Source organism: Amblyomma mixtum, chromosome 8 (genome assembly GCF_055824585.1).
Source record: "Amblyomma mixtum isolate Tamu chromosome 8, ASM5582458v1, whole genome shotgun sequence".
In the NCBI taxonomy this organism is placed as follows: domain Eukaryota; kingdom Metazoa; phylum Arthropoda; class Arachnida; order Ixodida; family Ixodidae; genus Amblyomma; species Amblyomma mixtum.
The window spans coordinates 93704450-93776538 of record NC_143019.1 but is presented as its reverse complement, the minus strand read 5'-3'; the positions used below and the strand labels follow the sequence as shown (position 1 = coordinate 93776538).

Below are 72089 nucleotides of genomic sequence, written 5' to 3'. Positions count from 1 at the left end.
TTCTTCCTTCGTCGTCATTTTTTGTTCACGCTGTCAACCGCTGAAGCATATGGTCCCTGATAATGTCCACTGAACGTCCGGTAATCAGTAGCGACGATAATCCATCTGTTCTTCGAAGATCTTGGGAAAGGGTCTATGAGATCCATGCCTTCTTGCGGAAAGAGGATTCGACGCGAAGATAGCTCTTTGCGCCGCTCGCTTTTTTTTCTCGTCGTCGAAAACAGTGCTTTCCGCGATTACTTCGTATTTTATTCCGTGTGATGCTGGCCGCTCGAGTCGTGCGCAGTTCCATCCCATCCCTATTCAATCTAATAAATTTTTCATACTACTTCGTATGTGCAGAGTCTGATGCTTAAATGCAAAAAAGGAAAACTTTTTTCCTATGTCAGACGTCGTTTGATCGATCGGGTCATCTTTGGCAACGAACACCGCTGGCTGAGAGTAAATCTCTTAGTGAAACTACGGCCGCTACGTCGTCATACTAGGGCAGAAAGAACTTTCGAAATGGAAGAGTCGCGGAACACGGCTTTGCGGATACTTATGAGGAAAACAAGTTTGTGCGCTTCCTTCCCGAAGTACACGTGCGCACAAAGGCGTAAAAAGTTTTGAGGTGGTGATATCATTGCCATGAGGCTGTGTGCCCTTCGGGTCAGGAGATAAGATTACTCAGCCCCACCGACAGCTTTGTCATGTACCCTTCTAATAAACAACAAGAAGGTGGCCTTCCAGGGCAACGGTACATTGCGCGCGGATATAGAACTAGAGGTTTATGCATTATCAGACAACTACTAACAATGACTACAAGTCCTCTGGCCTACAGGTTACGCCAGGCAGCCAGTATTGGCCTTCTATTTCGACTTAAAAGAGGCGCACTGAGAATTGCAAGCAATAAAAACAATGAAACCACCCCTCCTGACTTACAAGAATAAAAAAAAAGAAACTGCGAACGCTGTTTCCATAACGCAAGCGCTCCGATCGGCGACCGAGAAATCAGTACTCTGAATAGCATTGAATGTGGTCCGGTGCGGCATGTATGAAGCGCTAATATACGTTGGAGAAAAATGTTGAAGCGCACAGCGTAAGTATACGGGTTGCAATTGCTTCGCTCGGTTTCTTCTACACTTTGATACTTCGAGCTCTTGTTTTCTTGCTTCTTGTGCACTAAAAGCAGAGAAGCCAGGGAATTCCTTTTGGAAATGCAGTTTACTACCCTGAGGTATGGGTCCCGAGACCATGATGTGTGGCCTTCACATTTCATCCTACCAATGAGTTCCCCTAGGGTTAGGACTAGGCTGTTGTCCCAAGAACTATACCGCTCTCTCAGACATTATTATAGGGACATCATCCATTTTCTACACACTTTTAGAACACCGGTGCTTTGCGCCAATCGGGGCGCTCAGCATTCATTCCTCCGAATGGTCGCAGCAGTGACAAGCAGCACTGCGCACCTTAAGTGTGCCTACAAAATGCGCACACTACACGCAATATACGTCTATTGCGTGAGGCAGCGTCCGAAGGGAGAATATCTTTGAATCTTTGTGAACAGAAACATTCTAGAGTTAAGGTATCAGCGTTGACGATACTTCGTAAAGGGACGTCATACAAAGCCGACAGAACGTAACTGGATACAAAAAAAAAATGTGAAAACAAAGACGGAGAGATAAATGTGTGTATAACAGAGGAGAAAGCACGGTTACGAAATGCACTACGGCAAAGTAAAGCGAACTAAAGGCGTGTACCCAGGCTTGACCTGTTGTTCACTGACTCTAATAATGAAAGTGGCAGTTTGGGCGTGTTGGTAGCGCATGATGTACAAAATAGCGCAACAGCACACAAGGCGCTCGTATTTGCTCTTTCTCGTCCTTGTGTGTCTTGTGTGCTGTTGAGCTATTTTTGTTTGTCATGCTGACAAAGGTTCCCAGCTTGTTGTATAGTCCTTCACATGGAGCTACTAGCCTGGTTAACTATGTAATGAAGCAGAACTGAAGAGAGCTGTTTGCTCTGCTACATCACCGCTAAACACAGTACAGGGGCTGACCATCTCGTGTTACAGCTGTCCTACAAGTCAGTTCATGCTTCACCGAGAACATAGTCTGCATCTGCATCGTAAAATTAACTCTGACATGGAGATTCTTTGCCGAGACCCCTTATTGCTGTTTGTTTTATGCACAACACATTGTCACTGTACTCTGTCGGTCGAAGTATTTTGTTCAAATTTTCTTTGTGTGAGGCAGTAGATAAACTTTCCTTTGGCGTGATGTCGCTTACGTAACATGCCCCCGCTCAAGATTGCTTTCGAAGAGAAAGAAAAATGGAGTGAGATCCCTCCCCGAATTGTGTCACTGCGCAGTGATGCGACCCGACGGTCCGTGGCTACCCTTCGCTGACAGAACTCCCAGAACACGCAGTTCCTAAATTCGCAGACAGCAGCTCAGTTACAGAGGCGAAGTTCGGTACGGGCAATTCAGCCTTCCGAGCGAGGAAAGCAAGAACGAAGCGACGCGACAGAGCGGAGGAGCGCACAGCAGACACGCTTGACCGAAGCCTGCAGCTCACATGGAAGCACGTTTGGCGTGGAGCCGCATTCGGGCCGCTATCTTTCAGGCGCACGAGTCACCGGAGCTCCCCCCTCCCCTCACCCATTCCCTTCGCAATTTGTCCGAATAAAAGGGTTCCCCTCTCGGGACGCCGACACACTCTAATTACGAAAGCCTAGTGAGCTTGAGTGAAGAATGTGGCCAGCGAAGTTCGCAAAGCGTTGTGTCCGGTGTTCCGCACACGCTAGTTTTGCAATAGCTTTTTCCCAGTCACTCCGGCACGCCTGGCAACAATGCAGTTCTTGCTAATTCAATCGGCGAAATGAGCGAAGCAAATCAATTTCACACGTTTTGAATTGCCATTAGTTTGGTTTCGCTTTTTCTTCCCCCTACATGAAAAAAATAGGTGACGGGCACAAACAAATGCGAAGGTCGACGCATTTAGTTTTAAACACCAAAACCCTTCTTTAAAGTGTAAAAACGTTTCCTAAGGGCCTAAAAACACTTTCTCTGAAGAGTTCTCGGGCATTTTGTAAAATTGTTAAAAGAAAAAAAAAAAAATCCGCCAACCGGCCGTATTATTAGCACCTCGGTTTCTGCGATCGAAGCGTCATGATAGATTTATGTATTAATTTTTAGTGCCGGCTCAACACTGTAAGCTACGAAGCGCACCGCATGGAGTAAGGGTCAAATTAATTTGCACCATTTACGGCTTTCTGACATGAACCAAAAACTCACTGCTACATACGTTTTGCTGTTTTTGCATCCATCAGAACGCAGATGCCCGGGTTCTATAAAACGGCTAGCTGTAGATAACTTGAAATGCTCACAACGCGTGGGTTTTGTTCATAAAAATCTCCATCATTTCGGGCAGGCTTTTTTCCTTGCATTTCAAAATTGCACAAACTCCTTCGCCTCGGTTCGTTGTGGAACGTCGTCATGCGATCAAGGATGGAAATACCGCGATCCGGAAAGCCAACATGAAGACGATAACAACAGCAATAGCGAAATGACAATAGTCGAAAGGTTTAGAACACACGGAGCGCTGCGAATTAAAAAAAAAGTACGACAAAAACAGAGGGGACACTTTAGCTCTCCGCCTTAGCGTTACTGCAACACGTTAGCGTTACTGCAAATATATATAGTAAACATTGACAGATCCCTGAGAGTCCTCACACCACTCCCGGCGAAGTGGTGCAAGTGTTAAGAGATGCACCACTGCCCTGAGGTGGTATGTGGTGCCATCAGTAAGGCTTGTGCGACCGAAGTTGCTCTTCCCGAGCAACCTCTCGCGATCAGTCTTTAACTGCCGCCTGCCACGGTGTTCAGTTTGCTCACAATACGGTGGGAAGATTGTGATGACACCATAAGGACACGTCACCTAGCTGGCCCACCTAAGCTGCTTCTCAGGGGACTTTGCGCTAATAACGCTTCCGAATTGTGACGAGGCAGGATTTTCTGTTCAACGGGAGCCTTAACGCTTTCGCGTTGATAAACAGCGTGAGAGCAGTCGTGCTGCTCCAAAGTCGTTACATATTACTGCCGTTATGCTCTCGTTTCAAACTACTGATGCATTAAAACAAGCGGCACTTTGGCAGTGATTCGCATTCCTCAAGACGAGTGTATGTAGTGTATTATAAACTGCATTCAAGGTTTACTACAATCCGCTCGTTAACCATGCTCCTTTGGCACGCCCCCTTACTTGACCAACAAACTTAATACTGTCCGCCCCAGAGCGATGTAGTCAGTAAAGTTGTGTTGACAACTAAACATCACAATACAATACCTCCATACAATACGTACAATATACAATACCATAGGATACAATCAGTGCGCGTTAAAGAACCCCAGGTGGTCGAAATTTCCGGAACCCTCCACTACGGCGTCTCTCATAGCCCCAGTCGCTTTGGGACGTTAAGCCCCCATACCATAAGCCAATACAATACAATACAACATAATGCATATGTATGTGTATAAATACTCTCTTATGCCGAAGGGCACAATTGCGCGATTTAAAAAAAAAAAGAAAAAGTTTCCCCCCTCCCATCCCCACTTCGCCCGCCTGGTGAAGAATTTAATTCACTGCACTCAAGGTGGCGGCCATTATACCCACCCGGCCAAATAGCAGTTGCCGGCGGGGCCCAAAGGCATGGCTGAGCGAAGGACGGCGCGGGGGGGGCAGAGTGTCACATAACGTATAACCTGTCATTGCCAGACCGCGCAAAAAAGGAAGTTCCAGCCCAGAGGAGTGCGGCTTTTGAGGGTTGAAGCTGGCGAGCACATCAGCGTCAGGGGCGGTGCGTAGATTTTTTTGTGACAATAACAGCTCTAAGGAGACCTATGAATGCAACACTAGCAATTACTCGACAAAGACCGCGGAGGTCTGCAAGGAGCCGATTAAAGCCGGCGAACCACTTAAGCGCGAGATTGTTGCGCGGGTAACTATACGGCAGCTCAGTCAATAGACAAGGCACGTTCCGCCACTCCATCCATGTACTGGGCACAGCTGGGAACTTCAGGGCACTTTCAAATCGCAATATGAAAAAAAAAATGTAATCGTAGTTTCTGCGCCTACGGGTCATTTGACGCTTTTTCATACAAACTTCAAGCAGGGTTTCGCCGATGTTTAGAGCGCTGACTTTTCACTGTTTAGTTGGGAGGTCTTTAATTATAGATTTCGGTAACGTGACTTTTGCTCGAAATTACGGCAGAAACTTCATACGCTTCCCTGCTATGAATGCATTGCTGCACTAATGCCTTCGAAAGGGGACAGAGAGTAGTGGATGCGGGATGTTGATAATTTGAGGAGAATTACAGCGGTAGTCGAGCGCACATCTATATGTGGTCATATTAATTTAGTGCTTGGGGGTACCTATGAGACAGTAATAATGCCAGGGCCTACTTTTAAGGACTTCGTTCGTTAGCAGAGGGTGTCACACTTTTGGCAGGGTGTTAACTCGGCAACTAAAAAAGACAGGAGAAAACATACGGTTGCTTCAGATAGAGGAGGAAACAATGATCCTAGAAACCACGTGTGATGACTGTAGAGTAATTAGTTAATAATTACAGTCAAAAATGTCTAAATTGCGTCGAAATAACGCATACGTCGATATAGTCACGGGAACGTAGTGATGTCACGTCCACCGGAAGTCGTCGCGGCATAGTGAAAATTTTCACAGAATGGTCGAAAAAACGCCCGATTTGCGTCAAATTGCATGAAAAAATGTGTTATTAAGCGTAATTAACACTTAAGATTGCCGAAAGATTAATAGTTTGGGCATCGATATAGCCACTGGAACGGTGTGACGTTACATCCACCGGAAGTCGTCACGGCATAGTGTCCTCGGCTTTCGCCTCTCAACACTTTTTCTGCCAAAGTGTCCTCGCAACTTTGGCAGTGTGGTGTTGTTCATGTGAAAGTTAGCCTGAAAGTCATTCATTCCATTTTATGGTTGAAACATGATTGGATTCCAAAACAACACTAGTTGTCGTTAAAGTAGACAAAAACAAATACGAAAAAGAAACTGACAGAACAGTTAAAATAGTTGGTAAGTGACAGCGCGGCTTTGAGGTATTTGAATTTTTAGGTATTTTGAGCTAAATAATTTGAGAGAAACCGGTACGTGTGTGAAGCTATAGGTCACTCTTTATTTTCCACACATACTCACTCGCCATTTCCCATGCCTCTCCCAGTCCGCAAGAGCCATGAAGGCAGCGCTGTGGCCTGAAAGTGGCACTGTATCTATTTATTTATTTCCCGAACAGCCTGCAGCACCGCATCATTATAACAAGGGAGTGGGTGCAACATAAAAGTGTGCAAAGGATTGGTGCAAAGCAAAGCGCAATGGAGTAAAAATTGAACGAAAAAAAAAGGAGCACAAAGGAGGCATGTAACAAGACCGCCGAAACAAATTAAGGCCGATTCACACGACGGACCGTTCGCCCGCGGCCCGCGCACTACGTGTGCATACGTCAGCACTTTGAGAGGCGCGCTGGATGCATGGATGGATGGCGGCCGACAGCGCGTCCCTCAAAGTGCTGACGTATGCACACGTAGTGCGCGGGCCGCGGGCGAACGGTCCGTCGGTGAATCGGCCTTTAGCAACACAAAAAGTAAGCCAAAAGTATTTTCACTCTGCAATCAGTAGTCTGAAACTAAAGCCCGTTCTCTCATGACCAGTCAGCTGAATAGAGGAGTCTAGATTTAAAGAGCGCACTTGAACCGGCAACTTTTTCCACTCAAACCAACTACGTGCAAAAAATCAATACTTCATGCAATTAAGCAAACAAGAGAAAGAGCATGAGGGGCTCGTTATAAATATGAGAGAAGCCAACAGCCACAGAAACCAAGGGGCACAGGGGATTTTTTAATTTTTATTTATTTATTTTGCGCTGTTGTTCGGTTTAGATTATTACTGAATATATTATCACTTAAAGCTAATTTATTAGAAAAGTAGAAGAAAAAACAACCACATGCCGCCGGTGAGATCCGAACCCACGACCTCCGAATTACGCGTCCGGTGCTCTACCGCTGAGCTACGGCGACGGCTGTCAAATCTTCTGCTTTTGGGGGTATTTATGTTTACAAATCACCTAACCTTGAGAGTGTGCATCAGCGCCACCCACGTTCTTAAGCGGCGGACGTAGCACGTCCTGAGTTACCGCTGATGTGACGTAGAACGTCATCGAAAGGCGAGGGTGGAAGCTTCGTGAGAACGCTCTTATGCTTCCAATGGCGTCAAGGCTGCCAGAACCGAGAACCTAGTTAAGCAATTAAGCAAACAAGGGAAGGAGAATGAGGGGCTCGTTATAAATATGAGAGAAGCCAACAGCCACAGAAACCAAGGGGCACAGGGGATTTTTTAATTTTTATTTATTTATTTTGCGCTGTTGTTCGGTTCAGATTATTACTGAATATATTATCGCTTAAGGCTAATTGATTAGAAAAGCAGAAGAAAAAACAACCACATGCCGCCCCCTGTGCCCCTTGGTTTCTGTGGCTGTTGGCTTCTCTAATACTTCATGCAGTTTGTTCTGCAGTTAATTTAACATATTTCGATAGTGTCATCTCTCCTGCTTGAAATATCATTTGGTACCTCGAGGTATTTTTGTTCGTCAATGCCTCTAGAATCAGTGTACGTTGCGTATAGAAGTTTCAGCCTTTTCTTTCGGCGCCTTCTCTATATAGGTTCTAGGCCGATGTGGCTTGAAAACGACAAATCAGCGGAAAGTCTAGTGCCTCATTATTTAACATCATTTATAATGATTGAGAAGGGTATCGTCCAGTTTTATAAGCATAATCGTGTGTGTTCTTTCCCTTACTAAATATTATCTTGTGACATCTGTTAGCATTCAGGCCAACTTCCCAGGTTTGACCCCACGTGGCCATGGTGTTTAAGTCCTGTTGTGGCGCATCTACGTCATTTTGGTTACGTATTGGTCTGTAAACAATGCACTCATCTGCGAATAATAAGCTACATCATTTATACAAAACTTTAGATAAAAGAGCAATGGCACGAGCACCGAAGTGTTCGATCAAGCCCTGGTTCTAAAAGACGAGGTATATGCATGATGTCCTCGAAGTAGGAAGTGGTACGAAGTTCTTGTTTGCCTTTATCAAAGTTCCCCTCGATTAAGAAAAGTGCGGATCGATGTGCGGATGATGCGAGGTGCAGGAAGTCCTACGACATATATGGTGAGTGCGATGCGCTAGATCTACACCGCCACCATTAGCCACCCATTGTCGAATTTTGCGGCGCAGAGTTCACTGACTTGATATGACGTCCCAAAACGGTCGATGGGTAACACCGGGATCTCTGGTTTTGCCGACCGCCGCAGTGGTACCCATAGCCTTTAATTTCGAGTGGTTAGTTGGGATCCATCCGCTTCTTCGATAAGAATAACATCGAGGCACGCCGCATGAATGTGGTCGTGGTGCAGTGGGTCCATGTCGTAATAAGTTCTCTTATTAGGCATCAAAATCTGTGCTATGGGCACATTCGCCGGCAGCAGTTTCCAAAATATCTCTGTTCAACCCTGAATTTGTTTATAGTAGTTTATCGTAATTCTTTTCAGGATTAATGTAGGCCAGAGTGTAGGAAGTCGGCAAGTACTAATTGTAACGCGAGTTCCTTTTTCCGCAGTCCACCACGCATTTCCTTCAGGGGTGACTCGTGAGGAAAGTTGCCCGCCATCACTACCGAAGGGTTTCAAAATCAAGTATCAAGCTACATACATTATCAATCAGTTAACTACGCTCCTAAAGAAAAAAAGTTTGCATGCCCGTAAATTCTATGGCATCAACTCCTTTCTTCACATTAATATGAGCAACAAAGGCTGATGGCACTTCAACATGACTACCGTAATTAGTTTCATACTGTTTGATGAGTTGTACAGCTAAGCACCCTAACTTCGGAAATTAGAACAAAAATATATATGAGGCTGTAATGTAGTACACGTCGCCCAACGATAGCTCTGACCGTTAACATGTGGTTAAGGTGACCAGCGCAGCGTATCCCGTATATCTGGTGTAACGGTAATGTGAGGAACGCGTCAGCAGAGACAATGTAGAGGCGAGCGTAAAGAAACAGTGTATAGGAGAGATAAGGGAGTAACAACTCATTAATGTTCACCCAAGCATAGACATAAGGCAGCACAGAAAAGCTGTGCAGCTTTCACGGAAACTTCGAAGTAGAATAATTCAAAATGCGACGTGGATCGAAGCCGCGACCACTGGCTGAACGAGGAAGTCCTTCAATCAACTTGCTTTGTACCTGGCTTCTTAGCTTGCTAATTCCGGTTTTAAAACCTTGTGTTTAGTATTGTAAATCGGCAATATTTCCTTTGATGAATCCGCCCCCCCCCCCCCCCCCATGGAAATAATAAAAACACTACGAAACACTACGTTAACCTATGCGGCCAGTACTGACAGGCGAGGAAGAACTTATGAACTGCTCCAAGTTTGAGCGGTGTTAGTCGAATGTGTATACTTCGTTATATTGAGTTTTATGGCGCTACAGCGACTAAGACTATTATGCGCCAAACAAAGGTTCAGAATCGAGTGTGTACAGGGGAATCCGCGCAGACACACAAGTTCTGCAATCGCTTTTTCCCACTGACTCCGACAAGCCTGGGAACAATGCTAACTAGGACTACGAACGAGAAATTACACCCTTATTTCAAATCTACTCTATCTTGGTGGATTCTCGAATCTCTATGGGGGAATGCACGAAGCTAAAGTAGATTTGAAATGAAGGTGCAATTGTTCTTTAGTAGGGAAGCATTTTTTGTGGACCAATTAAGACCCTCGTTTTGACCTCTAATTTATCGTTCATTCGTTTTTTTTTATTTCCTCTTCTCCGGCCGTGTGTATGAAATACGCGTACTTTTTTTTTTGCGGTTTGTACCATCTCTATCATTTTCAAACCCATTAAGGTTTTGTGTCACATGCTTCGAACTTCGTGACTATCTTTCAAATTTATCTTTCTGTTGTGTTAAACTAGCCTAATTTTTACCATGGTGCCCCAGTCCCTTTGCAACTGCCTCCAGTAATGCTGTATGCACTGATGGTATAACAAACATACATAGTAGCTGAATATATCAGCAAGCACGTCTCGTGTCCACATTGCCGCAAATAAGCTTCACTGATATCAAAAGCGGTCGTTCGAGGTGCGATTGTTGTTGTTATTGTAGCTTTTTTTTTGCGTCACCCACTGTACCCGACTCATACTCCGGTTTGTTTGCAGTTTATAATCCTGCCTTTTTTTTTGTTTTCAAGCTTGCTATAAAATTACATTTCCATTAGCGGGCCTCGCCTTTACTGCTTGGTTCAAGTCCTCGTTCGTGCTAATCACGCATTTTTTGTCACGTGAACAAAAGGAACCGTTTTTTTTTAGATATTAACTGCAGCGAAAAAGCAATGAACATCCAAGGAAGAAAACCTATAGACACGAACATAGCAGCGATTGTCCTTGTCTGTAGGTGTATGTTTCTTCTTTATGTGTGCGTGGTCTTTGCGCTGCACTTATTTATTTATTTATTTATTTATTTATTTCGCATACCCTCAATCGCCGAAGCATTGCAGAGAGGAGTAGGTTACAAAAAGCAAACAACAGGACATGAAAGCGGCAGGTATCTAGTACAAAATACGAAATAAATCATGCAGCGTGAAAGGCTAAAAAAGCGAGAAAACGAACATAATTGCACTAGAAAAGTAAATCGAAAAGCAACACAAGACATGAATAACATTAACAACAAAAAAAACGGCAGAAAGGAAAAAAAGGCACTAATAAACTCTTAGGTGACATCACAAAAATGATTGAACAATGCTTGCCTGAAAAGAGTGTAGTCTGATGTGGATGCGATCTCAGCGGGAAGGTTGTTCCAGTCTTTAGATGTGTATGACTCAATAAACTAAGCAACTTCCCAGAAAAATGTTCGTCCAACAGCAAAGTCTCTCAGGTTCAGTTTTAGTTTCAAAATAGTCACGTTGTCAGAATTTTTTTTGTTTATGTTTGCGTTTAACCTTCTCCACTCAAACCAATCTTTTCTACGCGCCTGACGATGCGCCGCTATTAAGAACGGCCATTTACGTACGCAAAAAAAAATACGTAACGCTGTTAACTCTTTTTGTAAATTACCGGCGTCTATCCCCACACAAACGTCTTTTAAGCCTTACGAACCATAACGAGACGCAACAGCAACAACGCCCTGGCAGCTGCAATTCTCGAAAGGGTCAAAGTTCCTGCATGGGTGCTTCGTGCTCGGCAGCGGGTAAGCCGAAATTAAAAATCGATGGCGAATAGCTTGGCCCACACGAGGGCAAAAGTTTCGTAGTGCACACAGTCCTTATAGAGACGCTGCGTTGCTTTAGCGCTAGCTGGTTTTAGAGAAGCGTTCCTAAACTTTTTTGGTCTTTTAACCCCTCCGCCTATGGGTGAACGAACGTGAGGCCTCTCGACACATGTTTTTCGTCAAAGGGTAAAGTTACAAGCTTTACAGATGCCACTCTTCACAGTGGAGAGTCATTACACTGTGCAGGGGCGCTTTCGTCTTCTTTTAAGGAGGAGGCCGGCGATATCTATAGCGAGAAAAAGGGTAATGATTATTTTTCAAAAATCGAGCCGTACTCCTCCTCGATTCGACTCGTTCTAAAACGGAGGTGGAGTTAGCGCCGACATCTTGGGTGGGCCTCCTGTCGAGCGTCTTCGTCGTCCATTGGCATGATGTGACACGTCCACACGTGCTCTCGGAGTCAACGTTTGCCCATGACTGAACAGATTTGGCTGACTCCTTTGACAGCACACGTGCAGACAGCTCAATATCTATAGTAATGAGCAAACTTACACGAGATTCATTTACGAGAGAAAAACATTGGAGGCTTATCAAGGTTAAGCCCAGTGGATGCGAAGCATGTTAAGCAGCTGCCTCAGTGTGGATGGGGCTAAGTAACGGAGACGTGGTTTTAGGTTAATCGTCGTATTTTATTCCTTGCAGCCCGACAAACACACTCTTATGGTCCGTAAATGCATGACTCTTGGTTTGCACGTCACTTATTCTGTATTGTCTTTGGGCATTTCTACACAACACCAAGTCTAAACTGTTTCCCCACTGATTCGTTTTGCATTCCTATTATTAACGTCCTTAGCGTTTGGAGGCATCTTGACCGCATACACGCCCGGCGCAAAGACGCTGGCGCGGTTGCGGGCACAGAGACTGACGCGACGGCGGGCGCGCGCCGCTTCATCCCTGGCGTGACGTCACATATCACGTGATGCAGCGATGGTGGCGCCGCCGCCACGTCGCGCGCGACGGCGCGAACCGAAGCGCGGAGGCCTCCACCGGGCGACGTCCGACGGCGCGATATGAGGCCCCATCTGCAGCCGGTGTGACGTCATCACGTGACGTCGCACCATGTGATCTCACTTCAAGGTCAATGGTGGCCACCGCCGGGCGTCGCGCGAAGGCCCGAAACCTACGTTAATATGCTTCGCATAAAAATATTGGCAGTGGTTTAAATGTTTTAAACCTAGTAAGACAGAGCGAAAGCTCCATTACACTTGGTTACACTTGCTTATACGCCTCGCAGGCGTTCCAGGCACACTCTCAGCCACGCTTTCATGCATGGATGCAGAGCGGCATCAGGAGCGTCCCCTCTTTAAGCGAACGCCGAGAGACGTGCTTTATCACATGGCCACATCTGGCGAAGCAGCAGTCTGCGCACAGCAGTCGGAGTAGCGGCGCGGCGGCGACCGCAGCAGCTGCATCCAGTCATGTGATCTGACGTCACAGCCACACCTCCGGTGTTCCTCCTGCTGAAGGTCAAATTGCAACACCCGATGACCTAGGCGAAACAAGGCGTAGTAGACCTCTCGTTCCAAAAAAAACATACTGCACCTCATGCCTTGCTAGCTATTGAGCCGATATTCAAACATGTAGATGTAGCAGGCACGTGTCATCTTGTTTATGAGCTTTTTCAGTGAGCTGGTTACCCTGATAGCGCAGAAATAAATTTCCTTTCCTATGAAACCGCATCTCGCAAATTTCGGCCACATATGGTCGCCCTCGGTGAAAAATCTTCAGGCCACAAGGCCCGCTTTTGAGCCATGTAGTTGCGCAGTTAGCCCACGCCACGATTACAATTCTCTGCACCCGCCGCGGTGTATCAGTGGTTACGGCCGCGGCGGCCGAATTTCGATGGAGGCGAAATTCTAGAGTTCCGTGTACTGTGCAATGCCAGTGCACGTTAATGAACCCCAGGTGGTCGAAATTTATGGAGTCCTTCACTGCGGCGTCACTCATTGCCTGAGTCGCTTTGGAACGTTAAACCCCAATAAACCAATAAACCAACCAACAGTTCTCTGCAAGAGAAAGCAGCATGCAAGGAGAACTCAGCAGGAACCGTTACGTGAAAGGTTTGTAGCCTAGCCATAAAAAATAAAACGTCAAAAGCCTGTCCCATGTGACGTTCCGTGCGTGAGCTACCAGGGCCCATATCTTCGGCGGAATCTTTTCTGTGCTCAACCGTCCTACTCCCTTGTCTCCCCTTAAACGGTCCGCGTTCGGCGGCGCCGCGTAGACGGAGCCCCCAGCGGCGGCAAAGCCACTGAAGGGGTACAATGGTAGAAAGCTGCCGACGGGAGACAAACGACATCCCAACGAGGCAGGTCGGCAGGGGAGGCTGACAACCGGACAAGAGAAGAAAGCTGCCGACGGGAGACAAACGACATTCCAACGAGGGAGGTCGGGGTGCCGCAGGCGCCGCCGTGGAAAGGAGGAAGAAGGAAACAATCCAGCCTGGAGGACAGGAGATCGGGCGTGGCCGGCGGAGCACATATAGCTGGCCAGTGCGGACGAAAGGCACGCTCAGGACGAGATCGTACACGAAAAAGGGTCCTTGAGCGCCGAAGCCGGACGGCGCGCGGTTTCTGCCAGCCACCAACGGATCACAACTCCGGAGCCCCTCCATCGCCCCCATGACGGCGTCGCCACGTAAGCTCGGACACCCCAGCCTCTGATGTACAATGTATAATTATTGAATACATCATTTTTGTTTAAACTGAGCCATACGGTGTCTTCTTGCCTCTCCGTCCCGTGTGGACCTGCGCATTATGTGGGGTCGTCACACTGGTGTCAGAAGTGGGGTCTAAAAAGCAAATGTCCTCTGAATGCTGCGACATTCATGACTTCAAAATTGTAATTAAAGGGGAATCGCGGGACTGATTGTGGGACTTTGACCCCCATTTGAGAGGCTTGAGGCACCGGAAAGCTGGAGCGGAAAAAAATGTCTGTAACTGACGGAGCTCCCACTCCACAGCCGTCGCTCGGAGCAAGCATGCTGGCATTAGGAAGCGTCATTCCGACGTTTACGGGAGGTAAGACAGGGGTTCCAATCTGCGATTTCTTTTCCATGCTAGAAGAGATTGGGAAAATGGGGGGATGGTCCGATGCTCAAATGCTGGGAATGGCGAGGTGTAAGATGGCAGGAGCTGCTCATGATTTTGCTTGGCGAGACGAAAAAGTAAAATCCACAAAATCATTTGCGGAATTTAAGAAGCTCGCGTTCGAGCATTTCGACACTGAACCACGTCATGTGCGGGTACAGAGGTTCCGTGACGCCGGACAGATGGTAGGGGAGGACGTGCGAACGTTTGCGTCGCGGCTTCAGCGCCTAGCACGCGATACGCTGAGTAGGGAGGAGGAAGGAGACCAGCTAAAGAAGAAATACGCGGAGGATCTACTTAAAGAGGAAATGACCGCTTTGTTTGTGGCTGGTCTGCAAGACCCCGTGCGCCGGTTCGTGCTCTCGCGCAAGCCGAGCAATTTCGACCAAGCCGTGGCGGCCGCATTGGATGAGGAACGAAATGAGGCGCTAACGGCGGCCGCAGCGAGAGTACGCGTCATAGAGAGAGCGGTGCCCAACCCTGAGGTTGCTCTCTTGACAGAGCGGTTAGATCGCTTAGAGCAGCTGCTATCTCAGCAGGTGGAACGCCAGGTTGAAGCGGGCGCTCAACGGCGCCCATTCGCTGGAAACCGGAGACCGCCACAAAGCTACAGGCGCGGTATGCGAGATTTTGAAGAAGTCGTGTGCTTCGCGTGCCAGGGTCGCGGACACATCGCAAGGTTCTGCCCAAACGTGCGCCGTGGGGAGCCACAAAGAGAAGCAGGCGAGACACGCCCTAAGCAAGCCTACAGCGAGGCTCCAGATACAGGGACAAAAAACTAGGTTGTCCTCCTCATCCTGATGAGTGTGGGGAGGGAGCAGTGGGTAATGAGGTGCTGGTGGTTTGTGTGGCCGACGAGGCATGCCCTGTTGTGCGTTGCAAGTTAAATGGTTGTTGCATGGAATTGTTGATAGACACGGAATCAAAGGTGACCTTGCTTAAGGAAAGCAGCTTTAACACGCTTCGAAGGAAAGGGGAGCGCGAGGTGTTGGAAGCGTCTGGTGGTATGGCAACCAAATTTGTAGGCATAACGGGGGATCCTCTTGGCATAAGTGGGCTCTACCGGTTACACTTCACTCTCGGCGGAATTGCATTGGAGCACCCCTGCTACGTATGCCCGGACACGGTGTCTCTGCCAAACAGAGTGTCAGGTATATTAGGGCAGGATTTTTTGAGAAAAGGGAAGGTAGTAGTCTCATTCTCTGAAGAAGAAGTTAATGCGGGGGGCTCAAAAGTTCCGTTTTTGAACAGGAGCAGGGCTGAGATTCGCAGTACCGATATTGACACACGTCCAACAGTGGGATCATTAGAGAAGGTATATTCGCGGGTTGCCGTGAAGCTGGTCGATGAGGCGGTCGTCCTTCCGTGGTCGGAGCACATTTTGTACGCTTATGTGCCTGCAGATGTAGAGAGCGGCGCCGTGGGAGTGCTTGAACCGGTCGACTCTCTTAGTAATGGCCTGAAGGCAGCCGCGTACCTCGTGACTGTTAATGACGCCCACAGAGTGCCCCTACGGGTGGTTAACTGTAGCCAGCAGCCACTGAGCCTTCCCAAGAACAAAACATTGGCTTTCTTCACATCTGCGATAGAGAAACGTGAGCCCACCGATACGGTACTCGCAACTGTGGAGCATGCTAGTCCTTCGGCTCCTCTAAATGCGTTGTTCGATCTTTCCCACGTAAAATCCAGGGAGAGGGAGGCTCTGGCTGGTTTGCTGAACGACTACTCAGAGGTATTCGCCGCGTCCAACCTGGATTTGGGCTGCTGTGGCGTTATAAAGCACAGGATAGAAAACGGCACTTCATCGCCCGTTTACCAACGTGCGTACAGGATTCCTTACTCCCAACGTGAGGAGATGGAGCGGCAGGTGCAGGGCCTTATTGATCACGGCATTGTCGAATACTCAAAGTCACCATGGGGAGCACCGGCACTATTGGTGGAAAAGCCAGATGGCTCGTATCGATTGGTGGTGGACTACCGCAAATTAAATGCCGTAACTCGCATCGATCCATACCCCATTCCCAATATACAGGAGACGCTTTCTCAGCTGGGCTCTGCCAGGTACTTCACGGTAGTGGACATGGCGGCGGGATTCTGGCAGATAGCAATGGATCCGGCAGATGCTGAGAAAACGGCATTCAACACGCCCTCAGGGCACTATGAATGGAAAAGAATGCCGATGGGTCTGGTCAACAGCCCTGCTGTCTGGCAGAGAACCGCTGATGCTATCCTGGCGGGTCTTCTGGGGAAGCTGTGCTTCGTGTGTATGGATGACATAATCATATACAGTGACAGTTTTGAGAACCACTTGCGCGATATTGAGCAGGTTTTGGTGCGACTAAGAGGAGCTGGTCTCAAGCTGAAGCCTTCTAAGTGCCAATTCCTCAAAAACGAGGTGAAATACCTCGGGCACGTTGTTTCAGCTGACGGCGTGCGACCGGACCCTGAGAAACTAAGGTGTGTCTCGGATTTTCCATCCCCGACTAGTGTCCGCCAGGTCCGGCAGTTTCTCGGCCTGATCGGTCACTACCGAAGGCACATAGAGGAGTTCGCCAAGCTCGCTAAGCCGCTCACTGCCTTAACAGCCAAAAATGTCGCCTTTCGCTGGTGCAAAGACGAGGAGGATGCTTTTGGGGCCCTGAAGAGGAAGCTAATGAGTGCACCGCTGTTGCGCCACCCGGATTTTAATTTGCCCTTCGTTTTGGCCACAGATGTGTCAAAGTTCGCAGTTGGTGCTGTGTTATCTCAGGTTATCGAGGGCAAAGAACATCCCGTGGCTTTTGCTAGCCGACAGCTGAGCCCCACAGAGCAGAAGTAGGGAGCTACAGAAAGGGAGTGCCTCGCCGTTGTCTGGGCAGTAAAGCACTTCAGATGCTACCTTTACGGCCGCCAATTCAAGCTAGTCACAGACTGCCATCCTCTGAAATGGGTGATGAGTGTCAGGGACCCTAGCTCGCGACTCGCTAGATGGAATCTACAGCTGCAGGAATACTGCTTTGAGGTGGAGCACAAGTCAGGAAAGACACATCTGAATGCTGATGCGCTCAGCCGTACAGCTGCCGTGTCAGCTATAGATGAGTTTGTCCCCGTAGTCGACCCCGCCGAATTACGCACAGAGCAGTGCAAAGATCCTCACCTGAAGCGAATAATCGAAAGCTTAGAGGGCGCACCATCTCACCCCGAACAGCTAGGTTATTTCATTGGCAAAGACGGCACCCTGTGTCGGCGCACGAGGCCAACCAGGAAAGGGAGACCAGAGAAAACCGCTTGGGAGAGAGTCGTCATACCTCGGTCGTGGACAGAAAGGGTTCTTCGCGCGTTCCACGATGCGCCGTGCGCCGGTCATTTTGGCGTAGCGAAGACACGCAGGCGCGTCGAGCGTTTGTACTTTTGGAGTGGCATGCGACAGGATGTTAGAGACTACTGTGCGAAGTGTCATTCCTGTCTCGAAAGAAAAACACCCAAGGGACGCAGGCCAGCACCAATTCAGCCGTTCCCTGAGGTTTCGGCTCCTTTCGAGCGGACAGGTATGGATATAATGGGCCCATTGCCCACGACCACTTCTGGAAACAGGTACATTTTAGTATTTGTCGATCACCTTTCAAAATACGCGGAAGCGGTAGCACTCCCAGATCAGAAAGCAGACACGGTTGCAAGAGCATTTGTCGAACAGATCGTGCTCCAACATGGATCTCCGAGGCAACTCTTGACAGATCGGGGAACGAACTTCGTGTCGCAGCTAATGAGGAGAGTTTGCGAGCTGCTTAAGATCACTAAGAAGCAGACAACACCGTACCATCCAGCTTGCAACGGCGCGGTGGAGCGACTGAACCAAACCGTGGCCGGGTTCCTGTCGCATTTTGTTTCGCGCGACCAGCGGGACTGGGACTTGTGGCTCCCGTATGCAATGTTTGCCTACAATTCCGCAGCACACGAGAGCACGGGCGAATCGCCATTCTTTCTTCTCTACGGCCGAGACCCGGACCAGCCTAGTGAAGTGCCAGAGGGCCCCCGTCGTGTCCCATACGCTTCACTGGACGACTATAAGGTTGAGCTAGAATCGCGCTTGCAAGTGGCGAGGGACATCGCAAAGGAGGCCTTAAAGAAAGCGGCGAAACGCAGGAAGGAGGTGCACGATCGCGCTGCTAGAGACGCGCCGTTTGATGTGGGGGACAGCGTGTACATCGAAAACTGCCAAAGACAGATTGGGTTGGCCCGTAAGTTCCAGACGAGGTGGAGAGGACCGTGCGAGGTTGTCGAGAAGCTTTCTCCGGTAAACTTCAGGGTCCGAGACGTGAACCGCCGCTTGATAAGGATACACGCAAATCGCCTCAAGTCGGCACCGGTTCAGTATTCACGAAATGAGGAGGGGGAAAGCGCGGATTTTGATGGGGCACGAAGTGAAGCGGTGCGCGCAGATAGTTCGCAAGAAACGCCCTCTCCTGCATTTGTTCGGCAAGCGCCAGAGGTTACGGCAGGAATTCCACCGGATTTACTTCATGCATTGCTGGAGGAAGGAGCGCGCGAGGTTGCCGCGCAGATAACGCCAAGAGAGGCTCCTGCCACGAGCCCTCGCGAGTCTCAAAGCAGACAAGGGGTCACAGAATTACTTGGTACGACTCATGAACGCCGATATCCGCTTCGAAATCGGAAAGCTAAGTCGGACTAATGGCGTAAACAGAGCGGAGTTGGGGACTGGTTAAGACTGTGTAATGCTGCAGCTCATAACATTGCTATGTGCTTATGTGTTAAGATATCGGAGTTGCTAGTTAAGCCTTTCTGTCATTAAGTAACACTTTTACACAGGATGCAGAACATGCCCGACTTCCTTTCGTTATCTATATATTTTTGTCTGTGACGTGATTGTGCTGGAAGTGGGAGCTCCTTTGTAACTGTGGTAAATTTATTTCGTCCAGTTTGGATTAGCAAGGAGAGGCTTGGGTGCTGAGTTTCATGTTTGTCTGCGAAAGAAGATCAGTGCTGCCCCTGGAGACGCCAGTTATGACAGCTGCGGCATATGGTGCTGTGCAGTGGTGCTGTGTGCAGCGAAAAGTGTTTTGTCGGACGCACTGTGCGAGGCGATTCAGAAAAAGAAGGGGAGCTGCATGGACTCAAATGTTCGGAGAACGTTCTTCTGGAGGGTGAGCGAGTGTGACGTTCCGTGCGTGAGCTACCAGGGCCCATATCTTCGGCGGAATCTTCTCTGTGCTGAACCGTCCTACTCCCTTGTCTCCCCTTAAACGGTCCGCGTTCGGCGGCGCCGCGTAGACGGAGCCCCCAGCGGCGGCAAAGCCACTGAAGGGGTACAATGGTAGAAAGCTGCCGACGGGAGACAAACGACATCCCAACGAGGCAGGTCGGCAGGGGAGGCTGACAACCGGACAAGAGAAGAAAGCTGCCGACGGGAGACAAACGACATTCCAACGAGGGAGGTCGGGGTGCCGCAGGCGCCGCCGTGGAAAGGAGGAAGAAGGAAACAATCCAGCCTGGAGGACAGGAGATCGGGCGTGGCCGGCGGAGCACATATAGCTGGCCAGTGCGGACGAAAGGCACGCTCAGGACGAGATCGTACACGAAAAAGGGTCCTTGAGCGCCGAAGCCGGACGGCGCGCGGTTTCTGCCAGCCACCAACGGATCACAACTCCGGAGCCCCTCCATCGCCCCCATGACGGCGTCGCCACGTAAGCTCGGACACCCCAGCCTCTGATGTACAATGTATAATTATTGAATACATCATTTTTGTTTAAACTGAGCCATACGGTGTCTTCTTGCCTCTCCGTCCCGTGTGGACCTGCGCATTATGTGGGGTCGTCACACTGGTGTCAGAAGTGGGGTCTAAAAAGCAAATGTCCTCTGAATGCTGCGACATTCATGACTTCAAAATTGTAATTAAAGGGGAATCGCGGGACTGATTGTGGGACTTTGACCCCCATTTGAGAGGCTTGAGGCACCGGAAAGCTGGAGCGGAAAAAAATGTCTGTAACTGACGGAGCTCCCACTCCACAGCCGTCGCTCGGAGCAAGCATGCTGGCATTAGGAAGCGTCATTCCGACGTTTACGGGAGGTAAGACAGGGGTTCCAATCTGCGATTTCTTTTCCATGCTAGAAGAGATTGGGAAAATGGGGGGATGGTCCGATGCTCAAATGCTGGGAATGGCGAGGTGTAAGATGGCAGGAGCTGCTCATGATTTTGCTTGGCGAGACGAAAAAGTAAAATCCACAAAATCATTTGCGGAATTTAAGAAGCTCGCGTTCGAGCATTTCGACACTGAACCACGTCATGTGCGGGTACAGAGGTTCCGTGACGCCGGACAGATGGTAGGGGAGGACGTGCGAACGTTTGCGTCGCGGCTTCAGCGCCTAGCACGCGATACGCTGAGTAGGGAGGAGGAAGGAGACCAGCTAAAGAAGAAATACGCGGAGGATCTACTTAAAGAGGAAATGACCGCTTTGTTTGTGGCTGGTCTGCAAGACCCCGTGCGCCGGTTCGTGCTCTCGCGCAAGCCGAGCAATTTCGACCAAGCCGTGGCGGCCGCATTGGATGAGGAACGAAATGAGGCGCTAACGGCGGCCGCAGCGAGAGTACGCGTCATAGAGAGAGCGGTGCCCAACCCTGAGGTTGCTCTCTTGACAGAGCGGTTAGATCGCTTAGAGCAGCTGCTATCTCAGCAGGTGGAACGCCAGGTTGAAGCGGGCGCTCAACGGCGCCCATTCGCTGGAAACCGGAGACCGCCACAAAGCTACAGGCGCGGTATGCGAGATTTTGAAGAAGTCGTGTGCTTCGCGTGCCAGGGTCGCGGACACATCGCAAGGTTCTGCCCAAACGTGCGCCGTGGGGAGCCACAAAGAGAAGCAGGCGAGACACGCCCTAAGCAAGCCTACAGCGAGGCTCCAGATACAGGGACAAAAAACTAGGTTGTCCTCCTCATCCTGATGAGTGTGGGGAGGGAGCAGTGGGTAATGAGGTGCTGGTGGTTTGTGTGGCCGACGAGGCATGCCCTGTTGTGCGTTGCAAGTTAAATGGTTGTTGCATGGAATTGTTGATAGACACGGAATCAAAGGTGACCTTGCTTAAGGAAAGCAGCTTTAACACGCTTCGAAGGAAAGGGGATCGCGAGGTGTTGGAAGCGTCTGGTGGTATGGCAACCAAATTTGTAGGCATAACGGGGGATCCTCTTGGCATAAGTGGGCTCTACCGGTTACACTTCACTCTCGGCGGAATTGCATTGGAGCACCCCTGCTACGTATGCCCGGACACGGTGTCTCTGCCAAACAGAGTGTCAGGTATATTAGGGCAGGATTTTTTGAGAAAAGGGAAGGTAGTAGTCTCATTCTCTGAAGAAGAAGTTAATGCGGGGGGCTCAAAAGTTCCGTTTTTGAACAGGAGCAGGGCTGAGATTCGCAGTACCGATATTGACACACGTCCAACAGTGGGATCATTAGAGAAGGTATATTCGCGGGTTGCCGTGAAGCTGGTCGATGAGGCGGTCGTCCTTCCGTGGTCGGAGCACATTTTGTACGCTTATGTGCCTGCAGATGTAGAGAGCGGCGCCGTGGGAGTGCTTGAACCGGTCGACTCTCTTAGTAATGGCCTGAAGGCAGCCGCGTACCTCGTGACTGTTAATGACGCCCACAGAGTGCCCCTACGGGTGGTTAACTGTAGCCAGCAGCCACTGAGCCTTCCCAAGAACAAAACATTGGCTTTCTTCACATCTGCGATAGAGAAACGTGAGCCCACCGATACGGTACTCGCAACTGTGGAGCATGCTAGTCCTTCGGCTCCTCTAAATGCGTTGTTCGATCTTTCCCACGTAAAATCCAGGGAGAGGGAGGCTCTGGCTGGTTTGCTGAACGACTACTCAGAGGTATTCGCCGCGTCCAACCTGGATTTGGGCTGCTGTGGCGTTATAAAGCACAGGATAGAAAACGGCACTTCATCGCCCGTTTACCAACGTGCGTACAGGATTCCTTACTCCCAACGTGAGGAGATGGAGCGGCAGGTGCAGGGCCTTATTGATCGCGGCATTGTCGAATACTCAAAGTCACCATGGGGAGCACCGGCACTATTGGTGGAAAAGCCAGATGGCTCGTATCGATTGGTGGTGGACTACCGCAAATTAAATGCCGTAACTCGCATCGATCCATACCCCATTCCCAATATACAGGAGACGCTTTCTCAGCTGGGCTCTGCCAGGTACTTCACGGTAGTGGACATGGCGGCGGGATTCTGGCAGATAGCAATGGATCCGGCAGATGCTGAGAAAACGGCATTCAACACGCCCTCAGGGCACTATGAATGGAAAAGAATGCCGATGGGTCTGGTCAACAGCCCTGCTGTCTGGCAGAGAACCGCTGATGCTATCCTGGCGGGTCTTCTGGGGAAGCTGTGCTTCGTGTGTATGGATGACATAATCATATACAGTGACAGTTTTGAGAACCACTTGCGCGATATTGAGCAGGTTTTGGTGCGACTAAGAGGAGCTGGTCTCAAGCTGAAGCCTTCTAAGTGCCAATTCCTCAAAAACGAGGTGAAATACCTCGGGCACGTTGTTTCAGCTGACGGCGTGCGACCGGACCCTGAGAAACTAAGGTGTGTCTCGGATTTTCCATCCCCGACTAGTGTCCGCCAGGTCCGGCAGTTTCTCGGCCTGATCGGTCACTACCGAAGGCACATAGAGGAGTTCGCCAAGCTCGCTAAGCCGCTCACTGCCTTAACAGCCAAAAATGTCGCCTTTCGCTGGTGCAAAGACGAGGAGGATGCTTTTGGGGCCCTGAAGAGGAAGCTTATGAGTGCACCGCTGTTGCGCCACCCGGATTTTAATTTGCCCTTCGTTTTGGCCACAGATGTGTCAAAGTTCGCAGTTGGTGCTGTGTTATCTCAGGTTATCGAGGGCAAAGAACATCCCGTGGCTTTTGCTAGCCGACAGCTGAGCCCCACAGAGCAGAAGTAGGGAGCTACAGAAAGGGAGTGCCTCGCCGTTGTCTGGGCAGTAAAGCACTTCAGATGCTACCTTTACGGCCGCCAATTCAAGCTAGTCACAGACTGCCATCCTCTGAAATGGGTGATGAGTGTCAGGGACCCTAGCTCGCGACTCGCTAGATGGAATCTACAGCTGCAGGAATACTGCTTTGAGGTGGAGCACAAGTCAGGAAAGACACATCTGAATGCTGATGCGCTCAGCCGTACAGCTGCCGTGTCAGCTATAGATGAGTTTGTCCCCGTAGTCGACCCCGCCGAATTACGCACAGAGCAGTGCAAAGATCCTCACCTGAAGCGAATAATCGAAAGCTTAGAGGGCGCACCATCTCACCCCGAACAGCTAGGTTATTTCATTGGCAAAGACGGCACCCTGTGTCGGCGCACGAGGCCAACCAGGAAAGGGAGACCAGAGAAAACCGCTTGGGAGAGAGTCGTCATACCTCGGTCGTGGACAGAAAGGGTTCTTCGCGCGTTCCACGATGCGCCGTGCGCCGGTCATTTTGGCGTAGCGAAGACACGCAGGCGCGTCGAGCGTTTGTACTTTTGGAGTGGCATGCGACAGGATGTTAGAGACTACTGTGCGAAGTGTCATTCCTGTCTCGAAAGAAAAACACCCAAGGGACGCAGGCCAGCACCAATTCAGCCGTTCCCTGAGGTTTCGGCTCCTTTCGAGCGGACAGGTATGGATATAATGGGCCCATTGCCCACGACCACTTCTGGAAACAGGTACATTTTAGTATTTGTCGATCACCTTTCAAAATACGCGGAAGCGGTAGCACTCCCAGATCAGAAAGCAGACACGGTTGCAAGAGCATTTGTCGAACAGATCGTGCTCCAACATGGATCTCCGAGGCAACTCTTGACAGATCGGGGAACGAACTTCGTGTCGCAGCTAATGAGGAGAGTTTGCGAGCTGCTTAAGATCACTAAGAAGCAGACAACACCGTACCATCCAGCTTGCAACGGCGCGGTGGAGCGACTGAACCAAACCGTGGCCGGGTTCCTGTCGCATTTTGTTTCGCGCGACCAGCGGGACTGGGACTTGTGGCTCCCGTATGCAATGTTTGCCTACAATTCCGCAGCACACGAGAGCACGGGCGAATCGCCATTCTTTCTTCTCTACGGCCGAGACCCGGACCAGCCTAGTGAAGTGCCAGAGGGCCCCCGTCGTGTCCCATACGCTTCACTGGACGACTATAAGGTTGAGCTAGAATCGCGCTTGCAAGTGGCGAGGGACATCGCAAAGGAGGCCTTAAAGAAAGCGGCGAAACGCAGGAAGGAGGTGCACGATCGCGCTGCTAGAGACGCGCCGTTTGATGTGGGGGACAGCGTGTACATCGAAAACTGCCAAAGACAGATTGGGTTGGCCCGTAAGTTCCAGACGAGGTGGAGAGGACCGTGCGAGGTTGTCGAGAAGCTTTCTCCGGTAAACTTCAGGGTCCGAGACGTGAACCGCCGCTTGATAAGGATACACGCAAATCGCCTCAAGTCGGCACCGGTTCAGTATTCACGAAATGAGGAGGGGGAAAGCGCGGATTTTGATGGGGCACGAAGTGAAGCGGTGCGCGCAGATAGTTCGCAAGAAACGCCCTCTCCTGCATTTGTTCGGCAAGCGCCAGAGGTTACGGCAGGAATTCCACCGGATTTACTTCATGCATTGCTGGAGGAAGAAGCGCGCGAGGTTGCCGCGCAGATAACGCCAAGAGAGGCTCCTGCCACGAGCCCTCGCGAGTCTCAAAGCAGACAAGGGGTCACAGAATTACTTGGTACGACTCATGAACGCCGATATCCGCTTCGAAATCGGAAAGCTAAGTCGGACTAATGGCGTAAACAGAGCGGAGTTGGGGACTGGTTAAGACTGTGTAATGCTGCAGCTCATAACATTGCTATGTGCTTATGTGTTAAGATATCGGAGTTGCTAGTTAAGCCTTTCTGTCATTAAGTAACACTTTTACACAGGATGCAGAACATGCCCGACTTCCTTTCGTTATCTATATATTTTTGTCTGTGACGTGATTGTGCTGGAAGTGGGAGCTCCTTTGTAACTGTGGTAAATTTATTTCGTCCAGTTTGGACTAGCAAGGAGAGGCTTGGGTGCTGAGTTTCATGTTTGTCTGCGAAAGAAGATCAGTGCTGCCCCTGGAGACGCCAGTTATGACAGCTGCGGCATATGGTGCTGTGCAGTGGTGCTGTGTGCAGCGAAAAGTGTTTTGTCGGACGCACTGTGCGAGGCGATTCAGAAAAAGAAGGGGAGCTGCATGGACTCAAATGTTCGGAGAACGTTCTTCTGGAGGGTGAGCGAGTGTGACGTTCCGTGCGTGAGCTACCAGGGCCCATATCTTCGGCGGAATCTTCTCTGTGCTCAACCGTCCTACTCCCTTGTCTCCCCTTAAACGGTCCGCGTTCGGCGGCGCCGCGTAGACGGAGCCCCCAGCGGCGGCAAAGCCACTGAAGGGGTACAATGGTAGAAAGCTGCCGACGGGAGACAAACGACATCCCAACGAGGCAGGTCGGCAGGGGAGGCTGACAACCGGACAAGAGAAGAAAGCTGCCGACGGGAGACAAACGACATTCCAACGAGGGAGGTCGGGGTGCCGCAGGCGCCGCCGTGGAAAGGAGGAAGAAGGAAACAATCCAGCCTGGAGGACAGGAGATCGGGCGTGGCCGGCGGAGCACATATAGCTGGCCAGTGCGGACGAAAGGCACGCTCAGGACGAGATCGTACACGAAAAAGGGTCCTTGAGCGCCGAAGCCGGACGGCGCGCGGTTTCTGCCAGCCACCGACGGATCGCAACTCCGGAGCCCCTCCATCGCCCCCATGACGGCGTCGCCACGTAAGCTCGGACACCCCAGCCTCTGATGTACAATGTATAATTATTGAATACATCATTTTTGTTTAAACTGAGCCATACGGTGTCTTCTTGCCTCTCCGTCCCGTGTGGACCTGCGCATTATGTGGGGTCGTCACACCCACCTGAGAACCTATAATGGTTTTCATTAGGCAGGGCCGGGCGTCGCACCTGACATGGGGCGCACTTTTTCGTGCAATGAGAGGGAAAGGAGAAAGGGAGGGGCTTCGAGTGGCCGTGGCTTGCGCAAACCGGCCTTATGATGAAACGCTTCTTCCTGAGCTTTCTTTCCTAAACAAAGGAAGGCTGTCGCTCTCAATCCTCTGGGATATTCGCGCCGCAAGTCCTGCGTACGCGCTCCACTTTAGGACTAAGAAGCACGGCATGTGGCCTCAAGACTTTTGACCACGACTGCACACATTTTTAGCGAGGTGACAGCCAGCTGGTTCCCCGGTGACGATGTTCGCGTCCTCTAGATGTCGCGTTTATACTTTACGAAACACGCAAAGGCGAAGATTTAAATCTAGCTCTGTTGCTGACTTTTGCAAACAAAACAAAAACAAAACATGGGGCTTAGAGAAGGGAAGACGCAGTACGTTTCTGTACTTTACCTGTAGCGCAGTATCTGAGTCCCTCTCTGCATCAACTATTTGCTGCCGTGTTCTCTCCAAGTTTGCTACGCCAACAAAACCCAACTCGCTGCCTTAGACCATTATGAAGAGCCAATCTGCAAAACTCTAATTTTATTCAAGCCACCAGTATTTTATGCGCAGGAAAGTTACGAAGTTTCGACAGAAAGCACCCAGTGTCAGCCAATGAAAATAAACTAATAAAGAAGAAGAAAACAGGACAGTGCTGGCTGTTTACTCTTTGTTCTCTTCCTGTTCGTTTTTTTTTTATTTGGGGGGGGGGGGGGTGCGGGAGGAGGTTAACGTCCCAAAAGCAACCCCGGCTATGAGGGGACGCCATATTGGAGGGCTGCGGGTAATTTCGACCACCTGGGGTTCTTTAACGTGCACTGACACCGCACAGTACACGGGTCTCTAGCATTTCGCCTCCATCGATATGCGATCGCCGCGGCAAAGATCGAACCCGCGTCTTTCTTGTCAGCAGCCACTCATAACCACTGAGCCATCGCGCGGGAACTTCTAGTTCTTCTGCCCCATTTTTATTGCCGGTTAGATTATATTCGATATGAATAATGCTCGCCATTTTCTTGTGATTTTCTGTGGCCGCAGCACTCACTCTCAAGGACCAAGATTTCAGAACTTGCGGAGAATTTTCTGGATCTCGGCACAGTTTAAGAGCTCACCGCGACAAGAACATTGGAACGGCGAATGTTTGGCCTGTCGTACCGAAATACAAAACAAAAAATCTCAGTCAGCTTTGTCGCTTGGCATCTAACGAGCCTCACTTAAGACTGTCCACAGACAACCGTCAATTACCCACGGCAACCTCAACCGAAATTTCCGAAAAAGCAGCCTAGAAAGCGGACAACAGTATTCTTGCCCGGGTGCTGAGGGTTCTTAGATTTCAGCACACGTGAACTAACGCGGAAGCGCCAGACGCTTCATTTTAATAAACAACTAGGACATGTCAGGCATACGGAAGCAGACCGCCCGAACACTGCAGAATCTATTTCAGAACGTAGTTATCACGGCACGGGCTCGCTATTCGTGAGAAAATCCGTAGAGCCTACGAAATTGCAGACGTGCTGAATGAAATGCGAACTATCCTTTCTTCCAAAATCTGCACGCCTCCAACCATTGTCGCACTCTTTTTCCGATACCTCGCCTTGTCCTTTTCATTTTCTTTTTATTTTGTTCGCTAGTTCTTGATATTCATACGACTTCGGAGTTCCGGGAAACACTTGACAGCCGCTGCTGTCGTACACACCACCACGTCGTGTGAACGAAAGAAGAGAAAGGCCGCGTCAGCGCTCAATTCATTTGTTCGCAGTTTTACGTCTGTATCGTTATTCAATACTTCCAAGAAAGGTAAGAACCTTCTTGCTCGCAAGTTTTCTTTGAATCTGCTGCGGCACAGGGACGCTGATGAGCGCTGTCATTGTTCGTGTCGTCCCATGCTGCTGTTGACACCTCATGAATTGCGTCGTCGCGACATTGTCTTCCCCCCACGTGTACTGAAGTTTCATTTTCGCAAAAAAATGCGGCTCCAAGCGAACGAGCTCGAGCAAAAAAAAAATCCCTTTCATTCGCTGTCGGATGAGCTCGTCTTATTTATCGTGTAAGAAAATACTTCGCAACGCTGTTTTCTCTACGGACAGCATATTCGGAGGCGTTTTACTCGTTTGAAAAAGCGTACCACGCGAGCATATCCGTCCCCTTGAACAGTTGGTACAAATTACAAGAACGCTTTAGCGCACAAGTCTGAAGTTAATGGTTTGCAAAATAAAAATTCTTGCTTGGAGTTGTATTTTGGTTACTGCCGAGCATTCACTTGTGTAAGCTACGCCAAACGTGCCTAGTCGGAATGCGACGACAGTACTTCCACCACCGCGCTCAAGAACCTTGTGACCATTGACCGATGCCTTCCCTCACGTAAGCACGCACGGCCACGTCGATATAAGCGGGAAGAATAGGCCCTAGAGGAAATATTTGAGTATATGGAAGCAGGAAAACATTGAGCGGCACAACACGGCAGCGTAGACTAGTTAAAAGAGTTTCATCCGTCCTGTCCGAAAACGGTTACTGCACCGCAAGCAAAGGAGTTGATAATCTGAAGAGGAAAATAAACGTGAATTGCTAATTATCTCTTATTGCACATCTCCTGAACCTACCATAAGTTTTGTAGCGGAAGCCAAGAGGACTTTCACCATAGGGCCCCTAAGGGAACCATTTGCAATTAAGAATTCGTATGTGTGTACAGGCAGCACACGAGCAAGACACAGATGAATGGGACCAAATTAATAAAACGTCTGTATGGTTTCAAGGAGAAACAAACGAGCTTGAGATGAGCACAGTCACAAGGAATAAGTAACGGTCGACTGCAAGTAGTGAAAGGTGCCGAGTTATCACCATGTGAAAACTATAGCTAGAAATCAGGCCAGATAAAGCGGAGTGAAACCGTGTAGGTGAAGACACGTAGAATCAACAAGAAAGCACTGAGCGTGGCGTGAGGCGGTAGTTTCGGTGATGTTTGATAGATGGTTCATTTAAAAAATTTTACAAAATAAGCTTTTCGTAATACGTGGAGGAACAAGCAAAATGCCAGAATGAAAGAAGTCAAATGTAATTTGGGCGAGGACCGCACTATTTGAACGCCGAAGGGTCAGAAATTTACAGATCTGAAGCATTGTGAAACATGCCCGAGGACCACCAAAAGCCGCCGGAAATGAATGCCCGCTTAAGAGACCATTTTAAAACAGAGAAAATGCTTTCTTCGAACGCAGCACCGAAACATATAAAGCTTAACTCCTCTCTTAGCACAGAGAGGAATGATATTTTCTGCTGTAGAAAATTCTCCCCAGTTCGCACCACTGCTCTGAAAGTACAGTTGCTAAATGCACTCATATTTTAGGCTTCCGGGCCATGCTTCTATGCGATCTGCGGAGTTTCACAATGTTTCTGAGCCCGTTCAAAAAGCGGGCGTTATTGAAACCGCGCGGCAGAGAACATAGCGCATGATCACTCAACAAGCATGTGCTTAGTGTGGCGAAATTTTTTTCCTTCTTCGCGCGCAAGTTATCAGCGTAAGGAGCGGCGATACTTGAATTGAAATTTGCTCTTTTTTGTTCTGAAAGCCCATAACTTGCAGCGGTCAGATTACACGCATCCTTCCTGCGGCGCGCAAAAGCAAGTTTCAAATTTCACATTTCGTTCCTTCACATACGGAGCATACTTAAAGGGGCTGCGAAACACTGCTTGGGGGGATACCGGCTATACTTCAGGTGGGTTCTTTATGTCACACAGATGCTGACTTAAAAAGAATTACAGGAATCGATGCACAGGAACGGGAGTTATTCAGCGAAGAAATTTCAAAATACAAGCAAACAAAACGCTGCCCTCAACTCGATTTTGGCGGGGCTTCCCACTCCTATTTCGCTCTCCCAATGACGGCACCTGGCGCAACCATTCAAAACAGCCAGCCAGAGCACGTCGCGGAAGTTTGTACTCCATGGTTGCTTGCTCTCTAACAGACTGGCAGCGTTGTTTCCATGCCAGAGCGCCCCTGGTGGTGTATTTTTATTTTACTTGCTTTGCAGGGCTTTTAATCTAAGACAAACAAATTGTTTTTGTTGATCTAATATAAAACGCAGACAGGTGACAAAATGTGTCTCTATTTTTCACACAATTTGCAGTATATTTACTGTTTGTCCGGTCATCAAGCTCGCGCCAGGTGATGTCATATCCGCTGCTAAAAACCCGCCACTGTGTGGCCACGCCATCAGAGCCATGAAGTTGTTTTTGGGAGGACATTAAAATATTAAAAAACGGAATGTACGCGGTATTACCGACGCTATTAGCACCATTATAACACACTGTATGCAATCAACAGGCAAAACAGTTAACTAAGATTGTGTTTCTGGGCCCCTTTAAGAACCACGTATCCCGCGTCTAACAAAAATTGTCCAGAATTTTTTTGCATGCACCGGGCCCACGCACCACTGTTTATTCAAGACATCAAGGGAGTTCGGCTGAATCGCGGAACCTGGCGAAACTATTAGGGTCGTATGAGCCGCGATACTAGGCATATTCAAGATGGAGTTTCTTTTCAAGACGCCCACTGGCCGTAATCACCAGCCGCATTTACCGATTCTCAAAAACAGGTACGGCTTTCCATCGCTGCACACGTCGCCAGTGGTAGTTCAAATAAGGAAAAAAAAAAGGAAATGCCGCCCCTGGGCTTCATATCTGATAACTGCGATTCTTACGACGAGGAGTAAACATGGATATGGATCAGCTTTCGAAAGGCCACATGGGCCTTAAAAGCCGTGTTTTCTGCCTGGCAAATTGGCGGAAGCCATCACGGAGTAATTTTTTTACTCGTTCGTACGCTACGTGCGAGCGACACTGAAGAATTCCGAACAGACACAAAAGGAGAGAAATTTTGCGCATCGCTATGGCAACGAACGAATTTGCGCTTCGCACGCAACAAAAATTGCATGCCATAAACGAGGTAGCGAAGTCTGCGAAGTTATAATTATCGGTTATTACCCGAGTTTCCAACCTCGTCCTGACGCTCCATTAACACGGCTCATGGTCATAATGACGAAGCTGCAAATCTGGCGACTAACCGGTAGTTGAAATGTAGCTAACTTCGCTGCCTTGCTTATGGCATTTTCCTTTGTCCAGAAACTATTCAGCAAGTTACACCAGACTGCTGGCAGGATTTATTTATGTTGTTCGATATTCTTCAACACACACTCAGGAACACCTGCCGTTACAGGCTGTAGAATCACGTCTGTGGCAAGCTCAAAGTAAACAAGGTTGCCTCACGCTTCAGGCCTATGGCCTCTTCCAATCATTTCCACTTCCACCAATCATGTGCCCGGCTCCCTCCCAAAACTTCTTAATGTCATCTAACCAGTCAAATTTCTGCCACCCCTGCCACGTTTTCCTGCCCTTGAGATCCACACTGTGTTACCTGAATGGACCATCGGTCATCTGATGCTCGCATGACATGTCTCTCACAGGTCTAATTACTTTTACACATTTTAGATTCAATATTTCAACTCGAGCTTGTTCTTTTAAGAAATCGCGCCCTCTTTCCGTCTCTTAACGTTACCTCCGGCATTTACTCCTTCACCCCTGACCGCGTTGTGCTCAAACTAGCCTAGTTTCGAGCCTGTTTACTTACCTCCGAGTTACGGCACGTTACGTCAGCGCAGCCAGAATACAAACGTACAAACTCCGCGTTTGACTGATCACCGATAAAACCGCAGCTCACATTACTGAGAACACTCGTTCGCGAACTGTTCTAAAGGACTAGCTCTTGCCCGAAGCGCTTCGCACGAATTATGCAGGAGAGATGAACCTCGGTGTCTTAAAGAGCAGTGTGAATTCAAAAACCCAATGAAGAACTTTTCTGCTCGCAATATATTACGCCACTGTATTTTCGCCTTATTGAGATTCAAATTAAGGAGCCAGAATTGTCTAATGTGGAAGGAGACTGAAAGGAAGGGATGCGGGTGTTAAGACAGCGCCCAAGCTTCTACCACCAGTAGCTTCGCTTCCAGCCGATGTCTCCCGAATTAATAGAACAGCTCTAAAAAGAAAAGTCTTGTTTGGAAGATTGATATTTGAACTGACACCAGTAGCTTCAAAGTTAAGGATCCACCATGAATACCAAATTTTAGCCTTGTAATTTCCTTGCTTGGTGTACATATATGCCAGCATTAAACATTAACTCTCTCATGTCTCATTAATAATAGTGTCGCTTACATTTTACATAGTATTTTCCGCGATAAAAAAAAAGAAAAAACGGGGCCAACAAGCTGGTCTCTAATGGCGCCGATGTTTACTTATCAGTCCGCTTGTGCAGGCAAATACCGAGATATTAGATAGTCGCGCGAGGGGCGCCCTTCCCTCTAAATATTATCCTAAATTTTATAAAATATGTGCTGGAACAATCTGCGGATATATGAACTCAAAAGTCATACAACTAAAGAATTCTACCGAAATATTGCACACTCAAAATCTCCCCGATGTCCTCGTCCTTTCATATTTTGCAACAGACATACTGGTTTCTCACAGCTTGATTTACCGAAAACGGCACAGCTTACTAGTATTCCTCAGGATTCCTGCTGGTGAGCGAGTAAACCCTGAGGGCAAAAAGGACTACAACTAAGATGGCGTCATAGCTGCTTCCGGTAAGAAATACGCATGCGGAGTGGGCTTTGTAAAATCTGTCTGTTGGGAGCATTCGACTGATCGACCGAGTGCTTGAACTGTCTGTAGTGCTGAAACTGCCAGTGATGCAAGGAATCTGCAATCTGCGCTCAATTCCCATTCAGGAATGATTTTTTTTTAATTCGGGACTGACTTCACAACGTTTAGCTCACGTTCTCGCCCAGTAAGGGGCGAAGAAACTGGATTATTGGTTTATTGGGGTTTAACGTCCCAAGTCAACTCAGGCTATGAGAGACGCCGTAGTGAAGGGTTCCGGAAATTTCGACCACCTGGGGTTCTTTAACGTGCACTGACATCGCACAGTACACGGGCGTCCAGAATTCCGCCTTCATCGAAATTCGGCCACCGCGGCCGGGATCGAACCCGCGTCTTTCGGGTCAGCAGCCGAGCGCCGTAACCACTGAGCCACCGCGGCGGGGCAGGGGCGAAGAAATTAATAGTATAAATTGATATTTGTATTCCCTATTAAAAACTTATATTATTTGTTAAAAAAGTGCTGAGGCAGCTTGAGCAAGCTCCTGACATTATTCGTAGCAAAAAAAAATTAAAAGTAGGACAGTATATCTCCCATGGCATGCCGGACCCACAGCATACAGACGGCTGTTTGTCCTTTCATACTCGGAATTTGTGATCAAATCAGAAGTGAAAGCAATGCTTCTTGCGTCGAACGTGGACGCTTGATATGTGTCGTAAAGTTGGTTACTACCGTACCTGTTCAGGTGTTCTTGGCGACACGTGGGGACCATTTCGGCCTGACCAAAAACACGTCACACAGCAGAACGCCGCATGCCTCGCACGTTATATCCCTTCTTTCTCTTAAGCTCATTAATGCGCCTTTTTAATGCCCTAGCATTACTGGCCACGGTAAGCAATTGCAGCGCAGTCTGTGTGGTCCTTCTGCGTCACACAAAGAGAAAAAATTCAGGGGGCACTTTGTCTAAAGTGCGTAGAGGCGAAAGCGTTTTCCGCACCACTTTCAGTGCTTCTGTGGCACTGGTGGCGTCACATGTAATTGAGTACTAATTACTAAGTGATGACAAATTACTAAATAATGGTTAATTAGTGATTAATGTCTCAATACTAATTAACTGCTAATTAAGCTTAAGCTTAAGCTTCGCCTTTAGGAGTGGAACGCGACAGCGTGTTGTAGCGCTGCCAGGGAGTCCACGGAACGCCACCACCCGTTCGGCGCGATGCCTTGCCGTTTCAACGCAACGGTTTTTGAGGAAAGGAAATGACGCAGTAAATCTCTGTCATCTCGGTGGACACCTGAACCGCACCGTAGAGGAACGGAGGAAGTGGGAGTGAAAGAAGAAAGACGATGATGGCCCGTAATGAAGGAAATGAAAATTGTATTTGAGGGAAGAAAATTACGCAGTAACTGTCCCACATATCTCGGTGGACACCCGTCAAAATTCAGGGGGGGGGGGGGGGGTGCACTTTTTCGACCTAAATTGTGGTCACTGATGTGTGGTTAAGATGTTAAGCTTCGCCTCTAAGAGTGGAACGCGAGAGCGTCTTGCAACGCTGCCAGGGAGTCCATAGAACGCCATCGCCCATTCGGTTCTACGCCTCGCTCGTCGGCAAATTGGTTTTTGAGGAAAGGAAATGTATTTCTCTCTCATATCTCGGTGGACACCTAAACCTCGCCGGAAGGGAAGGGAGGAGGATGGCAGTGAGCGAAGACACCGTATTCACTAGACGTGCCTTTGTTCATTCCAAACCATCGAGCGGGAATGGCGGAGTGGATAGCATGCTCGTCTCGCACTCCGAAGACCGGGGTTCGATTCCCGAGCTCGACCAATTTCTTACTAGGTTTTATTTATTTATATGGCCTGACTAGAGAAGTTAATTAGGCTAATTGGGTAATTAAGCGATTAACTAAGCTCAGTCCCACTTACTTGGAGCATCACTATATATGGTCCCTTCAATTGGTTGCATGGTTACTAGCCAAAGTACAATTGGCCCCGTTTGAAATTGGCGCACTGTGACGTCACGACCGTTTCGACCAACTGAAAAGCGTGACATTTTCTGTCGACAACTGCTGCTTACAACGATGAGACATTAAAGGCTTTCGCCTTAAAATTACAGAAAAACGTTCCACGGGTCGGAATGGAACCCAGGAACTCGCTGGAAGCGAGTGCAGAACCCCATGGCCACAACAGGTTCCGTGTTACCTGAAAGATAGAGGTGAACCAATACCACCTAGGGTACTCGGTGAACATAATCGATGCAGGTAGATTCTGGAGGACTGCGGTGGATTAAGAGTGGATTACACAGGATTAAGTTGATCTAGTCTGGACCAAGAGTGGGTTGCAATGAATTAACTTGCAATAGGGTGAATTGATTTAAATTAGAATGAATTGTGGATTATGGCTGGATGTGGTGGATTAAAAGTGGATTGCGCAGGTTAATTTGGATTACGGTGCATTATTGTGGGATTTCATTGTATTATATTCGATTAAATCAGCAATTGAAATTACGACGGATTGAGTTGCAGTAGAGTATTGCAGGAGGACTGAGTTGCAGTAGGGTATGTATTACGGTGGTCTGTTGTATAATACGGGTGGATTGTAGCGGATTGCAGTGGATTATGATTGGATTATGTGTTATTGTTTGATTAGGAGTGGACTGCGGTGGAATAAATGCGGATTCAGTAGGTTTAAGTTGGTTGGTTTGGTTTCGTTTATGGGGTTTAATGTCCCAATTATTACCCAGTATTTTACGTCCCAGTATTTTTATTGGAATGCTGATGTGTTATTCTCATTTTGTGTATATTACCTGCGTTATTGTGATTTTTTACTCTTTTTCTGTGAAGCATTGATTTGGTATTTTCTATATTTTCTATTTATCCGCTAATTATGCTGTAATCATTTTTTGTATTATCTATTTATCGAGGGTCCCGGTGGAGACTGACTTTGGGGCCCTCGTCTGTACATTTATGATGTTTTGTATATCTTTTGGGACCAATAAAACCTAACTTTCTTTAAAAAAAAAACCGACTCAGGTTACGAAAGTTGGATTAGGGGAATTATGGTGCAATAAGCGCGGATTAGAGTGGATTGTTAAGAAGCTCTGGGCGCGCCCAGAGCCGCGCTTAAGGCTTCGTTTTTACAGCGAAAGCTGTGTTAGATTTGTATAAGCCATTTAGGTGGTACAATTGCAGCCGCAACACGTTACGCGTTACAGAGCGTTACGTTCTAGTGCTATTAAAGTTTAGGTGGTTACCATGAAGCGAGACAGTTAATGCAAAATTTCTTTCCTCAAAACTAACCGCGGCTCTCAAGGATGTTGTAGTGTAGCGCTCAGACGGGGACTCGGTACCTCTTTCTTCTTTCGCTCCCGTCTTTCTGCTTACACCCTCCACCTGCTTCTTCTCAGTAAACAAGGCGCGTATCCACGCGGGGGGATTGGCCAAAGTATGGTGGTGAATGCCAAGGAAGTCCTTTTACTGTGCGATGTCAATGCACGTTAAAGAACCCCGGGTGGTCGAAATTTCCGGAGCCCTCCACTACGGCGTCTCTCATAGCCTTAGTCGCTTTGGGACGTTAAACCCCATAAACCAACCAACCAACCAACCAACCTTTTTCTTCTTCTTATCCATAATAAACATGGCACATACCCACGCGGGGGAACTGGCCATGGTACGGTGATGAATGCCAAGGAGGTATATGTGCGATAAAAATAAAAACTAAGTTGAATAGTAGAACGGCGCTCTTCTTCGTCTTTCTTTGAAACCCCTGTCCTCCTAGCAATCCAGCTGTGGCTGCGGTTTAGGTGTCCGTACAGGTATGAGATTGTTACTGCGCCATTTTCTTTCCTCAAAAGAGGCTGCTGCGGAGTTCCATGCCGCGTTGACGAGGTGCTTCGTTTGGTTTGGTTTATGGGGCTTAACATCCCAAAGCGACTCAGGCTATGAGATGCCGTAATGAGGGGCTCCGGAAATTTCGACCACCTGGGGTTCTTTAACGTGCACTGATATCGCACAGCAGACGGGCCTCTAGAACTTCTTCTCGATCGATATTCGACCGCCGCGACCGGGTTCGAACCCGCGTCTTTTGGGTCAGCAGCCGAGCGCCATAACCACTGAGCCACCGCGGCGGCAAAAAGACTTAGACTGACGCAAGCTTAAAAACACAAAGAGTTTAATAACGTTTCGACTGGGGACCAGTCTCATCAAAGTGGTACATGATTGCTCCTGACCAGCATTTACATGGGTTATGAAGAGGCTGCTACAATGCGCCAAAGTGAGAGCGTCGAAGAAAAGAGCAAAAACATAAAAATAAAGAAAGATAAATGGCACGTACGCAAGCTGGACGCATGATGAGTCACAGTTCGGAAGGATGTCCAGTAGCCGCATGCTGGGCACACCACAAAACGCTGAAACGCGCGCGCGCACGCACACGCGCACGCACGCACACGCACACGCACACTGTTGAATGCGCACAAACACCCTTGTCGTACCATTAGAGTCTCGGGTAAATTCATTGTTCAAAATATATGCATGTTTCAAGCAGATATGGCGAATTCGTTTCCGAGAATGTGGGTGTGAAAGGCGAGTTTTTTGAAGCGAAATGCTTCACTACCCGCACCGCAGCCGCGCTTCGCGTGAGCCGTCGGAGCCAAGATTTGACTCAGCTGCGCATGCTCGAAACCGAGTGACGTCACACGCGACACAAATAAAAAGATAAATAAAAGACAAACAGTGCGCCAGGAATCTCTCACATATCGGTGGACACCCGAACCGCGCCGTAAGGGAAGGAAAATGAAAAGAAAATTGGTTTTAAGGAAAAGAAACGACGCCTGTCTCTCTCATATCTCGGTTAGTACCCGAACCGCGCCGTAAAGGCCTTAAGGAAAATGAAATTAAATGAAAATTGGTTTTAAGGAAAGGAAATGCCTGTGTCTCATATCTTGGTGTACACCCGAAAGGAATGCACACCACAGTACATGTCTCTAAAGCAACCTTCTAAGAAAGCACCGTATTCACTACACGCGCGTCTCCTCCTCCTCCTCCGTACAGGCAGTGTGTGGACGGCCGAACGCCTCCACCGTTATCGTGGTGCTCCCAGTGCATTGTGCGCCGTCTGCGACAGCCATGACGTCAAACCAAGCACAACTGCAGCTTTTCGCTTGTATATCCAGGCTTAACCAGAGCTAAGCCACTGCCTATTCTTTTCTCCGGGAAGTAAATTTCAGCTCTGCAGCTAATTGTCAAATTGTCCAAACTTGGAAGGGGATAAGGATGCACGAGCTTGGAGCAAAGGTGGAATCACTCTAGCGAGCCCCGCAGGTCGATCGACAGGTTCAAGCCGAATCGTCCCTCCCCGCATGCATATCGCTCGGGAACTGCAACTAATTGACTGAAATCGGCCGCGCGACGCCCGCGACCCGCCAGTGCAAAAGCGCCTCAAGGTTGGGCCCTGTCAACGGAGTAACCCAAAGTTCTACCGAAAAACGGTGCATGTGATGTCCTTAACTGCTAAAACCGGAATGTTTGACCAAAGGAATGAGGTGGGATGGAGGAAAGAAACGAATATTCATAATAGTCATCATCAGGGCGAGAAAGACTGGTCCGCAGTCTAAACATCCTTAAACGCTTGTTAAGTTTTTAAGCATGTGCTAGTCTGCTTTATAAGTATATAACTTCAGGTTCAGGGCACCTTCCTCACAAATGTTATAAATGAGGGAGAGGCGCTCTTGGAAACGATGGAGTATCTGATCTCGCTTCGGCGAGCGCGGCTTCGGCCGCTTATCTGATTTTTTCAGCAGCGTCCGCTCCGGCGGACGCAGTTGTTGCTGCGACGCGCGTCTTTTCTTGCCTTTTCTCTTTCCTCTGATCTCTTACCTCTCCTCTATCTGCACGTTGGCAGCGGTGGTGGCTTGGCTAGAGCCAGTAGCAGGCCCGTGCAATTTCCTTTTCATCCTTCTCTCAGTCACAACAACAACAACAACAACAACAAACGCGAAACTGCCACTGGGAACGCAAAAACGAGAAGAAGATTGCCCCTACAAAGATGAAGTAAGCCAGCGCACTGAAACAGTCGACTTTGTGCATCACCTCTGCTAGCAGCTAGTTTCTGTTCAATATCTAACTGTGTTAAAAAAAGGAGACAGAAATACTGTCCCATTACTGCATAACCTGGATTTCTTGGTGACAGGCTCAGCGTGGACAGGCTTGCAATAAAGTTTGCATCAAATGTTTTTGCATTATCTTAGTTTACAGGTGCGAAAAAAGACACAACACAAGGCGGAAAGACGGGACGAAGCGCTTGTGTTGTGTGTTTTTTCGCGCCGATAACCAAAGATGAATAGTTACCAACTTGCCCAGCAGGACGTTCTTGTAAGTTTTTGCATTATTTTAAACATTATTTATACTGCATGAAAAAAAAATCCTTCTTCTGTCCTGCAACCCAGGTCGCAACATAGCAGCCTCCAACAGACAGGGTGCCTCTGAAGTGAGACGAAAATAAGACTGGCTGGAGAATGGTCGGCACACTAGCCACTCTTCCTGTTCTGGGCTCTCGGACAGCCTGTCCATCCGAGATCCAGAGTGCCCTGCTACGTGTTCAAGTACTCTCATACCCCGCAACTGTTCGTCCCGGACGCATGCTCTTCGGCACAGGAAGCAGGGCATAATAGGCTGTGGCTGCTCAATGCTCTGATAAGAACTTCAGTGTTGCTTCTAAGAGCCACCCTCTGTACCCTCTCCAGTGCGAAGGTCTCTACAAGCAGATGGCCGGAGCGGATGTGACGCTATTTGCCGGAAGTAACTCGGATTCCTCAATACACTGTGAACGTGCCCGCTCCGAACGTGTACACTGCAAGTGGGAACACATTGAGCTTCCGAAGCGCTCCCGGGGCGCAGCACGTCTGCGAAAAGCACTCTCAGTAGACACGGAGATGCTTCCGCTCTTGATTGATCATCCCCGGCAGAATTCACTTCTCGGAGTTTGCAGATAAATAAACAAAAACGACAACGACCCGGAGAGGCAAGAGGAGTATTCGAGGTCTACAAGAGGAAAACATAGACCTGATTGTTGCTCGGAGGAACGGCGGAAGGACGGAAATGAGGCATGCACGACATTGTTTGCACGATTGGCAGGCTCCTTCCGCAGAAATGATTACGTTGGCAAGAATGCAGAAAGAAAACATGAAACTCACGGTGCACTGTCGTCATACCCCAATAACATTATTGGTATGCGCAATCAAAGCTGGCTCTCAAAAAAGTTGGCTGCCTGCAAGCACACTTTCCAGAGAGGTATGGGAGCTCCCTTGCGATGGGAGCGAGGCGTCGCTAGTGTCGCCACTAGTCCTCCAAAATATCAAGCAGTCCGGCATTGTTACTTTCTTGTTTTTTTTCTAGCTAAAGTGTGTGTGTGTGTGTGTGTGTGTGGAGGAGGGGGGGGGGGAATGGGAGAGCCTCCGTCGCGCAGTAGAAATTAGTGTGATGGTTAAAATGTTTCGGTGGAAAGTGGAAGCATCGCCAACGGTCTGCGCAGTAAAAACAATCTGATAGACATCGGGCACACGGTTGATGAAAAATAGAACCACCATGTAGTCCTCAGTGGACGGAAGTGAACAAAGCACGAACTGCCTGAAGCCTAAGCATAACATGGCGAACATTTTTTTTTTCTTTTTCTGTGTAGTACTTTAAGGAGGACAGACGTGCTGAAGAAGCGACAGTGTGGTCCATCATATTCAAGCGGAACGTATTTCGGTATTCATAACAGAGCGAGAGGCTCCACAGAAGACGTCGACAAACATCGGTTTCCATTTTTGAGCTTAAAGTAGCCTAGTACTCCTGGAAGTATAAACTCTAGCTTGCGCTACCGCAGTCAGTCACGGGGTACGTGAAAGTGGCATAGCATACACTTTCGCAGGCTCGCGAATGCCGTGTACTACAGCTTCCAGTTGAAGTACTCCTAGTGAATGTGGAAAATAAATATGACTTATGCAGACGCAACGAACTCCTGAGACAAGGTATTGAACGAATTTTTCAAATTGCTAAGTGTTTTCTTTCGTGAAAGAACTGGTCGCCCCTTTAGAGAGGTCTGTGTCAATCACTGCAGCACTGTTGGCGTGGTGTTATGTACAAGGAGGGCAAACGTTTCCAAGACGAGCGGAAACTGAAGCTGAAAGCCGTGTCATTTGAGTGCAGCTCAATACCGGACACGGGAGATGGAACCCAAACTCATGCGTCCTAATTTGCAGAAGTGAAATGAGGGGGTCGTCGGCAGACAAGACCTCTAAGACATCGCTTTTTGCCAGTCGTTGACGCTTTTGTCCTCTTTAGCACATTTATTGGTGCATGCGGGCGTGAAAAATGCCTCGCGAGCATTTGTGTCCTTTTATTTTTTTTTAAACGCCCACAAAGTACACTTTTGGGGGGCACGTTGTGTCTAAGACTCGCTGTAACGCCTCCAGTCGCTGTAACGAAAAAAATTAATTCCATAAACAACATTCGCGGCTGTGAGCTGTGTTACAGTGTGCTGTCGTTTTAAACTGTTACAGTGATTTAATAAAATGATGAAGAACAATTACTGTAAGATGGCTGCATTAGCCCCTGGTTGGCTCCGGTATATTACGTTAGTTAGTAGTGCGTGTGCCCAGCGACACTGCGACACCCAGCCGGATGTTTCTACGTTGTGTATCTTTGAAAGCAGTAATCCCGAGAGTCGCAGACTGACAGGAATTACAGCGTGTCAACGCCGTGTTGGGTGGGTTAACTTTGAAACGAAGCAGTTACTGTGCGTGTCAGTTTAGTTTATGGGGTTTTAACGTCCCAAAGCGATTTAGGCTCGGAGGGACGCCGTTGTGGAGGGCTCTGGATAATTTCGACCCCCTGGGGTTCTTTAACGTGCACTGACAAAGCACGGTACATGGGCCTTTAGCATGTCGCCTGAATCGAAATTCGACCGTCGCGGCCGGGATCGAACCCGCGTCATTCAGGTCAGCCGAGCGCCATAAATAATTATCACCGCTGCGGCCACCGGTTGCAAGTATTTCAAACCGCAGAGGAAATAACTACGAGTGAAGCCTCTACCATTTTTTTAATTTAATTTTAATTTTTTAAGAAACAAGGTGTGCAAGTGAACTAGTCTTTTACGCTGCGTGTCCGTGCAAAGTGTTTCGCACAACGTAAACGTGAAGCTTAAAAGAGCTGCAGACAGCAGCTGGTTGCAAAATGACTTCTTGGTGGCCGTCATGGGGCGCTCGTCGAAGTATTTTTTGATTCAACCTAGGTCCTTAATTATGTGTGCAAAATTTGCAATACTCATTTTAGGCCCAAGACGGTTTCGTGAGGGTTGTACAGGGGGGGGGGGGGGGGGGGAGTTAAGAAACAGCTGATTCAGTTTTTGTAGCAAACTGCCTACTGTGTAGTCCTTTTATTTTCTAGCATTTAAAGCCATCGAATTCCCAGAAAACGGCCATGAATACGCTCTCATTCTGCCGTATTGGAGCGCAGCAAAACGGGTTTTCAAAGAAAGAAGAGCGCACTTCCACCGTCTCGAAGTGATCGGCCGAGGCCGCTGTCAGCAGTGCGTCAGCGCATTCTTCAGGAGCATAAAAAAAATCGTGCCGTAGAGAGAGAGAGAGAGAGAGAGAAAGGAATTTTAATGAGAGGAAAAGGTGGACAGGTCGGCCGGTGGAAACATGGCCTTGGCCTGCTACTTCACACAGGGGAAATGGAAAGGGAGGAAAGGGAAAGTAAGAATGAAGGTTGATGATGGCACAATACAATGAGTTCGATGTGCGATAAGTGATAAGCATGCCCCCGGAAGGCAGCTCAGACGGAGGTATTTATTAAGTCATTACGCAGACGCACAACAAAAAAAAACAAAGCAGTGAAGTCGCGCAGTGGAAAGTAGCCTCCGTTCTCTTTATTCGTATGTATCATTGTGCAGCCCGTTGACCTGAGCGGCGGCCGCTCACTTTGGCACGGTCACTCCGCACTTTTCTTTAGCTCAAAGCACGGCTGGAAGCGCTGCAACGGGGCGGCTTTAAGGCCCAACACCAATCCCACTTCGCCCTGCCGCGGTGGCTCAACGGTTACGGCACTCGGCTGCTGGCCCGAAAGACGCGGGTTCGATCCCGGCCGCGGCGGCTGAATTTCAACGGAGGCGAAATTCTAGAGGCCCGTGTACTGTGCGATGTCAGTGCATGTTAAAGAACCCCAGGTGGTCGAAATTTACGGAGCCCTTCACTACGGCGTCCCCCATAGCCTGAGTCGCTTTGGGACGTTAAACACCAATAAACCAACCAAACCAATCCCACTTCCGAGGCGTCGCGCCACGCGCTGGCGCGCTGAGCGCCGCGTCGGGCGTCGAGACAGGTACACATCTCCATTCTCCGGGAACTGGCTCGCGCCGCTCGCGTCTGGGTTGATGTTGCTGGAAGCAGTTCGACTGCCAAGAGCGGTGAGAGGTACTAATTCGCGTAATTAAATAATTTTAAAACGTGTGGAATGTATTTGGTACACAAATAATAAAGCACGCCTGTTCACTGTGATGCTGTATCTCAGAACTTGCAAAACCCGCAGCGCCATCGACACTCGCTCACTCTGTGCTCGCGTGCGGCGCGCGCGCGCCGCGCGCCAAATATCTGGCAGGGACAGATCGGAGCGTCGACGCTCGCGTGTGACGCCGCGCGCATGCGCAGACTCGTTCTGGCTGACGCGCGGGACACCTAGCGCGCGGTGACGCGCGGCGCAAGTGTGTTTGGAGTTCATGCTTAAGAGCGCATTCGCGCGTTTTTTTTTTACTTATGTATTCTAGTACCTGCCTTTCGCTCTGATGGTCATTACAGTTCGTATTTCGCGGGCTTATTTTAAATGCCGGATAAGATTGCCATGCACGTTTTACACTGCCCCAAAAAACTGGAGTGCTTGTTTCTCAACCCCGTCTAAAACTTGACGAAGTGCACTTGGCCTTAAATTCATTCATTAACATGTTGCATAATTCATTTTATTAGGTAATTAAGCGAAATTTAAAGATACCCTGAGGAAGGTGAGGAGTATAAAACCAGCGGAAAGGACGCGTTCACATTCCTTGTGAAAGCGTCCTTTCCGCTGGTTTTCTACTTACCCTGCGCCAACTGGCCCAATAAGCTACGCTTCTTCAGGACCCTGAGGAGCGCCACATGACGTCAGGCAGTGAGTTGTTGGTTCGTTGGTTTCATGCAGCTGCTGTCTACCACTACTTTTAAGGCGAAAGCCTTTAATGGCTTATACTGTCGTCCGTCCGTTAACAAAGCGTGTCACACGCGTTTAACTCGGGAACTAAAAGATAGAAGAAAACCAATGGTTGGTTTCGATGGAGGAGAAAAAAATAAACCTAGAAGCCAAGTTTGAACACTGTAGATTAATTAGTTAATTAATTATAGGCAAAATGTCAAAATTGTGTTGAAATAGCGCGGACGTCGATATAGCCACGGGAACTGCTGTGGGACGTCAGATCCACCGGAAGTGGTCACGGCATAGTGAAAATTGTCACAGAATGGTCGGAAAAACGTCGGATTTGTGTCGAATTAGATGCCAAAATGTGTAATTAAGCATAATTAACACTTAAGACCTCCGAAAGACGCATAATTTGGGTATCAATACAGCCGCGGGAACAGTGTGACGTACCATCGACCGGAAGTCGTCACGGCATAGTGTCCTCGGCTTTCGCCTCTCAACACTAAAGTGGCCAAAGTGTCTTCGCAATATTTTAAAGATTTCGCCCATGTTGCGGGAAACGCCTTTCAGACTATAGCATTAGTATCTTTTTACCATGCAGAGATTGAAATAGGTGAGGTGTTTCATCATTAAAGTCAATCTTTATGAATATTTTAAGCATTTCAAGCGCTTCTATGCGCAATGGTTGCAACCATTTCAGTTCAGAGCAGCAAGTGCTTGCGCCATGATTCTATGATTGAGAATGCCTTGGCGTTGTCCACAGGAGGGGCCTCAATAGAACGCCAAATAGCTCCCTGCTCTCTTCTGGCAAGAGCTGAAGAGAATGCGTCTTGGTTACTGCACGTCCTATGAAAGAAAGCGAACTGTCTTTAAACACGAAATCATATATCTAATACGCTAACTTAATCTCTCATAGCAATGAAATCAAAACATGTTGCTGAGTGAAAAAACAAACTCCCCGAGGCTTACATTCGAATGCTTTAGAGCAAGAGGCACTTGGCAAAGCGGCTGCGGAGTCATGTTGTGCCCCCATCCTCCCATTGCAACTTCCTTGCATTCTAGGTAGACACTTGCAGCCTTTTACTATGCACATATCGCTTAGGTACTCCATTGCTTTCTTTCCATGAATGCATTTTGTGCTGGCTGAAAATGCACTCTAACGGCACATGCACTGAGTTTAATATCCCTGTCACAAGGGCAGTTTCAGTGCTCACTGAGTCGATGGACATCAAACGCAATGGGTATAGGCCAGCGCCACACGGCGATTTTCAGTGATTGTTGAACTAGATGGGCTCCGTCTTAATGGCGGTTCGCGAATGTCCATAGGAACCTCAAGGGCCATTGAGAACGGCTTCGCACTTCCCAAATGTTGAAAGAAAAAAACATAAAAACTCTAAATAAATAAACTTTTTTCATGCACTTACAAAATTGGAGATTACATTAAGCGGTTCATTAACACATTTTTATTCCGTAGTCAAAATGACTGTTTCGCAGTAGCGCGTGTTCCGTATTTATCTGTCCCTATTACGAAAAATTACCCTGCGCAATCTACAGAACTATATGGGCTCAAACACCGACTACATGGTATCTAATGATGGTCTTCGTCTTTCGATAGATAATTTATCATCTAAACCTGCCTGCGTTTTCAGGAATCGGCGAAAAAACTTTGATGGGGTTTAGCTTTGGTTAAACCTGGTAGGTTGCGTAAGCATCCATAGCGTTCTTTTCGGAATCATCACCGGTTGTAGACGATTCGGTTTCGATACAGGCGCGGTGCGCCCGTCTAGCAGCGTCTTGAGCGCGCCGCTTAGCAAGGCGCTGTTCGCGTTCGTCGTCTGTCTCCGAAGCCCGTTGTCGTTTCCTGGCTTCGTCAAGCCGACGTAGCTTCCCTTTCTGTAATCAGGCGGCATAACGACGGAGCCGTGAGTGAGTGTGAGTGAGTGAATGATTTGAAGAGGAAAAGGGGGAGAGCACGGGCCAATCTACTGGTGGCTGACCACCACGCCCATTGCCTGCGTGCCGATAGTAATAGGGGGGGGGGGAGGGGGGGGGAGAAAAGATAGAAAAGGAGCGCGCCGCCGTATAGTGTGTCATTTGACACTCGCCTTCCTCCTTAGTCCTGGAAACGGCCGTGGAGACCAGTCTCCTCTAGGAAGGTCAGGAGGAACTGGAAGGCTTTGATGGACTGGTATCCTCCAGGGAATAGCAGATCTTGCTGCGAGGAGCAGGGTAGAACCAGGAGGCGGAAGCCTGCCGCTAATTTGTTTCTGTGCGCAGTGAAAGCAGAACACTCACAAAGAAGGTGCTCCGGGGACTCCATCGGGTTGTTGCAGTAGCTGCAGGCTGGGGAAGGGGTGAGGCCCAGGCGGTGAAGTCTGGAGCCCGTGCTGGCACTGCCCACACGTAGTTTCAGCAGGAGCCTCCTCTCTTGGCCGCTGAGACCAGAAGAAGGGAGTGGCCGTGGCGGGTGCCCCTCAGCGACCCTGGGGTCAGGGTGGTCAAGGAGCAGGTGGCGGTCGGTGATTGACCTGGCCAGGTCCAGGGGACACAGGGCCGTTGAGAGTGGAGTGGAGGGGTTGTGTGCTTCCTTTGCCAGGGTATCCGGTGCCTCGTTGCCTGGTATTCCAGCGTGGCCTGGGACCCAGCAGAGGAGTATGGTGGTCCCTCTATGGACGATGGCATCCAGCCTGGCTGCTAGCCTCTTCACGATGGGGGAGCCCCTGGAGGGCCTCTGGAGGAGTTGAAGGGCCGTTCTGGAGTCTGACCAGACTGCCGCCACACGGACTTCAGGTCTGTCCACCAGGATATCGGCAGCCAGGTGTATGGCTGCCAGTTCTGCTGTTGTGGAAGAAGCCATGAAAGGCAGCCTGGACTTTCTGCTGCAGCCGAGGAAGGGGGCAGTGCAGGCTGCTGCGGCAGACGAGCAGGACCCAGGCACGACAGAGCCGTGTGTGTAGAGGTAGACTGTTCCGGCAGGCTGGTCGTGCTGGAGTGCGGCCACTTCTTGACGGAGGCCAGCTGCTGGGGTGTTGCTTTTGGTACGGGATCCAGGGAGGGAGAGCTGTACCTTGTAAAGGTGGCCCTGGTCCGGGCGGGGGGAGGGGGTACTGCCTCGGGCTGTCCCCCTACGATTTGATCGAAGTCCCCGGCTATCCCGCACCAAACGACGACGCGTGTGGACTGTACGTTTAAAGTGGCAAAATATTTAGGGCTTTCCTGCGCCCAATACCTTGCATTTTGGCTGCTTACCTGACCGTCCAGGTGGAAAACTGCCTCATCCATGAAGAGCAAAAACTGCAGATGGCCACGATCCTGCGTAATTCTTTGCTTTTCTTCTCAACAGAATACGAGCCGGCGCTCCATGTCCTGCTCCGAAAGCTCTTGTGCGGTTTACAGTTTGTACGGGTAGTATCCCTTACTTGTAAGTGTGCGGCTGATTGTAGACGAAGACACCCCGAACAAAAGCGCAGCGCGCCTGCAGGACAAGTGCGGGTCCGATGCAAATACTCCTTCAACAGCGTTTGCTATGTTGCTGTGCGCCTAGCCTTTGTCGCTCCGCTACTTCCTTTGCGCCGTTCCCTTTTCCTCGAACCTGTTCCGACACCTTTGCACTGCTTTCTCAGAGGGCGGACGACGACGGAACATCTACTTGAATTCATGACGGACGAAGTGAATTGACCTAGATTCGGAAAGCCACATTACAGCAGGAGCCTTCTCGTCCGCGAAGTATGACGCCAAATCGCTATTTTCCGCACAGCACGAACACAAACCACAGGGCTAAAACGAAGCTCCCGTAACGTCCGGACCGAACCGTAGAAAACAGACGGCATTGAAAACAAGATGGAAAACAGAAGCGACCAGCTCCCGTTTATTAGTGTCTTGGATGTTATTTTAAGCATTGTTCTGGGTTACTTTTAGAAAGAAGAATGATATCTCTTTCCGATCGTGATAATTTCAAGGAGCAGACGACACGCACATTCGAAGAAATCGCTCGAGGTGCGCATTCTCGCCCCAAGCCATGACATCGGTTGCCTCACCGCTCACCAGATGGCGTAGCCTGTCAAACTGGCTTCTTTGCTTGCCTGGACGAAAAGTTCTGCCGCAGCCGAATGCAGATTTTAGCCGATTCCTGAAAATGCAGGCAGGTTTAGATGTTAAATTACCTATCTGATCAAATGCTACATTGTAGTCAGCGTTTGAGCCCATATAGTCCAGTAGTTTGCGCAGGAGAATTTTTTCTAACACGGACAGATAAATGCGAAACAGGCGGTATGTACGGTGTGGTTTGGTTTATGGTTTATGGGATTTTAACGTCCCAAAGCAACTAAGGCTATGAGAGACGCCGTAGTAGAGGGCTCCGCAAATTTCGACCACCTGGGGTTCTTTAACGTGCACTAACATCGCACAGTACACGAGTAGTAAAGAAACTTTCCATACCGTTATTGTGCGGCATGCCGCTGCGTTCTCTTGTTTTCATCTATGGTGCGCTTTGTGGCAACCGGAACCAAGAAGTGCCCCACAAGTGCTGAAACGATAGTTGCTATCAGCGCGACAAAGACAATGACCTGTGTTAGCTTTGATGGCGAAAACTGAATGTTGCATCGTTGCCCATCGCCTTGTGAAGTATTCGAATAGCTTTTTCCGAACAAACTCAATTAAAAACAGCACTCGCTCCAATGTTGGCCTCGTTTCATTCTGCTTCAGTTCTCTTTTCAACAACATATTCCTACGCCCAGCGCCAGATATCGGATTGCATGCTCACTACTTAATGATCACTAAAATTGCAGATCACTGAAAGTGCAACTGAATGGCCATCAAAAATTTCGACGGACATCGATTCAGTGGACACTGAGACAGCCAGTATGAAAAAAATTATGCTGAGGCTTTGTAAAATAATAAAAAGAAAGTGCCTAGCTGCGCCTCAACCTGCCAGTGTGAGAAGGGTACTAAGCATCTATTTCTTTTTTGTTCTTTCCTCCGCAACGCAGGAAACCGAGGCATCCGACAGCAGTGACATCAGCAACAGCCTCAACGACGGTGTCCCGTGCCGCATACCACGCTGAGTGCGCTGGCGTTGTCTCTGTGCCTGGGCGCACTCATTGGCGCCACGGCAGTGGGCAACGCGCTCGTCTGCCTCTCCGTCTGCCTCGTGCGGCGATTGAGACACCCCTCCAACCACCTCCTGGTCTCCCTGGCCGCCTCGGATCTGTGCGTCGCCCTCCTGGTCATGCCACCAGCCTTGTACCTCGAGCTGTCGGACCACCGCTGGGACCTGGGACGAGCAGCCTGCGACGCGTGGGTGTCCATGGACGTGGCCTCCTGCACCGCCTCCATCCTGAACCTGTGCATGATCTCCGTGGACCGCTACCTGGCAATCACGCGACCCCTGACCTACGGTGTTCGACGCACCGCACGACGAGCCTGGGCTTGCATCGCTGCTGTCTGGCTTCTGGCAGCCCTCATCAGCGTGCCACCTCTACTTGTCTTGGGCAACGAGCACGGAACACCCGACACGCCCACCTGCCTGATCTGTCAGCACCTGGCTTACCAGCTGTATGCCACTCTCGGAGCCTTCTACATACCCTTAGCCGTCATGCTGTTCATGTACTGGAGGATCCACAGAGCTGCAAAGAAGGTCATCGAGGCTGAGCACAGAGCGAGGCCGGGACCTCGTAGCAGGAGCTTAAGAGTCGTTGTCCGAGAACGGAAGGCATCCATAACGCTGGGAATTATTCTGACTGCCTTCACGGCATGCTGGCTTCCCTTCTTCGCGTTGGCGTTGGTGAGGCCGCTAGGAGGCACGCCTCTTCCTGAAGTGGCGCATAGCTTCGCACTGTGGCTGGGCTACGCGAACTCGGCGCTCAACCCCATCATATACGTGACGTTCCACCATGACTTCCGGCGAGCCTTCCGGGATCTATTGTGCTTCCGCTGTCAGGCGCAGGGTACAGGGAGCAGCGGAACCGCCGGCGGAAGCAGCAGCGGAACCGGCAGACAGCTTCTGGGTAGCAGGGACAACCACCTCAACTCGTTGGCCTGACCATGGTGGACGTCACCCGAAGACCTCCGCGTCTCCAGGGTCGACGCGAATCACCACAATAATAAGCGAAATAACCAGGGTAACCAGCACGAGACTCAGAACCAGCACAATCAAGTCGCCTGCGACTCGAGCACGACGCCGATTTCCCCGTTGCTGGATTGACTTGCGGCACCAAAGGTTTTGCGCTAGAAAAAATGCAATGTCGGCAATCAACCCGTTCACGCCGCTTGAGGACCAACGCACAAATTAACCGTATTATTAAATTTAATACAAGGTTTACAAGATATAACGAAAACTCTCGTCTAAATAGTTATCGTAAAAATATTATAAAATGGTACATGGTTTAGCTGGAGGTAGCAAGGAGGCTTGTAATATATTAACTTTTTCTCATCACAGAGAGAAAAGAATGCTCACATGTAAAGACAAAAAGTTCTTTATAAACAATAAGCGTTCACTGACAACTTAGGACTTCATCTCACGGGAACATTTATTCAAATTTTAACGCGCAATGTGCAGAAGCATGGTGAGGCTAGATGTGCTGCAGTATTGCCACTAATCATGAAAACAATGGTTAGCAGCAATATGGAAATGACAACTTCAGGCTTGTTTTGCACACAAAGACATTCCATACTGCCTTATTTCTTGCTAAATGCAGAACTGGGTTTAGTGGTTGCTTCCTTAAGAATCTGCTGCTCTTTAGTTTCCTTTTGTTCCCTGTGGAGCATAAATTACTACAACCCCTATTGCATATTGCTGCATATTAGGGACGTATTTTCCTATCTGGCTTTCCCACGCCATAAACTCTCTCAGCTAGAATTCTTGGAACCATTGAGGTCACACGGTCCACATGCGTACCGCCGGCAGCTAACTGCAGATGTTTCCACACTGCTGGAGAAAACAGGCGCGAACGGTGTTCGTTCGTGGCGCGATAGGAGCTAGTTTCGTCTAAAAGGAGGTTTACGTATGAATAATGTTTTCGGATTCGATTTCCTTCACTATTTGTCCTTTGCCCGCTTTACACGAAGCGACGGTAAAAACGTTGACAATAACAAAAAATTGCAACGCCGACATTTCTGACCACGCTTAGCACGTGGTGTTTTAAAACTTTGGAGTGTCTTTAATGCACATTACGCAATGATACAAGAGATTAGCTTTTGTATTCCCTATTCTTCACACACGTCCAAACGTTCTTTCATGGATTGCCATCAGGCCCCCTTCCTGTTTTCCAGAACCCTTTCGGGCAAGTCAACGGCAGGGAAGGCGCTTAGGCGCAGGACATTCCGCGAGTGTCACACTGGTTTGGTTTGGTTTATTGGGGTTTAACGTCCCAAAGCGACTCAGGCTATGGGGGACGCCGTAGTGAAGGGCTCCGGAAATTTCGACCACCTGGGGTTCTTTAACGTGCACTGACATCGCACGGTACACGGGCCTCCAGAATTTCACCTCCATCGAAATTTAGCCAGCCACCGCAGCCGGGATCGAACCCGCGTCTCTCGCGTCAGCAGCCGAGCGCCGTAACCACTGAGCCACCGCGGCGGGGCAGTGTCACACTGGGGTTAACCACTGAGCCACAGCGGCGGGGCAGTGTCACACTGGGGTCACGATTCATCCTTACTACCACTTGTGCTGTTATAGTTTGCTTCATTGCTGAGAGAGACAACAGGGGACATCCTGTCGGAGCCCTGAACGATTAAGTGTGCGGTGGACATTACCAACAGCGCTGGAAAAGCAGGAATGAAGAACAGTGATGACAGCCACGCCTGCGGATTGTCGGCCGTCACAAGAAGGACGCTGAGAGAAACCCGTCAATACTGCGTGAAACGCCGCGGTGGCATCCATTTTGTACAACATGAAGCTAGCTCCGTCGTGAATGATGCGTGAGAATTCATCTATGGTGTAGATGTGCATGTTCTGATGGTGCATTTGGTTGTGTGTTGATGTTTCATGTGCAGAACTTATGGCATACCGTTCACGCGAGCGACACGCTACCAACAATCTCCGGAAGTAAACGGTGCGAAACACCAAGAACTTCTGACCACCATGTCAAAGGCAACTGCAATAGCGACACCCTTGCTTGCCCTGACTCTGACGACCATCTTCAGCACTGGAAGATGAGTGACTGTGCCTTTTCAGGAGCTTATTTTAGTGTGCGCTGTTCATACTCAGCTAGTTTTGTTTTCACTTGACCGAGTGAAGATGCGCAAATTATGCGCTCTCAGTGTTCACCATTTCATGAGATCACAGAATTCGATACATGAAGTAAGTATGAAGAGTTGGATGCTACCTGTATCCGTGATTTTGATAATGACTTCATGGGTTAACAGATATTAACTTTTAGGGTATCTTCGTTCATAAGATTCATGGCGTGTTATCATGTTGAAACTTGCTGAGTGAACACGATAAAGCAAAAACTTGAATAACTTCCGACGCGGACAAAAGCACTTCCTCTTACAAATCCTTCGAAGTAATCGTGGAGTAAATTCATGCTGCTGTTGTGTCCCCCGCAATGTGCACATGACAAAATGGAGGCATAGTTACTTTATTGGATAGTTCTTGGAATTTTTGTGAACTTAGGCTTTTGCTCCAAAGTTGAAGCATGATACAATTTTCTCATAATTTCGTGCAGTAATAAGGGCTTCTTAAAAAAGAATTCTGAGCGTGTTGTCACTCCTCTAAAGCTGGGTTTCAAAGCCCTTCGATCATACCAGTGACGAGACTCGCATAAAGCGCGTGTTTTGAAATCCGGCGGTGTGAGAGGGCGAAAATTCGGAGGTTAACAGAGAGACACGCAGCTTGTGGAGTTCAGAAGAATTGCTCAACAGTGACCACAAAACGAAAATAGAGAATTAAAAGTTCCAGAGCTGAAGTCATTGCTGGCAGCCCAGCCCATAGGCGGCGGAACAATTTTTTCACCTCCGCGAAGTGACTAGCTAGGACTATTCAGATTTCGAAGCAGTTCCCAACTGTTCTGATCAAATATCTCTGGCAAGGTGTTCGATGAGCGACACAAAATGCAGCTTCGTCTCATTGGGATAGAGTTCATAATGAGGCACTCATCCTATTGGTCGTGATCGAGTGCTCACGTGACCGATGTGGTCCTTTTAGAAGGCACACTCATGGGATAGGGAGAAATGCATTACGCCTATTACTGTCGTCATCACCGTCGTTATCGCCCAGAAAGGGGGCCGAGAAGTCCGGGAAATTATTTCTCTCTCTTTGCATCTTGAGGTCTGCAGCGATTGCAAAATCTTTCAGCAGGTTATCGGTGTTCACCGCCAGAATTTGGTGCTCAAAGTTTCCTAAAAGCAGGATCTACGATTTCAGTGCAATAAAACAAAAGTGGCGTAGTCGCTCCTATGCTACCTATATCTCTCGAGTTTCATTGCTTCGTGTCCTGTTCTTGTGAGCTGCCAGCCCTTAGATCATTACGCGGGAATCGAACAAACAAATGTATATCCTTCTGGCAGCATAAGGGGCCAAGAACCTACAGCTGCTGTATGTAGTGATAGGGGAGCATTATATAAAAATGTAGACGAAATCCCGACACGAATGTAGACGCATCAGGAAGGCTGTCAGACAGAGACACACGATCTTTCCAGTAGTATTTACCGCGTGTCTACAGGAGGTATTCAGTGAACTGGATTCAGAAGAACCGGCAGTAAACTTAAAGGAGGACCCCTTGGTAAACTCCGGCTCGCTGAGGGGACGAATTGCAGAGGAAGATTAGGACCTAAACGGAAAGAACTCAACGGTGGGTCCAAAGATTGCATCAATAGAACTACAGCGATGGTTCCACGAAAGAGAAATATCTGGTGAATAAGAATAGGGTGGAGTGTATTTGGCCTGCACTCTCAGGTACTGAATAGCATCTTATCAGTAAAGACTCAAGAGGAAGATATATAACATTTGTATCTTGCCAGAATTCACATACGGCGCACCAACTTGGAGGCTGAAGAAAAGGATTTCAATTAGGCTGAGGACCTCGCAGAGAGCTATGAAAAGAAGAATGATAGGTGTAACATTCGGAGACTGAAATAGAGCAGAGAGGGTCAGGGAACAAACGCGAGTTATGACATGCTTTTCGCAATCAAGAAGACATGAAGCATAAGCAGGGCACGCAATGCTTATGCTTCATTTCTTCTTGATTGCGAAAACGCAATGCGACTGGAAGAAAACCGACAGACGTTGGGTCACGGAATATAGTCCAAGGGAATGCAAGCGTAGCAGAGGACGGCAGATAGTCTGTGAAAGGATGCGAGCAGAAATTTTGCGGTGGAGATAGGCATGTTCTAAGACTGGGCCCCTCACAATTCCCATTTCCCGGAGAATAGTTTTGAATTAAAAAAGTAGAAACGTCTGCTTGCCAAAAAAAATATTAGAGTAGGCAACACGATTAACCTCGCATTGTCCGGCAGCGTTGCGAAAAGCTCTAGGAACAGCGTCGTCTATGACGTATTTGTCAGTTTTCAATATTACGAAATCTACGGGGTGGCCCATGTATACTGTCTTACGCGTCAATTTAAAGTATAAAACACGCAAGCAAAAATGCCGTAGCCGTTGCTGGCAAAGAACCACCTTAATCTGAGGAATATGCGACAGGTGTGTGTCATAAAGTACATACAGTTAAGATGATGACTATCAGATAAAAATGTGAGTGACTACCTTTCATCGTTCGAAAAAAAGTAACTGCAAGTGCAGGACGGAACGGAAGATGCTATTTGACGTTGTTTTTTCTTGTTGAGCCGTCATCGAGGGGTAACAGAGGCGCTATAGGGAATGGCTCAGAGTTACTTTGTTTCTTTAGTTGTCTAAAGTGCACCAAAATCCTGATACGAGCTTTCTTTTGCCATTTCGCTCCCAACTGAATAATAGAAGTACGGAGAGTTGAGCTAGTTGGTGCATATGGCACACAGAGTCTTGTCTTGTGTGTCTTGTCGCTTCTTCTTTGTGTCCTCGTCCTGTGTGCGCTGTTCAGTTCAACTGAATAATGCGGGCAGCACGGCGGGCTCGATGCATCACGAGGCAATAGCAACTTATCTTCCATGGTATGGTGGTCCTGGTAAAACCTGAAATAGTGGTGAACGCACAATCCCAAGCAGCACAACAGTCCTGTGCTGAAAAACACGACCCATTTTCGTCACTCATGCAGCTCGCCGATCGTAAATGGCCATAATACGCTGCAGCTTCCCTAAAAGCCAATGCGTAGCCAAGCATTTGGCCAAAGATCAAGACGGGCTGCAGCCGGCCCAGCAGACGCAGTTTTACGGCGCGTTCACTTGGACATCCATTTGTAACCTCTCCCCAGCCTCCTCCCTTCTCCTATCACCTAAATTCGTTGCTTCGCTTTGGGCAACCAGACTTTACGTTCAGGTTAGTATAAAAATTGGAAACCGTCGTTCCTAACTTTGTTTGAGCATCACACTATACGATGTTCACTGCGTTTCAGAGAGAAAGTGTACAACGGAAAGAAGATGGAGAGGTACTTAAAAGTGGACGAATGCGTACTGCGAGGAAGCACGCGCATGCTCCTGCCTTTACCCGCGGCGGCTACAGTGTCACTGCGCGTTAGGCCATCGGCTCTGGTATGACTAGGTAGCAGAAACAAACGGAGAAGTGAGTTTGCCCAGCAGACATAACTCCTCACTGGTAGTCCGCCGCAGACTTGCCTGGCTTCGCCCTTTACGCAGTACAGGTGGTTCAAAGCACTTCCCATTCCATGGATTTACTGGAATTTCAACATCACAGTACAGTTGCAACCGGCAGCTTCGTTCGTTACCCTTGCTGCCCTTGCTTTCATCGGTTGATGGTCAGGTTTCGTAACACTCAAAACAAAGGAACACGCAGAGACTGCGCTGTCTCTAAAGATTTTCGCAACGCTCCCGGAGTCTGCAAGAGGGTAATCATGTTAGGTACACTAACCTATATTTATCAGCAAATAGACGTTTATAGTTTTGTAATTCACGGCTAGTCTCCGGGGATTGGGAAATGTGAGAGGACCAGTCTTCGAACATGCCTCTCTCGGAAAGCGCTCGATGTGCAATAGCGGCAAGATGCTTGATTAAGGCTGTATAATTGAAAAATTCTGGGTGCCAAAATTTATGGGGGGAAAACAAGGCTTATACTTGAAATTTAATGCTTAAACGGTGCCACCTTTACCTTACTTATGGTTGCGTCGTTTTTTATATTTGAGAACAGCTCAATTATAGGTCTCTGCCACTGAGACATTAAGAAAAGAATTGTTTTGCACCTTGACGAATTAATCAGCACGCGCACTCCTGGTGAGCGCGAAACGTATGCACAATTAACCGTTTGGGTTGTGAACTTGGAGAAGTTGTACACGCTTTTAATAAGGTTGATCTAGTCATCTTTTCTCGTAACGAACATTTGTGTGTGCGAGGTGACGCAAACACTGTGCCATGAGATATGACATCTGGGCGCCAGGGCAAAGAAGTTAACCTCCTGTATCAGTAATGAGCACTTTCCTATTTATATTTAACCCTGAAGCTTTCATTCGCATTGTTGCAATCCATGGAATTAAAGCATGATCAAGAGATGATTCGTATATCTTCCTCTAAGGAGTATAGACACCAAAATTTTTGCTTGTGTGTTTTATTCTTCCTGTAAAGAAGACTGCGGGCATACGCGCGAGACACATGGCCATCATGACCTGGTGCACGCTCCTGCTGGACTAGCTGATCTCGGACTGCTGTTGGTCCTGCTCCCGTTAAGAAGCTTCACCAAATAAATCCCACCTTACACTTCCAAATTCCACGTACTGCTTTAGAATACAGGAACCACTACTTGGTAATCACTTCCGATCACAAACTCATAACTGAACTTGTTCTTGATACTATGCCGGTGCCAGTTTCAACAACCGAACGATGCCTGTGACGTGTAATGTGTGCTCGGACGCACGAGACGTTAAAAAAAAAACTACACTATTATCTCTGATTCGTAGTTTTAATTCACTGAAACGCGTACGACAGCTTTTTTGAAGAGCTGAAATGAAAACAGTGACGTATCAGCGTAGGGACACTGAGCCACGATCGCAAACGGCCCGTTTAAAAGAGGCCCCAGTGACGCAGAACGCCTTTATTTTACAACTAATTTTGAAAGCGTTTGGAAGGTCATTCAGAGTTAATGCGTATGTTTCAAAACTTGAATGCAAATCCTTGGAGCCAGTAATCCCTAATTTAAATATGTAACAACAATTTTAAAGTACACCGTGACATAGCGCTGACTTTCCACTTCACAGTCTCCAAGATATTTGCTTTCGCAAGACACGTCGCAAAAGGCATTCGGTGAAGGGCACAAAGGTTGACGCCGTCACTATGACGGCCCATTGTCTAGTCGATGCTCATATCTCGTTTTCTAGGGAACCGCAGATACTGGGTACGTTTCTAGACTTGTCATGAGACGCTGCAGAAAGCAGGATGCATAGCATGGACTTCGAAGACGCAAAGCCCATTTGTGCATGTGGACCAAACTGTGGTGCTGGCTATGAGGCCGCAGTGACATTGTGTCATTTGTAATCCCCTACGGGGCTTCTCGCATAACCTCCTTCAAATGTACTTGGCCACGAACAAGCCACTCGTTGAACTGGACTTAAGGAGCTTTCTAGTTCACAGACTTCCAAGGTCTCAATATGCGCATTTCATGTCTCATGCCATGACGTTATGCTTTTCCACTTTCGGTGCAGAAAGCGCAAATGTGGCGCTTAACTTTTGCACTTGCGGCAGGTGCGTTCAACCAAGTGTTCACTGTATTCACGTTTCACTGTTAACCATTAAACACGGTTTTATAGTCATGTACTCCCAGCACACAATGCGTACCAACAGACGTGACACTAGTGACCACAGTTCACAAATGTACGATGTCTTAATTTTTCGTTTGCTGTATTTTTTTTACTCTTGTGTAAGGTAGAACGCGAAGAGGACGAATTAGAGAGTGAAAAACAAAAAGAAGCAAGTGCTTTTTTCACACCTGCATTTGATTTGAGGGAGCAGGTTTCTATTCCACTGGTTTCAGTAAAGGCAAGCATAAAATGATGCAAAAATTTCACGGGTATACAATCAGACAAAGAAGGATCGCTGTCTCCTTTCAGATCTGACATTCACCGACGTGCCATCTTGCGTTCTGCGCACACACAAAGAAGCGTTGCAGCAATTTCTAGTTTCACCTTCCGGTTGGTGTGAAATCTTTTTGAACGGCAAAGTTTTGTTCGAAATATTTGAAAATGCAATCTACAAGGTAGCGCACATCGCAGAAGATTCATTGGTTCTCGCGGCAATAATTCTAGGGGCAGAAAAAAAAGACGATTGAAAAATATATTTCGAGACTGGTTTAAACGCCGATTTCGGCTAAAAACCACTTCAGAATGCTACCTAAAAGAGGACTTATCCACCGGTGCAAACGATAAATAATATTCGTTCTGCGCACAATTGGTCTGAAAAAGAAAAAGAGAAGAAGAAGTAATCAGCAAAAAAAAAGCACATTCGAATCACTGTCCTGCGCGTTTCGAAAATGCAGTACTAATTCATTGCGCCACATGAGCAATGACAACAGCGATTTTTAATTTTTGTCTTGCCCGGTGTCAAAAGCATTGCTACATATTCGGGCATGCGCAGAGCAGCAGATCACGCGTTGTTGAATGTCAGGTCCTTTTCAGCGATAGTTCCGATTTTCTTCCTTGCAGAATAGATTGTGTAGCTCTGCCACGCTTCGCGCAGTTTTATTTGTGCCTCTATGGAGATGCATGCAATTCAGATGTTCACATGCACTGTTCCATGAAAGAGAACAAATTTTACGAGGGAGCGCTCCTCCCGTTTTCCCGTTATCTGTCATCGACTTGTTGAGGAAAACAGGAGGAGCCCCGAGCACTGGGAGGTGGTACTGGCCAGCTCGGACCCCTCGACCGAGCTTCAAGTAGTGAAGAAGGCCTGGTGGGCAGCAACCGCCCATGGACGTCCGCATTTCGGAGAACCACCCCCCCCCGAACTGAAGATGCCAATTAAACGTTGTTCTCTATCTGTCCTCGACGCGTTCACACTGTGAGATATGTAAGAATGAATGCATATCCCCATGCCCAAATCATCGTCTTGTTTAAACTGTTCCATGTATCACCACCATACCCAGCCAAACACATTCCTGTCGTTGCGCGTCTTGCTCTTGTTGTTAGAATATTCATCTTGTGAGAAAGAAAGCAAGCGTTTTGGTGTGCTGAAGGGAAAGAGAACTATTTTTATCGTGTACTATCTGTTGCTTATGTGAAACTGAATAAACGCGTTCTCCACTCTATACTCCACAACATTGTTTCATTTACACCACTTCCTTATTACTTTCCCAGCTGTGCTGCTTTATTTATGAGCAAACTTAAAGCTTTAGCAAATGTTCGCAAGCTTGGTACAGGGATTAAAAAATATGTAATCATAAACGCGTTTCTTGAATTTTCAACTTGCCGTCTCAGGAGCAAATACGACTGCGGGCGTTGGGTCGTGCTGGTCACTCATTATTAGCAGTGGCCATTTTATATACAAGGGGTTCGAATAAATATTGGCTCCTGAGTAGTGAATTCTTATTACGAGATGGAATTCAGTTTAAGTTTTTCTATTCCCTTTCATTGAAAGTGCAAGATAAGGTGAAAAGCATAATGCCTTACTAGGCATCGGTTCCAAGCTGGGGTTGCCAAGACAGTTATTCATAGGGAATCCTCTAGTTAACAGCAGGCCCTTTACACCGCCGTTCATTTAGACTTTTGTATAACATCTATATAAAACAATTTTTTATACCCTGAGCTTGGCGCATGATAGCATTAGTTGCTTATGCGCCATTAAACTCAACTCTACTCAACTCTAGTTAACAGCAATGAACGCTGGACAGAAACGTAAGGCACATATAAAACATTAAAAACACTACATATAAAGACAAAGCGTATGGTGAAAATGTTGCAATGCACGACAGCGTAATCAGAAAAACGAACAATATGCGTTTGCATGCTTGAGGTGGGGCACGAAACCTGATCAGGGTTGAAAGTTCTGTCTTCGGCATTGTCAAGATTCCGGACTTTTTTCAGCGGACCTGTGACCAAACGTATGCGGTGCAACCGAAGAAGACAGAGCCTGAGCTTCTGCAATTCGTCAAGCAAGTCTACAGTCATGCCCCGAAAACCGAGAAGGAATGGTGCAACATATAAGGCATGGAAGTGCTAACCAAATGGAAGCCCACCAGCATGTCGGTTCAGGTGAGAAAGGCAGGAATGTATTTTAAGGACAATGGCCTGTGTATTCTTCCCTCAGATAAGGAGGGAGTCTTCGTAGCGTTTCCAATAGATTTCTATCGAAGGAGAGCACTTGACGCAGTTGCTTCAGTTTTTAATCGACACCAGCACGTCTCACTGCAAAAGGTAAAAGCGCAAGCGAAGTTGTGTCAGAAGCTAGAAATGCCCAGGCTTGTGCTCGAAACCACGAATTTGGAAAAAAATTGCGCCTCTCCCGTAACCGAGAGTAGAGTAAGCATGAAATGTTTACGGGCCTAACACAGGCTCCATTGCTCGGCTTAAGCAGCTGTGACGGTGGCGGCATTGAAATCCAGGACGATGCAGAAGCGTACGCGGACACGACGAGACGCAGGCCTGTCAAGAATGTATATGCAGCGCGTTCGAATACTCTGCTAGCGTGTATACATCTGCCTGCCAGAGGGGGAAAGGGCTTGAAGGCCAAGCGGCCGGTCTTTTACATGCGTGAGTGTGGGACCGCAGCGCCATCCTTGGGGAGGGAGCGAAAGTTTTCCGCCGAAAGCCCTTCTCGCCCTCTTTCTCTAAGCGGCCTTCTCTCAAAGCCCCTAACAGATCACGTATGACAACGAAGTGTATTGTGGCATGTATGTGCTTTTTGCACGCGTTATTAGAAATCGGAAATTATAATTCCGTGCATTATCAAATGCACTGCTCGACTGATATCTTGATAAACATTGAGAAGACACTGGCAGCAGTTATTTTTTGTGACTCGTTTGGAGAGCAACCGGCGCTTGTATGCCGGTCCCGTAGGAGGGCTTAGAGAGTCTCGTTGAATCTCGTTACGTCTCGTACGGTGCCCGGATGTTCTCGTTTCAGAGCCCGGATGAGTGGAATTCAGTGCCCGGATGATGGCTCTCGCTCTCGGCGTGACGTCACCACAATGCCGACAACGGGAGCTAAAAGCATTTCATGCTTAAAAATTGCCTTAGAGAAGTTTTTCCAGTTAAGACTCACAAACCTGAAGCGCCTTTCCGGGTCATCATCTCAGAGCGTGACTCGTGCAGAAGGAAGTACGCCTATTTTTGCAAAATAAACTGAAGCTTTTTGGAACTCAACGAGCCATTTGTTATGACTTATGAGGCGTTCAGAAGAAGCTGCCGAATTCCTGAAAGGTCTTCATGATACAAGGGTCGAATTTTCTTTACGTACATATAAAGGACCTGTACTATTACCCTTTGCAAGATCAGCAGATTTTATAATGTATTGAAGACAGCATTGATGACTTTGGCGCCGTCCCGCTTCAAAATGAATAGGGTGTGTCGGTAGATGGATTCTTGAATTTATTGTCCTTGTATCTTAAGCAAAACGGTTGTGAAGTTGAATGGGTAAGTCGACCTGCAAAAAAAAATGGAGTGTGTATTGGTTCTTGTGTAGCGCCTGCCCTTAGGGACCTGTTTCTTGCGAATATAGACAGGAGGTTCTAGAGTAATTTTTACAGTGAAGTGGTGATTAAAACACTCAGATTTGTAGATGATTACTTGGTTGTCATCCAGAAGAGCAATGGAGCCCTTCTTCAGGTCGCAGAAAGCATAGTATCTATCTTCGCGAAGTGTCTTAAGCCACTGTCAGCTAGTCACGAGCTTCCCGTAGAGGGTCAGTTGAGTTTCCCCTTCAAGTGGAGATGTGAGGAAACATTTGATGATGATGAATACATGGTTCGGACTCGCAAACAATCACATTACTCGATGGCGGGACAAGAAGGTTAACTATTTATTAACACATAAATAAACGAGAAGAAACAAGCAAGGAGAAAAGTATTTGCAACATGACTGGACTGTTGATTACACGAAAATCAGCCCCACTTAGCCGGGAGCGTTCCCTTTTAAGCCTTCTGTCTCCGCCCTTGGCGGGGAAAGCAACCAATAATAAAACAGGCGACACTTCTCCAAAAACGACGCCCCGGGAAAGGACAACAAAGCCTCCATCAGCAAATCAAAGACTGGGGAAAGGATGCCAGACCGTCAAATACCTAGGAAAGGAGAGGTTCCGAGCAAGCACACACAAAGCACTGAACTCGCCGCGTTCCGAACCTCCACCTTCCTCTTCGTTTCCCCTCCCGCACACGTGCATACAAGACGCACGTACGCCACGGGAACAATCACCGAAGGCTCCTTATACAACAAAAAAATTCAGGGGGTACTTTGCCTCTCTAAAGTGCTGCAAGGCGAAAGCGTTTCCTGGCGCACTCTTTGTTTTTATTTAATTTTTATTTTTCATATTTTATTTTTATTTGTTCTCCTTTTCTTATCTTTATTGTTTTTTATTTTTATTTTCATATCTTGTTTTATTTTATGTTCGTATTTCTGTTCATTTTATTTTTATTTTCCTTTACTTGATTTTATTTGTTTATTCCTTTTATTTTATTTATGAAACCCATGCATTCACCAGATGCGCCTTTATTCATGCTCGAACCTTGAGCCTTCGTGGCGGAGTGGTAGCGTCTCCGATTCAAATGCTAAAGGCCCTGGTCCGATTCCCACCCTCGGCGCAGTTTTCTTTTAAGCAGTGACGCCGAATCGCAGACAAATCTGCCGACACGGCTGCCGACGCGTCTGTCGACACGGCTGCCGACAAACTGCCGACACGGCTGCTGACGACAGTACGAGGAATTAAAAAGGCTTTCGCCTTAAAAAGGAAAGCTGTCGCCGAGGGGTCCAGCGTCCAGTGGGAACAAACACGACGATTGCAGGCGTTCAAACACTGCACTGTAGAACGCTGCGTGCTAGAAAGTATCTGTGGTGGGGAGTCAAGACGGAGTCAGAACGAGCGTTCTGGCGATGGCGCCGCCAGCAACAACAGAGCAGCCACCGACGCGCGTCGCGCTGTGTGTCCGCGCGCGTCCGTCGCGCATCTGCGCCTCCATGAATTCGGCCACCCCTCAACCGGGGACATGTGCACTGTGCTGGAAGCTGGATGGCATCGCAGAAAGTTCAGCGAACTTAACAGGGTCCCATTTGTTTTCTTGATCTAAAACTCGTTTCCGAGTCGTGTTTGTTGGATGCATGGGCCTAGAGGGAACAAGTCCCGTTTACGCTTTCGGCACATATGAAATTGGTTAAGAGAGGGTGGTAAAAACATGCCTTTCCGGTGCACTCGATAGGTCGTGTACATACCTAATGACCACAAGTTAGAAGAATCAGGTAGATCTTCTTCAGGCAGCAGACTGCCCGAGGCACCTCAATAGCGATAATAGAAGGATTGTACGTGCAGGACAAAAGCGAGAGGTTGACAGTTAAAGGCGAAGGTCTCAACAAAATCATAGTAATGCCATATATCGGCATGTTTTCCTATGCCCTAAAAAGGCTGCACAGAGAATTACAGTTAAAATTTGCATTTCGGCACGAGAAGGATTGTCCCGCATGTGCATGGCCACTTCTCCGGACGTCACTGATCGGAAGCCCTGCACGATACGGCATAACAATCCGACTGTGCCGTGTACCGACAACGTAGTCTACAAGGCGTCGCCTTCGTGTGACACGTTGTACTATATAGGGCGGAGAGGCCGTTGCCTAAATAAGCACCTGAGTGAACACTACAGAAATGTTAGAGACCAGAACTCATATCTAACCTAAGTTTCAAGAATTTATGGTGATAGGAAAGCATGGCGATAAAAAAACGAGAGAGATAATTGAACCAGCGGCAATGGAGAAAGCGAGGAATGAATAAGAGTGTTAGGAGTCCTTCTGTATCGTTATCAAAAAAGGGCACAGCTTTCTTGAATTCAGGGCAGCGGGCGATAGTGTGAAACGTGCTCACTAGTGTGTTTGTGTGCCTTTGGTTTTTTTTTACGTTTTGACACATCATACTTTTGACAAGGTGATCGTTGGTATGCTTGTATCCTCGTACCCTGCGCCAAATAAAATCGTTTAGTGGAAGTTTAGCGTTGTTGCTGTGTCCCTTTCTTGTCGCGCTCGATGGAACCTCATGCCTGCAAGTGGGATGGAGTTAGGAACGACTAGCATCCCCATAGCAACTGAAAGTAAAATGTGCAGCATTCAACTAAAAGTTTCGCCTGTCGATTTGGTCACGAACCCTTAACTTCGATATAGTGCCCCTCCTAGCGGTGGTGGAATTCTGTCAGTAGTGCACTCTGCTTAGTGCCGCCGTAGATGAATCAGAGGGGCTGTTCTGCTTCGCCCAGCTTACAGAAGATGCATGTCTACCAGGGTCAAGGAACACTTGAAGAGTGGGCGCCTTGCATCCGACAAAGAAGACCTTTTTGCATAATGCCGTGGCTCAGTATAGCCGTCTTCCCAATTAAATGATGGCAACTCAAGCAAGGATACTCCAGTGTATGGCAGCGCATCACGCCTTGTCGAGACCTTAAGGAAAATTTCTTTCTGTGGCGCCGCCTGCAGACCCAAACTCTCCCTACACCCTACCTGCCTCCGCCCCATCCTGTTCCTTGTGCTCTCACCCCACCGCTACCCTAACACACATCCCCGTAGAGTATCCGGCTGATCCTCCCCAGCCGAGCTCGCAGCTCCCCACCTGGGAGGAATGGGAGGCCTCACTGCGCGCGACGGACCCGCAACGGCAGAAGACCGCCACCACGCGGGCCGCTGATCTGCTGCAGCGCCATGGACTGCAAGACATCTAGCGCAGTGGGGTCGTGTCTAGCCCGGATATGTAGCCCACATCGGTGGAAAATAAAAGTTTCTTCCTCTCTCTCTTGTCCGCAAGGAAAGAAGGCCATGCGGATTTTAATCAAAATGCAGCGCCTTTTATTAAGGTCACAAAATGCAAAGTTACATCCCAGAAAGTTGGGCCTGAGGGAAGTTGGGCATGAGGGAAAGTTGGGCCTGAACCCTTAATCAGAACCTCCGTCTTCCCTCACCCCACTGTCCTCTGGTGCAAGCAGCGGCTGACAGAATGCAGCCCCGTTGGTGACCGTCTTCCGTTATGAAGCTACTACTGTCAATGTACAGCCTTTGTCAAAACTTTGGAGCCCAGGGTGTTTGCTTTTGAGGCACACTGTCTGGTTCGTAATACATATCCAGCGCTCCGAATTTGCTGAAGGTAAGATTTCTGGTCCTGCCTCCTCCAGGGGGTAGGACTACCACGAATGTTACAGGAGTCCCACTGCGAGGCTTACAAGCAAACCCCTGGGCTCTAAACTTTTTACAAAGGCTGTACCTCCCGAAAGCGCTGCCTGTAGTGCCGCCATTACGCGTTCGTTGCTTTCCCCCGACATTTACTGCGCTTGCCAAATGATTCAAGAAGGAGAGGTTCCCGCCAAACTACGGTAAGGCTTTCTCAAATGCCATTTTCTCCTTTTAGGTGGCCTGTGCGTGGGAGGCATTGAGCAGCAGCTGACAGCGCCTGTGGTACCGTGGTTGTCTACAACGCATTAATGAATGAAGGAAGTTAGTTAATTAGCGCGTATGCGGCAAAGAAAAGCAAGGGAGGAAAAACGAAAGGATCGAAATGGTAGTGAGTACATGATGCATTGTAAGTTAGAGATAGCGGTTGCCCTCATCGCATGTCCTTCATGTTATCGCCGTGAAGAGTAGACAACAGGGCGATGCGCAGGAGGATGCGTTCACCTAAGAGTGCCGCCACAATGAGTTGATGCAGCGTGTTCACGAAACGGCCGTTGTCGCTGATAGTTCCAAATTCATTTCACGGTGTACTTGACATAAGGGTAAAGACAGTTTATCCGAAAATATAAGGCCTCAAAATTCTTTTAGTGTTTCTGTGAGGCTCTACCAGTGCCGTTGCAGATCGAGGTTGATTTGCTCTGTGAAATTCTGTTGGACGCGTCTTTTATGCTGCCACGTTATAAAAAAGCACGGTTCACGTATAAAGTTAGTTGAAAGTTAGCCTATGTGGCGTCTACTTCCCTTCTGGAGACGGTTTCTCAAAAGGTACTGTATTCATTACGTTAAGACGTTAAGAGACCTGAAGCGGACCGAGTGGCTGAGGGAAGAAACGCTGGTTAATGACATCCTTGCCGAAATCAAGAGGGAGAAACGGGCTTGGGCAGGGCATGTAATGTGAAGGCAAGATAACCGCTGGTCCTTAAGGGTAACGGAGTGGATTCCAAAAGAAGACAAGCGTAGCAAGGGGCGTCAGAAAGTTAGGTGGGCGGATGAGATTAAGAAGTGTGCAGGGATACGGTGGCCGCAGCTGGAAAAGAGCAGGGTTAATTGGAGGAACACGGGAGAGGCCTTTGCCCCGCAGTGGGAGTAGTAAGGTTGATGGTGATGACGATTACAGTATTCATTATGAGCATGAGGCTCGCCTAAACATCTACGCTGATCGTGATTGTCGAAAGCGAGGCCAAACGTAGTGCCCGCAGTATAGAGCCGCGCAGGGCAGGCAGCTTCCCATGTGTCCAGAATCATGGGCCAGTTGCTCCTCTGGCCGATCGGAGAGTTGCCTCTGTATTTCTGGCAAAGGCGACACATCCAAAGGAGTGAGCTCAGCCTTGACAATAATTTCACGTCCAGCTTGGCGCCTGAGAGAGAGAGGATATGACGAATAACAATGAACCGAAGCGCCACGCAAGACAAGAAACAGGTTGCTGCAGGAAGAAAGTAAGGCTTCTGGATAGTACATTTTATTGAACCAAGGCAACGCTCTACCGCACGAGACGATCCGACGGAGAGCTCTCGTTTAATTTCCATCACTTAGGGCCCTGAAACACGCAGTGCAAACTAAGATCACACTCGTTATTGCATTCGTCCTTATTCTAAAAGGGGCTCCTGCACAAGTAATTGAACCTACGAACTCGAACAAAGCACACGAACAACAAAGCCACTTGGTCACCAAGAAAGATGTGCATGGCCGAGGAAGTCACGTCTTGAAGGCTGGCCAGTGCGCCATCCTGCAAGGCTGAAGGATACGGCCGAATCAAATTAAATTTTACATCACTCGAGCACCCTAAACATGCGCTCCACTGGGCTTCTCGGCTAGTCTTGATCAGTACTGTTAATACAAAGAAAAATCAAGGGGAGAGTTAATATTATACAACTGTTTCATGCACAGCAGCAGTTATAGTTAGACAAAAAGAGGGAAAATTGTAATATATACAAGCAAAACATTTCGCTATAATCGCACCAGAAAAGAGCGTTTACTTAAAAAAAACGATTTTTAAGCTTCCAGGTGGTTTCTTCAAAACCACGGTAGAAGCGTAATCAAAGATCATTAATCAGAAACATTTTTATAATCGGTCCCATTTTTAAAACGGCAGCTGAAGTATTGTTTTGTCGAAGGATAGGGATAGAAAAAGCACAAAATGGCAATGAAATGTTACACAAGCTGCTTTATAATTACGTTCAGGGCGAAATGACATACTGTATAGGTCGCGCGGAGGAGTGTATCGCATCGATCTGTTGGTCTCACTGTCTGTCAGAACGCGAATGTCTCTTTATTGCGGTAATAATATGTGATACGGATATGTAGAATACGTTAGTCCCCTTCTCCCTACTCACTAAGTTACATAGTTATGGAAAGAAAATAGTACAGTTTTTATTTCACAAAGTACGATGAACTTTCCAGCTTTAATAGCATAAAAAAGAGCGAGTCAACCTGCTGCTAAATGAAGTTATGTGAAGACTAAAACAGAAAATTCAGTTGAGAGTTGAACCAAGTAGCGCACTGATTGACCCTTTCAAGGAAATTAGCCCGAGTCTGTGATTGAGCTCAACAAAGTAAAACAAGTAAAAAATTCTAAGAGCTGTGGCATTTGTAAAAGACAAACACAAATGCTAAAATAAATGAAGTATCACACTCGAAAGTCTGCGGCTGATTTTTTTTGTCACACAGTGAACAGCTAAACATTTCAGTACCAGTTCCCAATAGAGAGACCCGGTACCATAACCAGGTTTAATTGAATGATCTAACCAATCAATAAGATGAATGTGTGGCACTTGAAGTCCATAAACATTCATGAGATTAAAATTTGAGGAAGACACCACTACACACGTAATCATGTTTTAGCTTCAATTTAATGCTTTCTATTGCGGAGTATATGCAGTAGCATTCATGTTTCACTCCAATTCCGATTTCACTGTATTTCCCCCGTCAATCTAACTGCCTATTCCGATTGTGGCTATATTCCAGCGCTGTTCTGAAGCAGGCAAATCTTGAAGATTGCTTTAAGAGTTCTCAATTTTCGTTGCCACGCTTTGGGCCACCATGGTCGACTTTAGCTCCGCGAATCGCAATATGCGCACGGGTGTCCCTTCAAAGGCCCGTCTCCATAGACACATCCGAGGCGCACGAGCGCACCGCCTACGCGCCCAGGGCCGCGCCGCGACAAGCGTCGGAAAACTTACGCATCTCGATGGCCTATCGCCTCCTGTCGCTGGTACTCGCGCTCAGCTTAGCTCAGCGAAAACGGCGCGAAGGGCCGTACCGGTTGCCGAGAGAACTGCGTTCCTTGATTGGTTACACCGACCGCAAACCAGCGAGCCGCTTCAGGCGCCGGCGGGAGCGAGGCGCGAATATCTGACATGCACAGATATTTGCCACGCGTGAGCGTGTTGTGTTGGGTTGGGTTTTATGGCACATAGGCAGCTAAGGCCATCATGCGCCAAGCACAAGGTATAGAATGAGTTTTCTGTAGAATTTTCAAAAATGTTAAAAATCATCGCTGGTGTAGATGGCCTAATAATACTGTACTACCTAGTAATAACGGAAGAAACGAAACTTAGACATGGCTAATGTTAAAAGCCTTAAGAAGGTCAGGTAGTCTCAGCGCCTATCCTTGCCTGGGCAAGGATCCCGAGGCTCCCAACCAGACAAATAAAAACCTCAGCCTTCTTCTCATGAATGAGAAAGTAGCTGAGGTGTATCACTTAATAAAGTGAACTAGCGGATCGAAATTTACAGCTTTTCAAGCACGCCTGCTTCTTTTAAAAAGCTAAAAAGAGAAGGTATGTTAACAATGGCATTATCTAAAAGCAGTGCTGGGTGAAAAGGAATGCATTCGTTATAAAATTCAGTGAAGTATTTTTTTCTTAGTTTTTCCAGTTTCGCACAAGAGAATAAAATGTGGTTAACGGTATGTTCATCTCCGCATTCTTCGCAAACAGGTTTGTTTTGTTTTGTTAGCAGGAAGTTATGTGTAAGGTGAGTGTGGCCTATTCGGAGACGGCAGAGAATCCCTTCCTTGAAGCGTTCCTGGTGGTCACACGACCTCCATTCCCCTAAAACCGGCTTTACTAAGTGTAGTTTATTATTGACTTCACTGTTCCAAGCCCACTGCCATTTCTTCCTTAATTTCCGTTGTACTAATTTTATGCAATCGTTAAAAGGTATGTTTACTTTCTTTGTTTCCATCCTACGAGCTTGAGCAGCGCACAAGTCTGCTTTCTCGTTCCCTTTTATTCCGATATGACTCGGGACCCAGCAGAGTTTTATATTTTGTCTTTTAGCTGCGGCTGTTACTATGCTGTGTATAATGTCACCAAGAATAGGAGTGGTAGCGTTTCTAGCGTGGAGAGCTGTAAGCACACTTAAGGAATCTGTGTAGACTATACTGTTTGTGAGGTGCTCCTTTAATATTTTGTCTATGGCCACCCAGACTGCGTAACATTCTGCAGTGAAGATGGATGCGCAATTTGGAAGTCTTACTGTTTTCTCCGAATTACCTCGCACCACTGCACTTCCTACGTAAACATCTGTTTTTGAGCCATCTGTATAAAAATCTGTGAACTTGCTGTATTTTTGATCGAGTGCAAGAAATTCTTGTAGTATATGTTGTCGTGGAGTTTGTTTTTTATGAAATTGAGTAAGGGTGAAATCACAGATTTTAGGAAAATTGTACCATGGAGGCAGTGGATCTTGTCTTTGAGCAATGTCGGGTAATGCATCTTGTAGGCCGAGGTTTTGGCACATCTCTTCAAAACGCAGGAGGAGTGGTCTGATAGCTAGTGGTTTGCTATTAAACAGTGTTTTCGATGGGCAATGTATAACAATAGGGTAACAGATATGTTTTGGTAGGGAACGGATTTTTAGAACGTATGAGCATGTAAGTATGCTTCTTCTATCTGTAAGAGATGGTTCATTTGTTTCAACGTAAAGAGTATTTATGGGTGACGTCCTGTAAGCGCCAGTTGCAAGACGTAAACCTAAATTGTGCACTGGGTCCAGTCGTTTCAGGTACGATGGCCTTGCTGAACCATATACTATACTACCATAGTCTAATGAGGATCGTACCACAGAGCGATAAATTTTTAGGCCTGCCCTGTCAGAACCCCAGTGCTTATGTAAAAGGACTTTGAGTATGTTCAGTGATCGGGAAGTTTTCTTTTTTAACGTGTTAATATGAGGCAGGAAAGTGAGTTTTCTGTCAAATGTTATGCCTAGAAATTTATGCTAATTTTCTACCGGTAAATCTATTTTGTTAAGGTGTAGGGTGGGGTCTGCCTGTAAGCCTCGTTTGAGTGAAAACGGAATGGCCACTGTTTTCTGTGGGGAAAATCGGAAACCATTTCTGTCTGCCCATGCTGTCAGTTTATTTATTGTTAGCTGTATTTGTCTTTCACATGTTCATATGTTCGAGGATGTGTAAGCTATCTGTAGGTCGTCTAGATAAAGTGAATACATAACAGACCTTGGTATTATTTTGTTAAGAGAATTCATTTTTACAATAAAAAGAGTTGTGCTTAAAATACATCCTTGAGGCACTCCATTTTCCTGAATAAAATCCCTCGAAACGGTTGAGCCTAGACGGACATTAAATGAGCGGTTAGATAAAAAGTCTTTAATGGAGTTCAGCATTCTGCCATGGATGCCAAGTTCAGCTAAGTCCTGAAGAATTCCGAACCTCCAGGTAGTATCATATGCTTTTTCTAAATCAAAAAAGACTGCAAGACAGTGTTGTTTGTGTATAAAAGCTTGTCTGACTGTATTTTCGAGACGGACTAGGTGATCTGTAGTTGAGCATCCCTTTTTAAAACCACACTGGTGGATATCAAGAAGTTCACAGGATTGAAGAACAAAGGTTAATCTTATATTTAGGACACTTTCGAAGGATTTGGCGAGGCAACTGGTCAGGGCTATGGGTCTATAACTGCTAGGAGAGGTTGGGGGTTTACTAGGTTTAAGAAGCGGCACAATAATAGCTTTTTTCCAGGCCTCAGGTATTTTTCCCGATATCCAAACTGTGTTAAAGAACCTTAAAAGTGCTTCTACGGCAGGTTGAGAGAGATGGGCCAGCATTTCGTAGTGGATTTGGTCGGGTCCTGGAGCGGTTTTTTTACCAGCAGACAGTACTGTATTTATTTCTTGGAGGGTAATCACACTGTTATATTTTTGGTTTGCTCCTCCACTAGTTGGAAGCCTTTGTTTTTCGGCTGTGTTTTTGTATTTTAAAAAAGACTGCGCATAGTGTGATGAACTTGAAACTGCTGCGAAATGTTCCCCCAATATGTCTGCCTGTTCCC

The 72089-nt window shown here is 48.0% G+C and overlaps 1 protein-coding gene across 1 annotated transcript; it reads left to right on the top strand.

Moving 5' to 3' along the window:
• The first annotated feature begins 49421 nt into the window (after positions 1–49421).
• Positions 49422–50853, top strand: LOC149333542 (5-hydroxytryptamine receptor 1-like). The gene has a single exon (XM_089556075.1). It carries the CDS (start codon positions 49587–49589, stop codon positions 50397–50399), a length of 813 nt encoding a protein of 270 aa, XP_089412201.1. The 5' UTR covers positions 49422–49586; the 3' UTR covers positions 50400–50853.
• Positions 50854–72089: the final 21236 nt, after the last annotated feature.

What these genes read in the sequence shown, in the direction of transcription:
- LOC149333542 (XM_089556075.1), top strand. Translation starts at nt 49,587, where the DNA reads ATGCCACCAGCCTTGTACCTCGAGCTGTCGGACCACCGCTGGGACCTG.